Consider the following 72089-nt stretch of genomic DNA (forward strand, 5'->3'; position numbering starts at 1 on the left):
AAATTGTGTCTTGAAGAGACAATTTTAGTACATCTTATTGAAATCTTATTTTAATAACACGACTTCAATATAAAATAATAAAATCATTTTCAAGACACGACTTCAATATAAAATAATAGAATCTTCTTCAAAACATAACTTCAATATAAAATAATAAAATCGTGTCTTCAAGGCATGACTTCAATGTAAAACAGTACAATCATGTCTTCAAGACACGACTTTCAATGTAAAATAATGAAAACATGTCTTTAATACATGACTTCAATGTAAAATAATAAAATTTTGTTCTCAAGGGATGACTTCAGTGTAAAATAATCAAATTGTGTCTTCAAGACACGATTTCAATGTAAAATAATAAAATAGTGTCTTCAAGATACAACTTCAATAGAATTTATTGCCAACTAAATTTTTTTAGGCACTACAATTAGCTAAATACATCAACAGTTTTTATGTTTCAGCATATAATAATAAATGATCATAATAAGGATCAACCAACATCATTTAACTTAATAGCTAAAAATATATATCACTAACTATACCTGCTACATTGCATGCCTATATATAATAATCTCCAAAATAGATACAATTATACATGTCATATATGATAATCTCCAAAATAGCTCTAGCTAGAAATTATTCCAAAATAGCTTATATGTACAACACAATATATAAACCATCAATGTGTGCCACATGAAATAACCTTCTTCTTTTGTTGTGGTCATCTATAAGATGCCTTCAACTTTGATGGATTAAAAAGGCCCTCACATGCTACTTGACGTCCCCATCCTCATCCTTGTCCTTGTCCTTGTCCTCGTTCTCGTCCTTGTCCTTGATCGATAGTTGTGGTGATGACATAATCAAAGGTGTTGGTAGTGGAGTGGATGACTCCTTGGTGTTAGATGGTAACTCTGAAAGTGTATGTGCAAAGGAAGGTACTTCCTTGTGCATTGTGGACTCCTCTTAAAGTGGAGGGCTAACATGTAGCTATATCACCACCTCATCACAAAATAAAAACTCTAATCAAGGCTATGATTGTGTATATATCTATTGATGTGATCTAAGGTAGTGTTTGTTTTTTTGGCTTTTTGCTTAAAGCAATTTGCTTTCAGAATTTAAGTTGTTTGTTTTTAAAATTTTTAATGACTTATTACTAAATTTTTAAAATTTTTGGCTAAATGGAAAAAGCCAAAATACTTGGCTTTTTCTAAATAGAAAAAGCCAATTTTTGTTTAGAAAAAGCCAGTTTTTGAAACCTCCCAAATACAATTTTCAACCCGACGCTCGACCCTAGCCCACCCATCCCTTGTAGCTTTCTGCAACCGGCATCCTCAACCCTCACCTCATCCCCAAAGCGGTAATTTCTTCATTCTCCTCCTCCATCACTCTCCATCCGAGACTACACAGTTGGAAATACGCTCCACTTTCATTTGACATTGTTGATTTGATTAAAGGTAACCCTCAACCCAAATTTATTTTGGGTTTTAGGATTTTAATAGAGCAGTTGAGTCTCATTTCCCAGTACTTCTCTCTCTAAAACTCTCATTCTCTATTCTGGTTCACATATGCAAGTGCTCTGTTTAGGGTTTTTGAGTTCACGTGTTGCAGGTCCTAAGATAATTTTAGGATTTCTAGGCTCTATTAGAGGAGTTGTGTGGGTGTTTCTTTTGTTTGAGTTCATTTTTAAGAAAATATTTCTAGGCTACTGATTTTGTTTAAGATTACAAAGAATTTGGGTATCGGGTATTTGAGTTTTTTTGTCTCAACAAGACCAAATCAAGAGTATTCAATGGGTGGTTGGGAGTTTAATTTCTATCTTTTGCAACCCTTCCCCTTTTGTAGGAATCAACTGGAGCATAAAATAATTCAAGACTTCTTGTCTGTTTATTGAAATATAAGAGATTAGGTAGATGGAATTCTAGGGTGGTTTTGAAACATTACTATAGGACCTCAGGCGCTACCAACTCTCCTAAAAGCAATTGCTGTTAGGAAAGGTGCATACCCTAGCCTTATAGTGCATTCACCCAAGCGCCTACGGCGAACACAAGGAGAGTTGATGGACGCGGTCAACCCTCCGATCTGCCAACAATCTCCCTCCCAGTGACACCCCTGGGGTTCGAACCTGTGACCTCAGCTCTGATACCACTTGTAGGACCTCAGGCGCTACCAACTCTCCTAAAAGAAATTGCTGTTAAGAAAGGCGCATACCCTAACCTTATAGTGCATTCACCCAAGCGCCCACAGCAAACACAAGGGGAGTTGATGGACGCGGCCAACCCTCCGATCTGCCAACAATTACCATTCTCTGTTCCTTTGATGACTATAAAATTTCTGGATTTTGGTTGAATCAGTAGTTATTGAAATACCATAAAACGGGTATTGTGATTATTGAAGTTCTATTTTGTGTCATTTATCATTCCTTGGACTTCTCCAGTGTAGACTGAGCAATAAGATTGATAGGAATTTAACTAGTGTGACCTGATCTAGAAATTAGTCACTAACTATCATATGATATTGATTCTCTATGCTAAGAGAATGTGGCTACAAAGAATGAACAAGATTAATTTACCTACAATTAGCATCTAGTGTTTGTGTTTTTGCTGCTTGCAATCTCTTAAACAAGGCTTACATAGTAAGTTACTGGGACTATATACCCTCCCAATTTTTTAATCCACCATGGCTTGAAGGTTATGTTGTTGCTTGAAGGGGGTCTTTGCAGTGATGAGATATGTGAATCATAATATGTGAAGGAGGTCTTTGTAGTGATGAGATTTTTCTTGCTACATAGTGTGACTAGTGTCTAGTATCCGGTGTTAGTCAAGGCAATTCAATGGCACCATCATGATACTGATGGACATCAGTTTCCTTGGAATGACATCCATATTCATGACAAACAAAAAATGTTTTTTTTTCCTTATTTTGAGGATAATAATAGTGAAGGCAATATCTTAGAAATGACTTATACTTTATAATTGTGATACAAACATATTGAACTACTAACTTGTGTGTTCAAATGCAAAGTGGAGCACAATAGATGGATTTAACACTAGCCATATAAGAACTCTCCTTAGTTGAAAAACATAAGGGAAAAAAATACAAAGAAACCATCTAGATCAGAAGGAAGATACTAGCCAGACCAATGCCCTGTAGCATTGCTGCAACTACTCAAATTCTCATAGCTCTCAATTTCAAGAGTAACAATTGGTGAAAATAAAATTTTAAGATAAAAGAACATTTTGAAAATATCCTAAATATCCTTAGTATGCTTTCTCATAGCAAATAATTTTGCAGTCCAGAATTTGTGAAATGAGAGAATTACAGCAACACAGACCAAGAGCCAGCCCTTGAATTTGGGGGAAAATGATTAAGGTTTTGCATAATTCATTGTAATGATTCAGTCAAGAAAAAAATACCGCACACACAATTAAACTGTCAAATTGCCTTCATGAAATCCATAAACACCAAACATATTGATCAATAAACCATCTTGTTCTGTAATCATGAAGAAATAATAGTTAATCAACTTCCCATTAGCTTCAGCTATTAATGAGTTGCATACCAGCTAAAGAATGGAAAAAAACTTGATTGCTATGTGTTTTTGGTTGCAAATATCTATTGGCTTGTCTCAGTTTTTGTTTGGTAAAAAACTGATGCAGGATGCTTACTTTATTCATGTGTTGGAAAAAAATTTCTTTCTGAATTTTGGACCACTGCTCTAATTGAAGTAATTGCTATTGCCCCTCATGTTGTTTTATCTTTGTGTTGTCAATATTTGGTTTCTGCTGTTGTTGTAAGTGAATAATGATTAGAATCAAATAAATTTAAATTGAATTGTTGTAGTTGATGTTAATTCGAAGCCATTTTTACGTTTCAATCCTAATGAATTTTTTTAATCAAGTAATGTAAGTGACAAAAGTATGAGTAATTGCATAGTATAAAAGAGTTGTTTAGGTGATTAAAAGAAAAGAGTGGCTGCCATGTAGGCAATTGCATAAAAATATAGTTTTTTATGTTCTTTCCTTTCATTCCTTCCTACCGAGATCCACACAGAGGCATAGTTTAATCCCAACGCCCAAAACACATAATAGGTCACAATTTTTTTTTTATTTTTTTTAAGGAAAAGTATATCTTGAGAATGGAGCCAGTGGCTTTGAGCACTACTTTGATGATATATTTTCAGCAAATGGAGATTAATGCTTTCTAGAACTTTTTTTTGATAGGCAATGCTTTTTAGAACACAAATTATATTATTTGATGAACGGTTGTCTTCCACTATTGTACTTTGAGATGTCTTTTCCTAGGAAACACTTCATCCATCTCTTGCTCTTTCTAATGTGCAAAAATGCACGTACACATGTATGTGAGCATTCATGTAGACATGTGTTGGCATAAAAAAAAGTGAATAGGTTGGGTGTAAATGAATAAGGTATATGACTTATATGATGATTTTAATTTGGTACATTTGGTTTGTTTGTTTTGGATTTTTGATACATTTAAATTTTTCCAATTATAAGACTTTCTCTCTACATTTTATGGATATTTGTTTTGGATATTTATTACTCATACATTGTTATAACTATTTGATTATATTGTTATGTTTTTATTTCATAACTATTGTTTTTTTATAATAGATATTCTTATGGAGAATCCTTCACATCACTCAAATACTTCAAGTTCATCATCATCAAGTGAAGATGAAGATACAAAGTTAGAAGTGACAAGAGTTTTAAAAAAAAGATTGGTTGTGTTGTTGCTCAAATTATTAAGTGACTCATCCATTAATAAGGAACGAGTCTCTACTTCATCATTTACAGGTTCACTTTTCATTCAAGAGCTTTTAAATGGTTTATCTAGCACATGTTATGAACTAATGCAAATGGAAAAACATGGATTTATTTCTCTATGTCACATGTTTCGAGAAAAAGGATGGCTTGTTGACAGTAAACATTTGAATGTTGAAGAGAAAATGGCCATGTTTCTTATGACTATTAGTCATAATCTTCGGAATCGATTGATTAAGAATAGATTCCAACACTCAAGTCAAGCAATTCACAAATACTTCCATGAGGTTTTAGTGGTCATGGTGAATTTATCAAAAGAGATGATTACTCCTCCGTCATTCAATGATAGTTCAAATGGTATCTCCAATCGTCGGCTAAGACAAATTTTTAAGGCATATTATTTTTTATTTCTAATTATTCATATCATATTTGTATTATTCTCATATAAAAATAATTATTTATATTTTAAAGAATTATTACCATGTAGGATGATGTTGGTGCAATTGATGGAACTCTTATCCATGCATGTATTCCCACTAATCAACAAGTACCTTATCGAGGTCGTGGGAGAGGAGAATGTTTTCATATTGCTATGACAGTTTGTGATTTTGACATGATATTTAGGTTTGTTGTTGTTGGATGGGAAGGAACAGCTCATGATTCAAGAGTTTTGACAAAAACTATCCGTAACCCGCAACATAATTTTCCAATGCCCCCATCAGGTAAATATTTTATTTTCATTTTATTTAATATAATTTGTATTTATTCATTATAATAATCAACTCAATCCTTTCTTTTTTTTTTTTCCAGAAAAATATTATTTAGTAGATGCGGCGTACACACACTCGAGGTTTTATGGCATCATATCGTAATGTGCGCTATTGGTTGAGTGATTTTCATAGTGATGGTAAAGCTATAGGAAAAGAGGAGATATTCAACCAATGCCATGCAAGATTAAGAAATGTCATTGAACATGCTTTTGGTGTTATTAAGGCGGCGTGTTTCCCAATATTGAAGAGAATGGCACCTTATTCGTTTACTACTCAAACAAAAATTGTCATGACATGCTTCTCCATTCACAATTTTCTTTGACAAATCTCAGTTGCGGATAAATTATTTTCTGAATATGACAATGAAGTGGAATTGGAAAATGACAATGCAAATCAAAATCAAAACTCAACTACAAGTAGTTTTTTTGCAGCATCTGATCAAGAATTCATGCAACAGTTTCGAGACCAAATCACAAATGAACTCTTTCAAGTGTTTAGTTAACTTATCATTTTTAGCTTTTTACCATTGTAAAAAAAATGCAATGTTTAGATATTAGCATAAAATGTGATGTCTTCGGATATTTAAAAATATGTACTTGAATTGTTATGTTTTTTCTTTAATTTGATTTAGGTTTTATCAATCCATTATTTTTCATATTATTAAGTTTAAATATTTTATTTTAATTATACAAAAAATAAAAATATTAATTATTTTTGTTAGAATGATAATGATAAATTATTTATTATAACAATTTTATTATTTTGAACTTTTTAGAAATAAGTTAAATTATACTTTTTTAATACATTAAAATATTAAGATATCGATTTTTATATATAAATAAACAAACAACTTAATACTTAATAGAAATAAAATATTAAAAAAACAAACAACTTAATACTTAATACTATTAAGCATTATTTAGTATTAAGTTAAAAATAAGCTTTATTTTGAATTAAGCCAAAAAAACAAATGCCACCTAAGTGTATATGATGTATATAATGATGGCATTTCAACACTATAGCCCCTTGGAAGGCTCTAATGGAACCCTCCTCATAAGCACTTGAGAGCCCACTAAAATGCTTTAATTGGGTTCTCTCAAAAACCAAAAACTCATCATATAACACAATTAGGTATTTTACAAAGTCAAATTGCAATATAAAATGTAGAGTCTGTGAGTTGGTTTGAAATAAAATAGGAAATTACCAATCAATATAGGCAATTATACAAGAGAGGAAACAAAGAAAGAAATATTTCAGAGTCAAATCTCACACAACCATCCTTAACAAATACAAAACCAAAGAGAAAAAAATATGAGCACCAAAAAAAAAAAAAAAAAAAAAATTGGTTGTCAATTGGATCACCCCAAATGACTCAAAAATCAAAACCCACCACTAAGAAAACCCTCAAACGAAAATAAAAAAGTAATACCCTTGATGGGCTCTGAAACCGATTCAGAGCTCAAGGTGGAAGAATAAGAAGTCGAGGCATGTTTGAGAAGAAGCCAATCGACCAAAAAAAAAAAAAAAACATTGATTAATCAATAAGTTTAGATGAATTTTTAAATGTTCATTTGTAAGATAATAGTATTATTAGGTACATAAAAAACAATAAGACATGAGTGAATTATAAGTGTTAATTTTTAAAATATGATTAAAAAATTTGATAATCAAAATGTTTTTAATGTATTTTATTTTTTATTTTCTAATTAAGGGTGTGTTTGGGACGTTTTTAAAGATAGTTTGAAAAACAATTATTTTTTAAGAGAATTATAACAAGTAATTCTTATTTACTTTTTTTTTAAAACTTTTATTTGAAAACACCAAGAAAAAAATGATTTTCTTAATTTATTCTCCATAAAGACATTACACACTTATCTATAATATAGAAGTTTCTAAAATATTATTGGTATTTTTAGGTGTTAATTATCTTATAAAAATGAAATTGGAGACGTCTAAAATTAATTTCAAAGAGTAATTTTTTTTAAATATTTTTTAAAATTATTATTAAATTAATTGGTTAAAATGGATGAAATAATTCTCATATTTGTAAATTTAACATTTTTCATATTTTTCCTTCAAGATAAATCAATTTTTGATATAAATGCTTTTAACTATTTCAATGATTCATACGTAGATTTAAAAAAAGAAAAAAAATTATTTTTACAATAAAAGAATAAAAACATTTTTGTTAAACTGTAGAAAAAAAATAGAGGGTTAAATTTCAGAAATTGAGTTTTAGAATTTTTTTTTTTTTTTTTGGAAAGCTGATTTTTAGGCTGCCAAACGGGCCTCAGCTACCCCGCACCTTGCCGGCCTAAACCCCCATACAGCCAAGTGGTCGTAACATTGGGAGGAACGGCCTTCGTTGTGTTACACGTGTCCCTATAGTAAAAAAAGGGTGAAGTAAATGAGTCAAAAGAGGGGGATAAATGGTGGATACGTTTCTTGTTTGGCGAAACAAAGCCCTAAGCCACCTGCCAGAGACAAAAGGACGAAGAGGATAAGCGGGCTCACTCTCAGACTCATAAGAGGGTACTTTTCCTTTGCGTTCTCTATCAGTTTTTTTTTCCTTTGCTCTTCTGTTTGGTTGGAGAGAAATTGAAGGAAAAAGGTGAAGAAGAAAATTACAAGTTATGGTTTCTGCTTCTTATAGTTTTCTAGGATGTGGAATTCCATTACAAGTTATGGTTCTGCTTCTTATAGTTTTCTAGGATGTGGAATTCCACTTACTTTGACGTCTTTCCCCACATTTCTGAGCAAGAACACGGTGGCTATATCCCGTTTTGTTGCTAAGAAACTGCGAGAAAAGAAATTGATTTCAGACTTTGCTTTTCTTACCTTTCTTAGCAGTCAGGCGGTGCGTATTGTTCAGTTTGGTTGCTAAGAGACTATAGAAAAGAAGTCAAAAACACTCTACGAGATTTGGGGGTTGTAGTTTGGTAGAAGAATAAATTTCCAAACCATGGTTATGTGTGGTTGTTTCTCTTTGCATCCTAAATTGTCATTTCTGTATGTTGAGATGGTGCTTTATTGTCTGATGTTTATTTTTATCCTATTTTATTTTTCTTGTGTCTGTTTTTGTTTTCGGAAATGAGCGTCTCTGTTTTAGAATTGTTTGGTTTGAAATTTTAAGGTCAAAAGACTATAACTCATCTAGTTTTGTTAAGGTTGTAGAAGTTAGGCATAGAGGTTGCAGAATTTGGAAGTTAAGAAGAACAGATTAGAGAAAGAAGAAAATCAAGGTAATATCTAGGGTTTTAGGCAATTACTTCTAAGAGAAAATTTTGGGCAAAAGATCCTGTGGAGAAGATTGGAGGTTTTAAACATCTCTTCATTGCTTAAATCTTTCATCATATCTCTTAAAAACAGTAAACGACTAACCAGGTACTGTTGGTAGCAATAAAAGCTAAGGTGGTGTTTGTTTTTTTACTGAAATCTAAATAGAACTTAATTTAACTTAACTCTAATTACAGCTTAATATTATTAAGTATTAAATTGTTTGTTTTTTCATAATGAGGGTGGGGTGTGAGGTTTGGGGGTTAGAAGTATGAATTAGCTAACTTGTTAGATTAAGAAAAAAGCCACATATTTAATTTTTTCTATTCAATTAAAAATATTGGTAAAAAAGTTAAAAGTTCAAAAAAAAAAAAAAAGAAAAAAAAATTAAAAACAAACTGTTGGAATCTAAAAGTAAATTGCATTCAACATTAAGTTAAAAAAGACAAACACCACCTAAAACTTGGACCAACTAGATCAATTAAAAACTATCCCAAACATGGGTATACCTGACCAACCTTCAGGCAAGTCTGGAACTGGATATGAAAAATATACCCCCTGAAACAAAGACTTAAAGACTATTGAAACTAATGACAAGACTCAAAATGCTTTGAACTCCTCAAGTAAGTTATAGCTAATATTCATGCGAAATAACTGTTTTTGTTGTAGAATCGGTTTTCTTCCTCTTTGAGTGTTCCTCAAACCCCCATTATACTGCTCTACCCACATCAAGCTTCTGATATTGCCTTTTGATTTCTCAAACAATAGCCTCTTCTAGCAGGGTCATCTTTACTGTCTCTCTTGAATTTGCTTACTCAGGCATTCGATCTGAACTCGTGTCCCCACTTACTTTTTAGATGTGGCTACAGAAGCTAATGAATGTGGCTCTCTTGGTTGAGAATGATGAGATTGGTCTCTTGTGTAAGGTATCAAGAAAGCCTATAATTATTATTTTGAACTTTTTACTTTTTTTTTTGAGGATTATCAGTTTTGGGGAGAGGTGGCAATGTTGGATGTCAGCTTTTATTTCGTTGGTTAGGTTTTTGGAGTGGGTCAATGGTAGCGTAAGGTTTTTCAAGAGTTCAAGGAATCCAAAATCAAGGCGATTTTTTATTTATCCCCTTACTTATTCATCCTTCTTTGGGAGCCCTTTAATGGTATGATTGGCAGGGTGGAGAATTGGCATATGTTTGGATTGTTTTGAGGAGAACAAGTGTTTTGGCGGGAAATTCTATTTATCACTCGAATACGTTGATAACATGGTAGTTTCTTGTGCGCTGACCCAAAATCCTACTAGGAATGATATATATTTATCACTAATAATATGCTGATGACCTGCTAATTTTTACGGGGTTAACCAAAGTCAATTAAGAATTCTCAGATGCATTTTGCTTGGTTTTTAAAATAGTTTTAAGCTTCAAATTAATATGGATAAGAGTAGTATTGTTGTTTCTGGCTTGCTTACACCTACAATGGATAGTTCTTGAAGGATGTGATTGCATTCACTTAACACCCTTGCGATAAACAAGAATTACAATCAAGTATTGGCCCCAAATCCTTCTGGCATATATATTAATTTTGTGGTGATTGGTTGGAAGATTTTTCCCAAGATGGATTGGAGAAGTGGTTGGCATCAAACTAGAGTGAGATGTGATGATCATGGAAGGCTGCATTTGAGGCACAATTTGGTTTGTGTGTAAGGTTGGTAATGCCAGTTACACTCTCAAGTGTATTGAGCACTTTCATGTGAGTTATGACTTAGGTACTAAAACCTTCCTTGGATTTGTATGTAGTTTATTTTTGTAGAAGTTTCGACAAGGTCATGCAAGAGTGGGAATTTATGTCGCTTGTAAGGGGGAGCTCTATGTGGACATGAAAAAGGTGCTCTTTCATAGGGGAACAAGGTTGTATTTCCTACTTTTGTAGTTGTTGCAAATTGGACCTTGGAAAAGTAAAAGCCATCAAGAACTGGCCATTGCCAAACTTCATCTATAATGTTTGCATTATCTGTGGGTTGGTTTCATATAGCCAAGGTTTATATGAAAATTAAACTCTATCAGGAGTTCAACTAAAATGACTGAAAAGAACACTTTTGTGTTTAAACTCTGCAAAAAGGTTTAAATTAAAAGGATGATGAATAAGGGCTATTCTCAGGGGGGAATACCTGTAGCATTTTCTATAGAGAAGTTGAGCGAAGCAGAATGTTGGAGAAAATACATGCAAAAAGGCATAGAATTCCAAGCAGAAAAAAAGGGTATTTTCTTCTTATAACATTCCCTGTAATATTAGGAGTGTGTACTTTAACTGATCATCAATCGCTAAAGTGTTCGAATTCTCAAAAGAAGCTTAATCCACATCATGCCAGTTGAAGTGAGTAACTAAGAAAGTTGCAGATGCATTAGGTAGGCACTCTTTGTCGTTAGCTGTGGTGTGTGTGGCAAGTTTATGGGTTCTTTAATAACTTCATGGGAAAATCTTGGGAATCAATTAAAATACTCCTGCACATGCCACCCACAAGAAAATGGTAAAACTAAGGTAGTCAATTATTGCTTGGATAGGCTGTGAAGATGAAAAATGTGGAATTCTTGTGCACTGTAAATAGAATTACTTGCAACAATTTTGTATTACAGATTAACAAGAGGGGGAAGAGAAACATTTGAAGCAGCTTGTGGAATAAAGCCTCAAAATGTTCTTGTCTTGGTTCTACTAGAATACATCAACATCAAAGGACTGAGGATTTTGAAGAGGGGGACTTGGTGGTATTCCGTTTAAGGTGAGATAGATTTCCTAAGGGTTGTTAAAACAAGCTAAAGTTTAGGATTTCACATTTCTAGAGAAGTGGTTGTGCAAACCAGCAAGTGAAAGCAGTTGGATTGCTAAAGAAGATCTAGAGAAGCCGGCACAGAAACACATATGCTGAATATATGAAGTGTTTTCATAGGACTTGAGTTCTTCCCAGCTTGTGGATGATGATGCAGGAGCATCCAAGAGGCTTGAAGCAGGTTTGCCGGTTTGCTTGACCTAGATTACTAATTAGCTCAAAAATGGAAAATTTATTTGTTCAATTCAAAATAGTTAGAACCATGTTACTATATCATGGAGGTAGCAAACTTCCTATAAAAGAACTCAAATGTATTGCTCAACGATTTTTTGACACATTCTCCACATGATTGGCCAAGAAAGGAACCTGGCCACAGGAACATTCCAACTCAAAGTAACATCGAGCAGCCACTCGTCAAGCTTCCTATGATGTGGTGGTCATGTGGCCTTTTAAGTAGTGTGAAGGGCTAAGGTACAATTGTAAGAGTAATCATACTGTTGGGTGTCTGTAGCCCTAGTGTAATTACACTTTGAGAGTTAATTGTAATCAGTCCATTCATCTAATTTTAGTAATAAGATCAAGGAGTCATTCTGGGGTCTGCTAAACAGCCTCAAATGTATTAAATTATAGCTTCAATTTCTTTGCATCTTTGGCCACTCTTTTATTACATAATTGCTGGAAATTTACAATGTAAGTCGTGGATTGCACTTATTTCAACTGCTGGGCAGCAGATCTGATGCTTTGGCTGCCCTAAAACCATTTTCAAAAGCTTATCTCCACCCATCTATCCACCACCCCCAATCTGAAAAGCCCACTCTTAGCCTAAAGAAGGAAGGTACTAGGGGATCTAAGATTCAGTTAGCTTAACTTTAGCCTGTTAATCTTTGCCTTGTTAGCTTGGATGCCTCAGAAACAAATGTGGTTGCATCTTCCTGTTGCTGTTCATCTGTAAAATCTGTAGATTAGAATTGTTGCAATCTTTTGGGAACATTCCATTTAGCTGCAACTAATTTATGAGGTCAATTATTTGTGACAATTAATATTTGCTTGGAAACTTTATTTCTGAAGCTTTTATATAGTCCATGATGCCCATCCATTGACTATGCATTTTTTTCCCCTTTTGATTGCTAGAACAGGAATCCATGGCATCCCAATTAATCCGTGAATGGACTGGGATTCAGCAATTCCCCCCTGTTACACAGACCAAATTGATTGAACTGCTGGGAAAACTAAAGCAGGAGGTTTAGTTTTTTTCACCCAAATGATCCTGCTAAAGCCTCATGATATAGTGTTTCCATAATATTTTGCAATTTTATTTTATTCATCTACTCTTGCAGAATGTGAGCACATTGACAATCCTTGTAATGGGGAAAGGTGGTGTTGGAAAATCTTCAACTGTAAACTCAATCATAGGGGAAAGAGCAGTTGCTGTCAGTGCTTTTCAGGTATTTGTTGTTGTCAGTCTGTGTTCCAGGTTTATTATTTTATTATATTTCTTTCTATTTTCAGTTGTGAATCATGTTTGTAAGTATAGGATGCATAGTTCGTGCGCTTGCTGTGCTGGTTATTTATGTATGGACACTTTATTATTCCTATGCAGTCAGAAGGACCAAGGCCTGTTATGGTTTCACGGACCCGAGCAGGATTCACATTGAACATTATTGACACACCAGGGCTTGTAGAAGGGGGATATGTCAATGATCAGGCACTTGAGATCATAAAACGGTTTGTTCTATCTTTGTGTGGCATTAATTTTGTGAGGTCTCAGCCAAAGGATGTGAGTCCTTTTATGTCTTTGTCATTTTTAAGTATGTGATTGAATTCTTGCTGACTATTGAGGGACACGTCTTTTAACATCTCTTTCACAATATTGAGATTAAATCGATTTTTCGTTGGGCTGTCTGAACAGATTTCTTCTAAACAAGACCATAGATGTTCTACTCTATGTGGACCGATTAGATGCATATAGGGTAGATAACTTGGATAGGCAGGTTGTCAAAGCTATAACTGATAGTTTTGGCAAAGAAATATGGCGAAGAGGTGTGGTTGTCCTTACACATGCTCAACTCTCTCCACCAGATGGGTTAAATTATGAGGATTTCTTCTCCAAAAGATCAGAGGCTCTCATGAAAGTTGTTCGATCGGGAGCTCGGTTAAGGAAGCAGGATATCCAGGTATATTATTTCTCAACCTTTAGGAGGCTATTCCAGCAAGTCCCCTCCTCCCTATCACAATCTAGTGCCTTTGGCAGCCTTGAAGTTAAAGTGTCTTCTTGTTTCTATGTTATTTCAAGTCTACTCATAATTCTCTTCTATTATTTTCTCTTATTCTCCATGGGAAGATGGATAGTGTGGTGAGTATAGTTAGTGAACCTAATGAAAAACGGGGAATTTAGGGGTTATATTCAAGGCACATTTATTTAATTTATTTTTGATGATGTATAGAAATTCAATTTATGTAGTACTTCATTTTACTACTTTATCTGCTTGGAGGCACCCTTCAGATTTTCCTTTCTATTTTTCCTTAAAACAAGACAGGGAAAGTGTATTCCTTAGGTGTCACTTGGATATATTTCTTGTTTTTAGTTTTTTAAAACAGAAAATAATAGTAACTTCTATATTAAATGCAAGAACTCTCTAAGACTTACTTTAAAAAGATAATGACTTCTAAAAAGTGTTTTACAAAATTGAAGTATTAAAAAATTTTTACTACCTCAAATTTAAAAACTTTTAAAATTAATTTCTAAAGATATAATTTAAATCTATACAGTTTATAGAAGAGTTACTAAATATCATATAAAAGTTACTACTATTTAATATTTTTGAAAACAAAAATGGGAAATGTTTCCAAACGACTACTTAATAATTTAATTTTATTACCCTCAACTTTTTCATGCACGTGCGCGCACACACACACATATGTGTATATATATATATGTGTTTCTTGGAAAGTTTGTGGGGAAAAAAAGAAAGGAGAAAAACAAGCAAAGAAAAAAGTGAGGAAAAGATATAAAAACTTTCTTTTGTTTGGTTGTCCACGGAAAAGTTGAGGAAAGAAATTTAAATTGTTAAGAAATGCACTTTCCTCAACTTTTTGGAAGGAAAATAGGGTGGAAAAATTTTATTAATTTTGTCTTTCTTTTCCTTACTTTTTTTTTTCTTTATTATTCAAAAGAATATAATTTTCCTTAATATTTTTTTTTCTTTTCTTTTGTATGTTTGGTTCTAAAAATTTTGAAGAAAAATACAAGCCAAAAAAAAAAAAAAAAAAAGAGAAAAAAGAAAAAAGAAAATGTGAAGGAAAAAAATAAAAAATAGATTAAAAGTTAATAAATTATTTTTACATGGTTCTTTAAATTCTTTTAATTTATTTTTCCTCTTCTATATAAAACTTAAATAATTGCATGAGTTTATAAATAGTTTTATTATATTGATTATTATTTTGGCAAATTTTTTATTTTTTATTTTTTCCCATAGTAATCCAAATATAAGAAAATTATTTTCTTTAACATTTTTTCTTTCTTTCCTTAGTACTTTCTTGGAAACAAACATAGCCTTGGTATTTTCCAAGAACAAACATTGAATTAGGAAAGGAGTTAGTGTTCCATTTGTAAGTTTTCATCATTTGTCCTTGAAGTTGTTTCATTAAAATTTGAACAAATAATATTCAGGTCTAAAAAGATTATCATTTGAGATCTTATTATATTCCTTTTAGTCATTATTCCACTGCATGGATTAAATGGGTGCAACCCTCATAACTATGAATAGGGAGAAATTTTTGGGATAAAGTTTGGTTTAAAGGAAGCATTCCATATCTAGTAGGTTATATCAGTTACTTGCACTGCTCCTCTTACTAGTAAAGAGTTTATTATTGCCATATGATGTTAGTAATATAATTGTGATTTTCATTTTATGGACTCTAGTGTAAATACAGGGGTATATTGTGTTAGCTACTATTGCTGCTTGTATCTACTTGTACTGTTGTCCAATATTCATTGTCCTTTTCTCATTTGTCCTGCTATTGCTACTTATTCGGTATTAGTTTATTCTTGTTAATGTTTTCAAATTTGTAAATTGATTACTTGACCAGTTGTGTGAATATTGTTCTCTCTAATTTTTATGTCCATGTTGTCATTCTTTAGGATTCTGGCATTCCTGTTGTTCTGGTCGAGAATAGTGGGAGATGTCATAAGAATGAAAGTGATGAAAAGGTTTGTATTTTAGCCTCACAACATTTATAGTTGTTTCATTTTCTTTTCCCGTGATTCTTTATTTGCATTGCTTTTTCTATTTTTACCACTTCATTTGCATTGGCTTTTCTATTGGTACTATTGGGAGGAATGGTTGTGACTTGAGTTGCAGATTCTGCCAAATGGAACTGCTTGGATCCCCAATTTAGTCAAAACAATCACAGATGCTGTGTCAAATGGAAGCAAGGGTATTTTGGTTGACAAGAAGTTGATTGAAGGGCCGAACCCAAACGAGAGAGGAAAGTTACTCATTCCTTTTATTTTAGCCTTCCAAGTAAGCTTCTAAACTTGGCAGATTTGTGCAGGAATTGTGTAGGAATTAGTTGTCAATTTACTTGACTTTTTTTGCATTTACTTTACGACAGTACTTCTTTATCGTGAAACGAATTCAACGGGCAATCAAAAGTGATATGGCAAAGGAGAGAAAAGCTCCATGGGAGTCGCGGGAGGCCAACCGTTATGAACCTTGATCGTGGTAAAACCTTTTGGAATGTGTTTTTGTTCCTTTTTGGTACTAGTTGTAATACAAGTTATCTCGGGAGCTTGATTTTATGTTTTGAGAGGTGGTTTTTGTGCACTCCTGCCCTACTCATGTATTTTCATCTGGATAGTTGAGATTTTCTTCAAGTTTCATTTCTCATCAACTGCTTTTACATAAACCTTCCAACCCAATATGGTTATCCCATTTCACATTTCTAATGGTTTCTGGCTTGGGCACAAAAGGGTGTAGATTGGGTTTGGTATGAGCTCCTTATGGGCCCAATGGCTTTGCATTCTTAAGGGGCTGGAGGATTGAACCATTGACTTTGGCTGAGTGGAAGGGCTGGTGTACCACCAGGCTAGGTACAAGTTCATAACTCCATGGTTAGTTAAATTTATTGTGTTTATTTACTAATAATGTATTCGAAAATAATATAAATAAAATAACCTAATATCTTTTAAAATTATAAAATAATTTGATATTTAATATATAAATAAAATTAAAAAGTGTAATCTTCTTTTCATTTTCATTATATATCTTCATATTTATATTTATTTATTATTTAATTTGAAAATATCAAACATGAAAAATAAAAATGATTGAATTTATGCTTCTTTATGCATATTTTAAAATTTTTTGTAATTATTTTTAATTTTAATGAAATATAAACTATATATTTATGATATCATTGGTTCGATTACGGTATGATAGTAGGTCTGATAATGATAGTAGGTCTGATAATGAAGCGTGAATCAATAACCTTATTAGTTTTGGCTTGCTTTTTAAAACATTGGATTTTTCTATGAACATGTCTAGCTCATGGAGCTAGTTTTGGACTTTTCTATGAACATGTCTAGCCCATGGAGCTAGTTTTGGACGTAACAAGAAGTGGGTTGTAGACATTCATCTTTGTGATGTATTTCTATTATATCTTAAAAAATTATTTGAATTTAGGGAGTACCCTAATTGAGTTGATACATGTAATGATTGAAATGGACCATTCGAGAGTTGGACAATCTTCGAATGGCCTGAATGGCTTGAATCCATGGTAGGGTGGGTCATCCAGATCGTATGAATTAATCAACCCTTGTTTGACCAAAATCTTTAGGCTTTCCAACTCATTGACCCAAACTCCTTCCCTCAAAGGCCCTAAAATGTGTAAAGAGTATTTATACCATATATGTGCTTCGTAATTTTAAACTTTGTTTGGTGGGAACTTGAACCTGGGACCTATGGTTAATAAATAAGTTAAGATCATCTGAGCTACATAACCATTTTGATAATATATTAAGATGTAGACCCCTTTTGTAAACCAAGTGCTATTAATTTTTTTATTGCTTTTATTAATAACATTAGAGGGATATCTCTTTATCACTTGGAGGAGTTGGCAGCACCTTGGACGAGTGGGGGATTGGCTTCCACGAAGCTTCATGCATGAGATGCGTAGCCTTGGACGTGACCACCTCATCATGGTAGTGGTTGAAGTTTCAGAGGAGGACGACTGGAGTAGTAGAGCGGGTAGCGACTTGCGGGAGAAGGAAGAAATAGGGAGGGGTGAAAAGCTTAAAAGGGGAAAAAAAAACAGAGTTGGGTACTTGAGAGAAAAAAACAGAGAGGGGCAAAGAAAAGGGGTTGCAGTGGGTTAGCCGTGAGTAGCAAGGAGGAAGGAAGTTTACCGGTCTTTTGAAGCTTGGAGGAGCACTTTCAGGTTGTTCATTTATCTGCATCTGTGTTTTTATCTTCATCTCTATATACCATCAATCCATGTGCATGCTTCGGGTTGCTCTATTTTTGCCTCGTGGGTATTTTCTCCTATGTTTTAGGTATAAATAAGGTACAAAATTGCGGGTTTGTTATACTGAAAGCCAAATACCCTCAAAGCAAGTTTATGCTCTAACTACATTGGCTCCTGCACATGATTTCTGGACTCAAGAAAAAAAAAGAAAAAAAAAACAGAGATAGAGAGGGAGAGAGGGAGATCAGACCCAGTTTTAGAGAGAGAAACATAGCTTTTCAGAGAGGGAACGCTATTTGGATTGGTGGGGTTGGCTGTGTGTTTGGGGGAGGTTCTCTGTGAAAGGCGAATCAAAGATGGCTTTCAAGTCAAAGATGAAGTTGGGGTTTTGGTGCTAATTTGGATATTTGCCTAGATTGATTTTGGGGTTTTAGGGAAGGAACTAGATTTTTTTTTTTTAGTGTTTTCGTTTTTTTTTTTTTTTTGGAGGCAGATCTTTTTATTTCTGGGTTTCTAATTTAAAATCTTTTGGTATTGTATGCTAAAATTTGAAAAATTTTGAATGCTTCCAGTTTTGAGTGGTGGGTTTCAATGGAGAATGGGGGACTTGTAGTTGTGGTTTCATTTTGGGGTTTTAAGGGTAGCTTTTAATTCATAGGCTGTGAAGTTTCCCATGCAAATTTATGAGCATCTTCAGTAGTGGGTTTTTCACTTAACGAGATGTTTGATGGATGCTTGGCAATGTCTTTCCACTCATTGAAATACCCATCACATATGTTGGGCAACGTGCATAAGCATAGAATCCTCTAAGCCCCCAAAATCAATGTTATAATATGGAAAAAAAGTCAGAAACATTATTTGTTCCTCTAGTCATCATATTTCCAATTGAGCAAGCTTCCACTGTGAAGAGAAGAATTGGAAATTTCCCGATTCCTAAAATAATTTTTTAAAATTCTAATTTTCAAATTTATTTATTTAATAATAATAATTATTATTGTTATTATTATTATTATTATTATTATTATTTATTAAATTTCATTCTCAAATAATTCTTCAAAATTACATTTTTCTTTTTTAATTTAATTTTCAAGATTTCAATCTAAGAGAATTTCCAAAACTCTAATTTTCAATTTAATTTTTTAAACTCCAATTTTTTAAGTTTAATTCTCAAAGCTTTAATTTTCAAATTTATTTATTTAATTATTATTATTATTGTTATTATTACTATTATTATTATTTTTTTATTAAATTTTATTCTCAAATAATTCTTCAAAATTACATTTTTCTTTTTTAATTTAATTTTCAAGATTTCAATTTGTAGAGAATTTCCAAAACTCCAATTTTCAATTTAATTTTTAAAACTCCAATTTTTAAGTTTAATTCTCAAAACTTTAATTTTCAAATTTAATCTTCAAAACTTCAATTTGCAAATAATTTTCAAATTTTCAATTTCTAAATTTAATTTCCAAATTTAACTTTCTAAACTTCCGTTTTCAAATAATTTTTCAAAATTCCAATTTTCAAATTTAATTTTTAAAAATTCAATTATCAAATAATTTCCAAAATTCCAATTTTCACATTTATTTATTTAATCATTATTATTTTCGTTATTATTATTATTCCATTTATTTATTCATTTTTCTTAAAATTCCATCTCTAAATAATTCTCCAAAACTCCAATTTTCGAATTTAATTTTCAATTTCCAAAATTCCAATTTTCATACTTGCTTATTATTATTTTATTTATTTATTTATTTTAAATACCATCTTCAAATGATTTCAAAGATTTTAATTTCCATAATTTAATTTTCAAAACTCCAATTCTCAATTAATTTTCGAAACTCCAATTTCTTTCAAATTTAATTTCCAAAATTCCAATTTATAATTAAATTTTCAAAACTCCGATTCTCAAATAATGTTCAAAATTTCAATTTTTTTTTTCAAATTTAATTTCTAAAACTCCAATTCATAATTTAATTTTCGAAACTCCGATCCTCAAATAATTTTCAAAATTCCAATTTCTTGCAAATTTAATTTCCAAAATTCCAATTCTTAAATTTAATTTTCAAGACTCCAATTTTCAAATAATTTTCGAGACTTCAATTTTCAAATAAATTTTGAAACTCTAGTTTTTTCTTGAACAGTTTTAATTTCACTCTAGTTTTCAAATATTTTTAAATTCTACAACTTTTCATCCTTTATTAGAGTTTTAGGTTGTCAAAAATCCAGATTTTAATAAGTCTGTTGTCATTCTCATTTTGGTATGCATTTGTGCAAATTTTCTTCGATTTTCAAATAATTTTCTATTTCTCTTGATTTGAAATAAGCAAGAATGAATTTTTCATAATTCCAAAATAATGGAATTTGTGAGACTAATTCATGTAAGATAAATTGGGCGTTGGTGGGGGCCCCACATATGAGTTTTCTCTTCTGATTGTTAATTGTTATGCTTAAGGAATATTGTTTGATTTTTGTCCTGATCTTTGATATACATGTGATATATTTTGTATTCATTTTTGTGCATTAACGTTGTTTCCATGATAGCGCACTATTATTGGCTGTCAAAGTATGACCTCGCTTTCACTTTGCTTATTCTGATGCATGATTCGCTTTATTATTTGACTATTTCATTGGTATCCATTGATTTACTTATCCATTGCCATGCTTGCTTCACCTTACTTAGTAGAGACCCATTTTTTGGGGCTTAGAGGGGTGTTATGGTCTTTACCGTACCTTCCTAATAAGTAACCTGACCCCCGAACCCAAATTTAGTTTTTCACAGACCGTCTTTTCAAAATAAGGAGTCACACTTAGGGTTTTCTTTTTTATTTTTTTTCCATAAAAAAAAAAAAAAACAAACAAAAATAAGTGGTGACTGCATGTCTTTTCTAAAAACCATATTTTTCACCAAATAAATAATAAAAAGCGAGTTTCGCCATTGAGTGGGAACGCATCGAGTGAAATGTGGGGTGCACAATAAGATCATCACAATATAGTTTTTATTTTTGTTTTTTATGTTAATTGTCAATTGTTTTAAATTTTTATGGGATTTGACTTCTTTTATTTGAGGATAAAGATATCTCCTCCTAAATAAAACTTTCATGTCTATTATTTGTAAATAATGGAAGATTCATTGTCATTGAAAGAGAGTCAATATGATAAAAATTATTTTAAAACATATTGATATTGAATTTCTTTATTAATATGCATATAAGGAGTGGAGGAGCCTCCCCAAATGTTGTCAACATATTGTAAAATCAATATATCATGAGATAATTATATTTTTAAATGATTGTTAATTTTAATTATCTTATAATTATTTTAAATCATGAACTTCTCCATCAACACCAATTAGAGAACAACAAGTTACCTTTTCTTATATAATAAAAAATAAGAGAGAAGAAAGTGTTTATTTGTGTAACCAATCTTAGGGGATGTTTGGTAAAATCTAATATTTATTACTTAATGACTTAAGTTGACTTTATGCTAAATTATACTTAAGTTATTAACTTAAAGTTTATTACATAATTTTTTTACTTTAAGTATTAAGGTTGTTTGATAAAATTAACTTAAAACATATTTTAAATTGTCAAATTAACATATTTATTCTCATAAATTATAATTAGGGTAAAGGAAGTTGAGTAATAGTAGAGGTCAGTAATAGTAAAGGAGATCGTGGAGGTAACTAGGGCAAGTGAAGACGTGAACTTAAAAAATAAGTTAATTGTTTTTACTTATTATTTAAGTTATTTTTTTATTTTAAGTCATACTATGAAGTTATTTTACCAAACATACTTAATTTACTTAATGACTTAAATTAAGTTATTAAGTTGGTTTACCAAACACTCACTTAATATCTTATCTACTTCAAAATTAATTTTAAAGCCATGTGCATTGGACATAGTATTTTTGTTGTTTTGCTTTCATATGTATTATCTTATTATTCCACATCTCTCAGTTTTCATTTAATTTCAGAGGTGTTACCTTTCCTCTATTATGAAAAATGATAAATTTTTTAGTTCTAACATACCATAGTTCGAAGCTTATTATTTTGAGCATTTTGCAATTTAAAATTTTTATTAATGAAATGTTTTTATTTATTATATAAAACAATTTAAATTATAAGCCTATTTTTCTTTTTCTTAGTGTGGGACACTCACTGTCCTCTAGCATGATCCCTACGTGATGTCTAGCATAATGCATGTTCTGCATAAAGAGCCATGTAGCATTATCCATCCACCCTAGGGTGCAAACGAATGCAAACCAATCGGACACTATGCAGTCCTGCCTACCAAGCATTAACTACAACAAGCATTAAGTGCATTGATTAATGCAACTTTTACGAAGCTAAAATGCCAAACCTTAAAGCCCATCAAGGCACAACAGTTGTTATAAGCTGTCAATCATTAGCATTAAAGACGATAAAAGTGCAATCAAAGGCATTGAGAAAGATGTTACTTTTGGTTGAGGATAAATAGTCATTATTCACTGAAAAGAAGGTATGTTGCTACTTTTTTTGAAAAATCTCTTACTCAAACCTTTCACTTATGACTTAAGCTTTAAAGGGGTATGCTCGGAAAACCCATCCAGACATTCCTTTTGTATAGGTGCAATCGCCGTCTACGACATGTGGAGACTAGTCAGATACTTATTTGTTGGTTGTGCACCAACATTGGCACCATTTGTGGGAACTAGAACAAAAAAGCCTGAAAAACACAATGACTAACACTCCTCTTGCAACCTATTCAAAAAATGCTAATGAGCGATTCCAAGCCTAGCAAGAAAAAGGTGGAAAATAAGCAAGAGGAATATGAGCGGTGTATGTAGTCCCTGCTCTAGCAGGCAAAACAATTGCAGCAAGAAAATCAAGAGCTATGGGCGCAAATGGCCTTGGTGTGTTGTTCGAAAAGCCGTCGCACACCTAGCTAACAAACAACTTTGAGACTAGTTTGAAGCTAAACAGAGAAAGCTCATCGTCGTTATGCTAAGCTGTCTTTACAAGCAGACGAGAAACTGTCTACTAGCAATTCCCCAAAGTTGGTTAAACCATTTCGCCTAATAGCCGACCAAACTCAAATAGAAGAGACTACAAGTTTCGTTAGAGAAAAATGGAAAATGTGTCAAGAATAGGGCTCACGACTCTTTGATGCATTAAAAGTCTGTCTTGGGCCTCAAGAGAAAGTAGCACCTGGGCCACTACGAATGTTGGAGGCCTTGAAAGCACGATTGGGCCAAGTCGTCTACCTCAAGGTATGGTACCAGAATTGCAACCTCGAAAGGACTAATCAATGAAAGCCCCTCTCGGCTTGATAAGAAAATGACTAGGTGACATGCCCTCCACGTCATTTGGCTTACACATAATCATTTACGAGTCACTCAGAGGGTTTCTGGTGCCTAAGTTCACCATGTATGATGGAATAAGTTTGACCATTTGATGCACTCTCCGACAGAAGATGACGCTAGATATAAGCAACGATGTGTTGTTGTGCAAGGTCTTCCCAGCTAACCTCCATGGTCCAGTTCCTGGTTCCACCAACTCTTGTAAAATTCCATCAATTCCTTTTAGGGTGTCTCAGAGGCCTTTGTAGGTCATTGTTTATGTCCTACTCTTCAAAAACATAATATAAGTAACATTTAGAAGATGCAAGAGGATGAATCGTTAAGGGACTTCATATGTGGTTTGGGAGAGTAGTGTTCTAGGTGGAATCCTACAACATAGATGGCCTTATGAAAATCTTCAAAGGGAGCATTAACCCGAACACTCAGTTTTTTAGTCTCTCACTAAAAAACTACTCCTTACAATAAATGACTTATTCAAAAGGGCAGACAAATATGTCATGCTCAAAGATGATGTCCAACTAGCATCCTAGTAGATCCTGGTTACAAGCCAAGAAGCCAAAAACAATAAGGTTGGAATCTCAAAGGCATCAAATGGCTAGTCGAGGCAGGGAAACAAGAGACAAGCGGGATAGCAGCGATGACAACTGTCTAGCTTACTTTGCTGGCCATCCTTTATGAAACAATTTTCCCTTTTATATGAGAGTTGCTTGAATTCAAGTGGTCGGAACCCATAAAAGTTGATCTGTCTAGACGAGATGGAAGACGGTGATGCTCTTATCATAAGGAGCACGAACATACCACAAAAGAGTGAAAGCATTTGCACTACTTGGTGGAGAAACTAATCAAGGCTGAACATATAAAGCAATATGTTCGAACAACTGGTGTCCATGAAGAAATGACATGTGAAGTGCTGGAAAGAACTCATGCCTCCTTTGCAGCACATTGAGCGATGATTAACTACATTCATGGGAGGAGGCTTATGGATGACAAGAATCATTCCAAACAACAACGAATGAGGATGCTTCGTGCGACCATAGTAAGAGAATGAGTGAATACAGTTCAGTGCACTTTCACTATAGAAAGTGCCTGATTGGTCAACGAACCAATTACATTCCCTCTAATTAACCCTGATTGGGTTATATTATTACATGAGGATGCTCTGGTGTTAACACTAGGACTTAGTGGCTTTGACGTGTGCAAAATTCTAGTCGACCCGAGCAGCTCCATTGACTTGTTGCAAATGTCAACCTATAGGCAAATGGGATATCCATTGACCATTTTGGAAAACCCAGAAAACCTAGGCCAAGTCCTATTCGGATTCAATGGGGCCACTACGATATCCCTTGGAGATTTTGTACTCCCCATTCAAGTCGACCCTGTCACTCTCAATGTGAGATTCTCTGTGGAAGAGGATCTATCACCATACAACGTCATCTTGGGGCGGTCAAAGATGCACAAGATGAAGGCCATTCTATCTACCTACCATCAGATGGTTAGCTACCTGATGGAGACCAGACAAGTAAACCTGCATGGGAGCTAGTTAGTTGCCCAGTAGTGTTACTAAGTGGCAGTGGAGTCTGGGCAAACAAACCTCACTGAAGATGAACCCAAATCATCAATGAAAGGGACACAATAACAATTACAAAATCGGGTCCAAGAGAAGACGAAGGATAAAGACCCATTAGCAGTTAACCTACTACAGTAACTGTTTCTATCAAGAAATGATGAGCAGGTAACTTACGCTAGTTCTTTGCTAACCTAGGATGAGCATGATCACCTTGGTGAAATGCTCCGTAAAAACAAGGATGTCTTCTCATGGAGCAACTTAGACATACCCAGAATAGACTCGACGATGGCCTCTCATAAACTAAACATCCTTATTGCAACACAACCCATACGACAGAGAGTCTGACATTTCCATTCGGATCGTCAGAAAATTATTTAGACAAAAGTCGAGAAGCTACTAGAAGAAGGATTTATATCAAATAGGTAACCTACTTGAACTGGTTAACAAATGTGGTGGTATGTGTGGACTACACAAATCTGCATGAGGCCTAAAAGACAACTTCCCATTGTCTTGAATAGATCAAACAGGGGATTCCATAGTCGACCATGGAATGTTGTCATTTCTTAATGACTTCTTCAGATATATACCAATGTTTCTTCCTGACGAGGAGAAAACAACTTTCATTACACCTCAAGGGTTGTATTGTTACAAAGCCATGCCATTAGGACTATAGAACGTCAAAGCTACATATCAATGGTTGATGACACATATATTTAAGCTTTTAATATGCTGAATGGTGGAAGTTTATATCGATGACATAGTCATCAAAATTAGAACCCACTCCAAGCACCTCCATCACTTAAAAGAAGCATTCAACCTAATGTGCAAGTATGACATGAAGCTCAATCTGCTCAAATGTGCATTCGGTGTAAGCACGAGAATGTTCCTTGGATTTAAGGTGATGCAAAGGGGCATAGAAGTGAGTTCGACTTAAGTCAAAGTAGTGTTAGAAACCCCTGCTCCTATTGATAAGAAGGAGGTGTAGCGCTTGACTAATCGACTAACTACCTTGGATCGGTTCAAAGCTTCACCGATAGACTCTGTCTATTCTTCAACATGCTTTGAGGAGCAAAAACATCTGACTAGACAGACGAATGTGATCGTGCTTTCGAGGTTATAAAGCAATATCTTGTAGAACCACCAATCTTAAGCAGTCTTGAGGCTAGAGAAGAGCTATACGTGTACCTGGATGTATTAGACTTTGCTTTCAGCTCCGTATTGTTCTGACACAACTAGAGTAATGAGCAAAAACCTGTCTACTATGTGAACAAAGCTTTGATAGATGTAGAGACACGATATTCCCAAGTGGAATAAACAATCCTGGCATTGGGGATCGTCACTAAAAAGCTCCGTTCATACTTTGAAGCTCACCAAATTTTGTCCCTTTTAATCGGTTCGCCTTTCCTTATAGGTTGTAACCTTTTCTTTGTTAGACTCTTGTAATGGCGGATATGAGAAGGGTCACCCTCTTCCTTGTCGAAGCTGTTATCCGTGAATGAGAACTCGTTTTACTTGTTGGCTGGTAGCTCGAAAGCGAGTTTTTACTTTTTGATTGTCAAGAAATAAAGGTGTGATTAATCCCTTTTATTAAAGTATTTTGCAAATAAAAATTGTTATTGTATGAGTTTTTGAACTTGAATAGCATTTTTCAGGACTATATCAAGTAAACTTATCTAATTTGGATCAAATTTGAATGATGATTGAAAATAAAATATGTCGAATGTGATTAAATATGAAAAATATAATGAGATACATTAAACCCTAATAACTAATATTGAAACTTTTAAATGGGAGATTAAAAGAAAAATAATTAGACATGCATTAATTCGGGTGTTGAGTTTCCGATGGAAAGAGTGAATAAATATTCTTTGGTTTATATAGGGTTTTACATGCATTGATTTGAATATGACATATGGTACAAACCCTAGTTGTCCCTTAAAGGGTAGTTTCTCATGGATTTCATAACCGAACTACCATAGGGGCGAACTAAACTTGAAGGTGAAGAGCAATGGTGGCTTTTCCATATGGACGAAGCCTTTAGAACATCAGGAGCTGGGATAGGCATAACATTGTAATCCTCCATTGGAGAACAAGTTGAACAGGTTGTGCGACTTAATTTCTCGACGTCCAATAATGAGGCAGAGTATGAAGCAATCTTAGTTGGACTTGATTTAGCCTTGGCTCTCACTGCTACAAAAGTAGAAGTCAGAAGCGATTCACAGCTAGTGGTCGGACAGATCCAATGAGAGTATGAAGTAAGAGACTAGGGCATGGCTCGCTAACTTGCTTTAGTGGATGCTCAAATAGAAAAGCTGGATGGATGGTCTATCCAACGCGTACCCTGAGAAGAGAAAGGGCAAGCAAGTACACTAGTAAGAGTTGTTGGCTTACCAATACAATAAGCCATGTTGTTGCCAATTTATCTCCAGGTCACTCATTCCATATCTCTTGAATGGGTAAATGATATAGTTCAAGCGAATTTGGGATGGATGGAAGTAATCATAAAGCATCTTCGCACAGAAAAAGTCCTTGAGGACGAAAAGCAAGCTCACAAAATTCGGGTGCAAGCCTTTTACTAATCATATCTGTTGTACCAAAATACTTAAGTTTAATACATAGTAGCTCTGCCTAAGAAAAATCAAGGAAAAAGCTACTACGACTTTTGTAGTATTTTGGGTATTGTCCTCAAGGACTGGCTTATGGGATTTGTCAATACTAGGGTAAATGAATTGCTTTTGTTAGAATCCTAAAGTGGAAAACTATATATGAATAAAGTGAAACTAAGTAAAAGAAATTAAATTAATAACAAAATGAATATTGATTTTAAATTCGATTGATTCAAGTTTTGGGTTTTCCACTATCCAACTTATGGTATAGAAATTAAAGAAAACAAAGGTCTTTTAAGTGAAGTGATCTAAGGGTTTTTGACCATTCACTATCAACTTGAGTTCTATAACCCAAAACTACATCCAAAATCTAATTTTTCCTTTTTTTAAAACAGATTCCTAAAACCATTAAATGAATGAGATTAATTACTGGTTTAAGGTTTGACTTTTTAACAACTTCTATTCCTTATAGCTTTGTTTTGGGGCAAATAACAATAAGGAAGATTGGGATAACTAATGATTAAGAGTTACCAAGAATCATTAGTATAAAGTAATAACCTATTGTATCATTCCCTAAGCTAACTCACAAGGATAGGATAAAAAATTGATAAATTGTAATTCAATCAATAATTAATATCATTGTTATAATGATTTACCTTTTATCCCTATAGGTTTCCCAACCCTTAGGTTTTCATGCTTCAAGCCCCAAGTTGGATTTTTAGCCTCTCATGGGGTGCTGTCATATTCACAATCCATTATAGGGTAAAAATCCATAATTTGAATAAAAAAAAACTAAAAACAATATATTTAATAAAGAAGAAAATAAAACAAACCAAAGTTCTCGTCTTCTTCCACCTTAAATGTCAAACTCTCCAGAAAAAGATCCAAGATATCTAAACCCTAGAACTAAGAGAGTTTATATAATAATCAATAACCTAACATGTGACATACTCTCATTGGCCTCTTATTACAAAATAATTACCTAAAATGATTAAAAAAAAATAATAAAATGGTGATTTCTAGTCGTGTGGGGTCCACTTAGGGCGGATGGAGTGCCCTAAATGCAATTCCCAAGCTAGAAGAGGTAAAACATCAAAGTGGTAGTGGGTGGATTCGAAATTGGGGTCATTTCGAAGTGGATTTTGAATTCTTAAGTTGAATTTTGAAATGGTCCTTCAACTTTGCGCAATTGTCTTCAAATGACCATAACTTCTTCATTTCAACTTCGATTTACACAATGTTTGAAGCGTTGGACTTTTGACTTCCCGAGCTTCGAAATGATATATAGTATGTCTATAATGGACTCTTTAAAATGCTCCAAAGTTTTCCTCAAAGTCAGAGTATATGTTGCCACTAGATTTTGAGTTCTAAATTTCCATGTAGTTGAATCTTACTTTATGCCTCATTTTCCATGTTTTCTTGCCTTCTTTCTTACTCCATAATGATCATTTATCATCTTCCAAACTCATGATATCCTTGTCTTTCCTTTCCTCATGATCCATGAGTCTTGACTCATTTCCTCATTTAACCCTTTCTTGATCTTTGAAAATCTAAAGTGATTCAATTTACACCATTTTCTTCCCTTGAACCTAAGATAAATCTCCAAAATACAATTTAAACTCATGGCTAGGGCCTTAGCATCGATTTAGGTCAAGTTAGGTGATTTGAGTCTCCTTTGGTGCACAAATCATATCGAATATGTGCCATTAGGGCATATATTTTGGCTCCAATCAGCCATATGCTACACCTTGATAAATAGACAACTCTATAGACGATCATTTGGGGGACCTTATCTCAGATGCCTAAATGACATAGAGGCATAGTATGTCCTAGCTGAACTACATAAAGGAATATGCGAAAATCACTCGGGCGAATGAACTCTGGCACATCATGCCTATTCACAAGGTTTTTATTGGACTACCATGAAAAAGGACGCGAAAAGCTATGCCAAGAAGTGCGTTCAACATTGGCAATATGCTCCCATACCCTTAATACCATCTGAATGCTTTAATCTAGTTACAAGTCCTTGGCCGTTTGCATAATGGGGAATATATATAGTTGGTCTACTCCCAATCGGTGTGACACAAAAAATTATTGCTTGTGCCAAAAGATTATTTTAGTAAATAAGTTGAAGCTAAAGCTGAAGCCTATGTTAGTATTAAGGTTAAAGATGTCTCAAAGTTTGTATGGAAGAATACTGTATGTCGTTTTGGAATCCCACAAGCAATTGTCATAGACAATGGACCACAATTTGACAGTAGTGTTTTCTAGACATTTTGTTTGAAGTTGAAGATAAAAAATCTCCATGCAATGCCCAGATTTCCTTAAAGTAATGGCTAGGTGGAATAAAAAAAATAAAATACTACTGAATTCATTAAAGAAGTGACTCAAGGGGGAAAAGGAAAAGGTAGATGAACTATTAGACATTTTATGGGCTTATTAGATGACCAGCAGAAAACCCATAGGGGGCCATGCCATTTGCCCTAGTATATGTGATGAAAGTAGTTACCTTGAATGAAGTCAGAATGCCTATAATAAGAATAATCGTATGGGAGTCGTAATACTTATTTGGAAAGATATTTAGATTAGGTAGATGAGAAACAAGAATTAGCCATTATCCGAATAACCTTGTATCACCAGAGGGCCATTACTCAATACAATAAGAAAGTGCAACAACGACTATTATGTCCAAGAGATTTGGTACTAAGATGGGTCTTTGAAAATATAGTGGAAATAGGAACTAACAAGCTTTAGGCCAATTGGGAAGGCCTGTACACTATAACCAAGGTGGGAGATTTAGGGGCATACCATTTCCAAACTATGGACGAAACACCTTTATTACAACCATGGAATGTAGCAAATCTAAAAATAGTATTATCAATAAAGCATGATGTTTTGCAAATATTATGTGCTCAAAATAAGCTAAAAGCTAAAAAATAACCCTTTATAAGGTAAGCCAAATGGCAACTCCAAACAACAAAGCTCAAACAACATAAGCCACGAAGCCAAACGACATAAAGCTAAAACGACTAACAATGAAAAAGGCAAACGACACAAAACCAAAAATGGCTAAACAATAAATCCAAAATGGTAGCAATCAAAGAGTCGAACTACACAAATAACAAATAGAAATGAATCACAGAAACAACATAAAATGCTAACACTATGGGTGCATGCAACTTAAAATGTGTCAAGCAAAAATAAAAAGTTGTATAGTATTTACAGGCTTAAATGGCCATCAATTGTCTCACAAAATAGAAAAATAGAAAGCCTAAACGATCGATATTGTCTTACAAACCCAAAGGTCTAAACGACTAAAAATAACAGAACAAAAGGAAGAATCATGGGCCAGGCTACTTAAACACGTAATCTACTCAACTGCAGTACTTAATTGAGCCTCAATAGTCTTTCTTGAGCATTCTGCTTGTCTGTAACTATAACGTCCTCACCTGATTCGACTTCGTTGTCAGACGAAATACTGGGGATGTCATTAGTAATTTCGTGCTTCCTTATGTAGTAGTTGTAGCCGTTGTCATCTACTTGCTTTTGGTAAACTGCTTTTAGTTCTTTATTTTCTTTGACGATGCCGACCCACACTTGCTCTCTTATTTCATTTGAGCCTTGGCAGAACCTAAGGAGGTATTGTCTAGCTTCAAACTACACACTTCCATTTGAAGCACCTCATTTTCTAACTCCGCCTTGCGAAATAGGCAGGCCCCCTATTTAGCATGCTTTCGGGTTGTAGTTGTCACGGTCTTAGCAACATCCAATTCATCGTGCAACTCTTGCTATTCATCCATAGTATGAGCCTTGTAGGTCCTATTATTCTTTACTGCCTCCAACCTTTGGAACAGATGGTTGCGCTACCTCATTGGGTTTTGAACCCTAACTACAATATGAGATAAACAAAAGTTAGATGAAGTATGTGAGATAAGAAAGAAAAAACAAAGAAAATGACGACTCTTACAACTTTAGTCGTATGCATGGCCGAATACCCCTTCATAAGCATGATCGCCTCTATAATGTTGTTCGAAGTCCCAAAAAGAACCTAAATGATGAAGCTTTGTTCAGGGTCACTGTAAACCTCGGTTGGGATTCGTTGGGTAGCTGGAAAGAGGTCATTCATATTGGTGAGGGGAAGTTCCATGTTTGTGACTGAAGGGAAGCACTTCAGCAATTTGTCAAGCTCTTCTCGGGTAGGCATGTCCATTGTTGTAATAGGGGGCAGTTATGAGCTTAGGGTGGATCCACTTGGAATAACCACGGGCTCCTCCGTAGAGTGGAATTGATTCTTCTTAGTAGGCAGTTTGGCTACTAGAATAGATAAGGGTGCAACAGCTGCAGGAAAAGTAGGAGTAGACTTTGAGGCTGAACCCTTCTCGACACCTATCTTCCCCTTCTTAGCCAGAAGAGTCGCAACCTCTAGAGTTTCAAATAACCTTTTTTGTTGCCTTTAGTAAAAGTTGGCCCACAATTTGGCAGCTGTATCTTTTTATTTTTTTTTAATTTTTTTTAGTGACTATAGGTGGAACAATGCGGTCGAGAGCCTTGCTATGATCAACACCATCTAATACAATAGCCTCATTAGAAGGGGTCACTTAAGTTTGTGTTTGACTCTTTCTTAGTCAGACAGGGCATAGGTTGTGTCTTGGTTAACTGAGATATAGAGCTTAAAACTAGATGTGAAATTAAACTAGGAACCTATAGTAGAGTGCCCTCTTGGCATTCTTTTCGTGCACATCTACATGGGCTTACCTTGCCTTAGCGTTAGTGAGTCAGAAAACCTCGTAGAATGACAAGTTCTTTAAGACAAAGTACTCACTAGGAACTAAGGTAGTATGAGCAAGTCTTGGAAACACCAGAATCACAAACGGATGAGGGTGCTCTAATAAACTCTCCAATTTCTTCTCAGTCAGTAGCATAAAGAACTTTCATTTGGCTTGGTCAATCTCGAACAACTTGTTGAGATGGATCCATGAAGATTTGTCTACCTACTCAACCAGGTAGTCGAGTCTTTCTTTGCCTATACAAAGAAAACATTAGCTATCCATTCAGAGCAATAATAATAAAACAATATATGAAAATATAAACTATACTTGGTAATTCAAGGAAGCATTTTGACTTGAATAGTTGACCTAACCTCACTGTTGAACAACTTAAAGGGCTAAATACCAAGACGTGCCCTTTAGCCCAACCTTTGTTTGAATCAGGAAGGTCAATTACAAACTAAATGGATGGGATGTGAGTTGACAAGCTAAACCGATCCTTGGGGCTCATCTTGATGGTGTACACAAAGAGAATCTCCAAGAGATAGAGATTCAATTGGTACAATGAATCCAAGACGCCGCATCTCATGAAAATCCGGATGACGTTTGGATAAATGTAGGCAAGTGGAATCTCGGAGAAATATAAGAACTGTTTGAGGAGAGATGAAATTAGGAAACATAGTCTAGCTATGAATTGTTCCTTCTTTAAGTAAATCATATCATGGGGAAGCCCGTCTGTCGACAGAGCTTCTTTGTCTCACCATTGGATGAAGATAAAGTCATGGATGTGAAAATGAGCCCGAAACTCTTATTTGGATAGCTCATCTATAGAGTGATCCATTCTAGAGCGCTCGGATCTAGAAGCCTTCATCTTGCCATGTTGTGACTTGGCGCTTGTGGAAACAACCCTTCTTTTATCCATGATGATAGACGAACCAAAGCCCATGTAGACACTTAATAGCCATAAACATACTAAAAATCTTAATTCACGTAAATAGTAATTCTTTTATTTTTATTTATTTTTTAAATCTTAATTCATATAGATACCTTAACTTTTGAAGTTAGAACATGTATGTTACCTGCATGAAGTATTTTACCATATTTGATGATGGCTACGAAATAAATCCATCCAAGTAGGGCATAAGATCATAACCTATCAGCAAGGAATTAACAAAACTATGCTTACCATGGTGGATAATAATTTAAAAGAAGTTAAGCCATGGTTCCAATGGAGATGAGATTGGTATTGATGATGGGAGGACAATCATTTACCACGATAGATATATGTCAACTCTCAATCATTTTCTCTCTCTCTCTCTCTCTATCATAGCAAGCTTTTACATCATCATATAATCTATTTTATGTGATGACCTACCCTTATAGGTGCCATCCACATAAGATAGTGTCTCCACTCTAGTTCGAAAATTAAGGTGGAGATACTATTCTATAGAAGGAAAATTAAATTATAACAAGATAAGTGTCAGAGCGCGGCAAAAGAAAGCATAATAAAAAAACTACATATTCATTACGCTTCCAAGATATAAGGTTTTGAGTACACAAAAGCTGGCCTTAGCGACCACTTGTAAAATTTGTACATATATAAGGAAATACCTACATGCCGATAACTTATCTAAAAAGAAACAAAAAGAAAAGGGTAGCAATGACTACATGCCTTATTATTTGTCATTTGAAACTTGCTCAATATCTTATTCAACTAGATCCTCATCTGAAAAGATTGGGGAACTACAAAGTGAGTACAACTTAGTGAATTTAATATAATGCAGTTTTTAGGATGGTCAATTTAAAAATAGAAAAAGAGTTTCATAATGCAAGTAACACTCAATGTAAATAATATATAGTATAAAAATTAGATACCCATACAACATTAGATAACCTGATGTATAATCAATCAAACACATGCATAATCCACAACTATGGTACCACTCCAACTCTCGACACATCCCAATGTCATGCAATATCTCTACTACAATATCTCTTTCTCCATCGACATATATCATATACGTGTCTGCAAATGACATATATCTCACTTAACATGGTGTCTTATAGACATAGTGTCCTTACATCTCTTGACACACTTATCATACAAACTACTCTAGTGCCCTTTCATCTCTTGGTGTAAAAGATCACAAGGTTAATCCGCTACCGTGTGCCCTTCCATCTTTATGACATGATATTGGTCCAATCTACGTTACAATCACAACCATAGCAGAAATGTAAAGAATAACAATGATAGTACCAATGATTTTTAGTGAATAGTACGTGATAGGTAAGTTCCAAGGAAACACAAGAAGGGTCACAATGGTTTTGCTTAAAACTCAGCCTCCTTAGACAAAGCTTCCCTAAATTGTACCTATCCCTTCATGATCACTAAACCATCTTGCCTATTAATATACATATATATCAAGGATACAAGGATCACATATTCATTATGAACATAGCATTGGACCAAAACATTTTCAAAGCATATCTCATGATATTTGAAAAATAATGAATGCATATATCATTTTAAGCATGAGATATGTAATTTTAAAACCAAATAAAATTATGCATTATTTGATCATTTACATTTAGAATTACAAATTAGAATTGTCTTGGTACTTCTATTATGACGATTCAAAGATCCAACCTTTGGAATAACAACAACATAAAATCCTTTTCACACTTCTCTTCCCTCTTTTCTTTGTAGGTGAACACTCCTATTTATAGGGGTGGAGGAGAACTTGCAATAAGTGAGCTTAAAAGTGACTTGTTTCATGACTTACTCAAGTGTTGATCAAAGGGAAAGTGACTTGTGGCAACGTACTTTATCCTTGCAGCTACTTGAGTAGGTGTAGTGGCTTGATGAGTCACCATGCCTTATTATGTGTCATGTGATGAAGGTGACTTATTGTCCTCTTGGTTACATGCATTTCGACACCTCATGTTTGTTTGCATCCATTGCAACACCTCATACTTGGTTGCATGTTTTCAACACCTCATACTTAGTTATATGCTTTCAACACCTCATATTTAGTTGCATGCTCTTAACACCTCATGCATGGTTGCATGCTTTTAATACCTCATGCTTGGTTGCATGCTTTTCAACGTCTCATACTTCGTTGCATGCTCTTTGACACTTCATACTTGGTTGCATGCTTATCGATACCTCATCATTGTGACACTTCATGCTTGGTAAATGATAAGAAATGAGGTGTTTAGAAAAAAAAACTTCAAATATATGATTCTTAAAAACTAGGGTTGTTACATTTTAATTGATATATATAGATGCATCATTTTGTAAACTTTGTTGTTAGGTGTATTTTCTTTAGTCATTGTGTAATTAATTGATGAACACGAGACATAATAATAAAAAAAGTTTTCCAATCAATGCTAATAAGCTTAAGAACTTGCTCAAACTTGATTAGTCAATCAATTGAACAATGTTCCATTTCAATTGAGATTAAATTGAGTTATCAAAATCTTCAATTAAGTTGTGATGAAATTGAGTTTTTGAACTTGTAATCTCACTTTCAACAATGTGAAAATGTAACAAACCTAAGTTCAAATGCAATAACCTTATGTCTACACAAATAAACTAGCAAAGAATTACATTAATTAGACTATCAGTATAAGTGTAATTAATCTAGGAATGTATTAGAAGTGCCACATGCCACACGCCACACTTAAGCGTTTCCAAATGTCACATATAAGGACATGAAGAATTGGGTACTATAAGAAAAGAGGAATATGTTTGAAATTTTAGTGGCACCCAAGCACATTTTGGTCACATCCTAATACAAATGAGGATATTTATGTCAATTATATTTGAAAAGGAAATATAGGAAGGAAAAAAAACTAAAGAAAATCATTTCTCTTCATTTCCCTAGGGTTTTTTTTTAATTATTTATTTTGGATTTTGTTTATTTTATCTTCTCTTCTTCTTTAAAAATTTATTGAGGGAATTCTTCATTTCTACTTAAAGGAGACATTAGAGGTAAATGATCTCATTTTTTTATTTTTCTTTCTTATATTTTCCTCTCCTTTTTCACCTCTTTTTTGGGAAAGTATTGTTAGAAATTAGTTTTTTTACATATGTGAAGATTTTTGTTATTTTTAAACCATTTTCCCTTCCTTCTTATACTATTTGGTTGCCAAAAAAGTGAAAAAAATATTATATTTTAAGTTTAATTCATATATAAATTGTTGGAAAATGTATGAGAATGATATCTTATGATGTTGCTACTTAAGGGGAATTTGGTGATATCTTTCAATCCATTATAGGTTAACCCCAAGTTGTTTCAACATTGGAAAGACCCAATGCATGCTCAATCAATTTTAATACAATAGATTGAGTTGAGTTTATGGAGATAATTTCATGGGAAAAAGGGCTTTCCCAAGAAGGAGAAATACCTTTATTTATTAAAAAAAAAACTTCTTACCAACTTGTGATTTTTGAGTTTTTGGGGCTTTTTGGTAAAGTATTAAAATCACCAAATTATTTTTTAAAAATAATAAACTTGATAACGTATCCTGCCATCTAAGTCTTGTTACATTTGGATTGTGTTTGTCCAATGAGAAAATTCCAAACAAATTGGGAAATACATCATAGAGAAGTTTGGACTAGTGCTCTTAAAATTTTTGGGATTCTTTTTGAAGAAAGTTATACTTAAAATTATTTTTATATAATATTATACTCTCTAAGAAATCTAACCATATAATACCCTAGTATAAATATTTTGAAGATATGGATGAAAAACAGAGTGGTTCATATGATAGTTTTGAACCATTTGGGTTTTTGGAAATTTTGGATAACAGTATTGCTTCTTAATTAATTTTATATGTTAGTATACTAAAATAAAGCCATAGATTATAATTTCATGCATTACAAGTTCCTTATGATTAGTGAATAATTAAGTAAATGTCAATAGGATTTCATTAGTATATGTTAGTTTTGAGTTTTGAGAATTGGTATTATTAGATTGTGTTTTAGGTTCATAAATTAATTTTGAAAATTTCTAGGCTCACGATAGATTAGATTTGGAGATTTTATAATTTTTCAAATTTGTTTCATTAGTAAGAAAAATTAAGAAAAAGATTAGTATTTCAACATGCTTTGTTTTAGGCAAACCTGTAATTGATTTAGGTTGAGATTTAACTAATAGTCTTTTAATGACCATTTGACTTAGTAATTAATTGCTAATATTCCTATACTCATCAATGAACTTTTTGGCTTATATTTCAGTTGAATTAAACTTCATTAGCCTAGCTTTTTCATTTTTTTTTTTTACGAAAATTTACATTTTCTATTGAAGTGCTATTCGAGTGAGGGTAAGCTAGTGGAAGCATAGAATCATAGTTCATTTCTTATGAAATTTCCAATTTTTCAAGTTCACTTAAATTTTCTTTTGTTAAGGGAGGATCCAAAATTTGTGGAGCTATTGTATTGTGAGTTTTGTTATAGTTTTGATTGCGAGAATTTTTGTGAGTAATTATGATATACATGATTTTACTAAATTTTTCATAAAATAAATATTTTTTTAATATGTTATATATACTCATTTAATGTTATTAATGACATGAGAGATATATGTTGAATTGTTATTCGATCAAATTACACATAATTTATATTAAGTTTAAGAAAATGAATGTTATTGGATCTTTAAGAAATTATAAATTGTCATGCTTATGTTACAAGAAATGACATTATATACCTTGTCATAATATAATAAGTTGTTGGACTTTTTGACCATTGATATTTGATTGGCTTGATAACATGTACACTTGTGAGGTGTTTCATGCAATTTTGTTCTGGGACTCCACACCACTTATGTAAGGAAGAGGCCGTAAGATAAGATTTTGGGTTTTGATGCCAAGTTTGGAGGTAGAGCTCGAAGGAGTAGAGTATGCTTTTTTGTACCCTAATGGGATGACTAGGAGATGAACTCTTTGGTATTGTGATATGGGGTCACGAGAACTTGAAGATTATGTAGATGTGGGGTTCATAGGTAGGAAGCTTTTGTATATTTGATCGATTGACCATAGATATGTCTAAACCTTATGATTGCATGTTTTACATCTCATATGACCTTTAAATGCTATTATAATTATTATATGCTAATTTCTAATACCCAAATTTATTATATATATAGATTTGAAAACTATCTTTAATATGTATTGACTATTTTAATACTTGTGTATCATGACTATTTATTGGACTTTTGTTCACTCCATTTAATTTAATTTTTTTTTTTTTTGATGAGGAGCTTATAGATCTTCTTGAGGTAGAACCAAGACTAGGGTTAGTCCTCAAGAGCAAGCCTTAGGACCCATAGCCCCTTTGACATTATTTAGTTATCCTTAGATTGTGGGTCGTAGTACCCTTTTCATTTTAAGATATTTTGTTACTTTTAAGTTGTATTCAGCCTTAAGACCTAGACCACTATTACTTTTTTATATTTTCATTTTTTTTTTCTCTTGATTTGAATTTAGTTTTGCTTTATTGACATATCTTTCTTTGCTCTTACATTACTTTGTTCTTGTTCCACCATTCAAGTTAGTGGTTTGATTATTGGTTTCCATTTGTAATGGGATCACCATCTCCTAGTGGGCCCTTTAAGTAGGGGTTGATATCGAAAAAATTAAAATGGGATTGATAACTTTATGAAGAATGTTGGAAATCAAGCCCACGTCGCCTTCCATCCTGTGCGTTCCTCCCCATATTTAGCATCCTCTGTTTACTTCCCTAAATTAGTGAAATATACTGCTTTATTATAATTGATTTAGGAGTAATTCTAGCAAGGTAGTTTATTCACTTTCCATGTAAGAGTTTATTCTCTTTCCATGTAATAGTTTATTCACTTTCCATGTAAGAGTTTATTCTCTTTCCATGTAATAGTTTATTCACTTTCCATGTAAGAGTTTATTCTCTTTCCATGTAAGGGAAATTCCGTCCGGTGATAGTATACCAGTCCGGAATTGTCTCATATCTGTAGGCTATTTATTTATGCTTTCTTTCATTGTAATAAGAGTATCATAGAATGAATTGAGTCTATGTTCCTCCATAGTTAGTCTTCAAATTCTTCATGGTATCAGAGCAGGTTTAATCCTGTCTCATCGTCTTCATCTTTAGTCAGTTTTTTTTTACTCAATTCTATTCTTCTAGGTTATGCCTAAATATGGTCCAGCCTTTGGAATGGCTACCAACTCATCATCCTCTACTTCTGATATCATCATCTCATCGTCTTTATCCTCTCATCAAATGGAAACCTCTCATCTGCCAATCACAGCCCATAAACTGAATGGGCAAAATTATTTGCAATGGTCTCAATCCATATTAATGTTTATACGGGGAAAGGAGAAAGATGACTACATCACCGGAGCTTCGGCGGCACCAGAAACCACAGCATCAACCTACAAGAAGTGGATAGCAGAAAATAATATGGTCATGTCCTGGCTAGTCAACTCTATGACCCCTGACATTGGTGAAAATTTTCTGTCATTTGATACTGCCAAAGAAATCTGGGACATTGCAAAAGAAACTTTCTCAAACAAGGAAAACACATCTGAAATCATCCAGATTGAAGGCATCCTCCACGATTTGCGTCAAGGAAACCTTACGGTAACTGAATATTTCAATACTCTTACTCGTCTATGGCGTCAACTTGATACGTTTGAGGTTCATAACTGGAATTGTGTTACAGATGGTTTGTTGTATAAAAAGATTGTCGAAGGGAAACGTGTGTTTAAATTTTTGTTAGGTTTGAACAAAAATCTTGATGAAATCAGAGGAAGAATCATGGAGTAAAACCTCTACCTAGCCTCAGAGAGGCATTCTCTGAAGTGCGTCGTGAAGAAAGTCGGAAAAATCTTATGATGGGATCCCATCAACAACTGAATATGGCAGAAAGCTCGGCTCTTAAGACTCAATTCGCTCCTTTTGACAACCGTCAAAAAATTAAAGGAGGTAGACCTTGGTGTGATCATTGCAGAAAGCCGGGACACTCAAGAGAAACTTGCTGGAAGATTCATGGAAAGCCAGTAGATTGGAAGCCACGTCAACCACTTGAGAAAGAAGGACGAGGCAATCATGTGGCTACCGATGAACAATCGCCACAACCTGAAGCTAGCCCTTTTAATAAGGAGCAAATGGAGATGCTTCAGAAACTACTGTCTCCTCTTTTGTCAGTACAGTCACAAACTGGCTCATCTTCCAACCAGCTCATTGGTTCCGGAACCTTGGCTCACAAAGGTAATTTTTTGAGTGCCTTTACTGTTGGTAAGAAACGTAAAAAACCTTGGATCGTGGACTCAGGAGCATCTGATCATATGACGGGAGATGCGACAATTTTTGATACATATAGCTCATGTCCAAATAATTTAACAGTCCGAATAGCAGATGGTTCACTATCAAAGGTTGCCGGAACAGGTTCAGTTGTGCTATCAAGGGATCTTACTCTCAACTCTGTTCTCCTTGTTCCTAACTTGGACTGTAATCTATTGTCAATTAGTAAACTCACTAAGGAAAAGAGGTGTATTACTAATTTTTCCTCCACTCACTGTGAATTTCAGGATTTGGATTCGGGGAAGACGATTGGCAATGCTGAGGAATGCTCTGGACTCTACATCCTTAAGGAGCTCCATGATCCACAAGAACAACCTCAAATGGCAGTTGGTAGTAATTCTTTTTCGTTTCATGTCAAAATAACGATAGTGCAATTATGTTGTGGCACTATCGCTTAGGTCATCCAAATGTTATGTATCTCAAGCATTTATTTCCTTCATTATTTCATAAAAATCCAAAATCCTTTGAGTGCGAAATCTGTCAATTATCAAAGCAAGTCCGGTCTCATTTTCCCATTCAACCTTATAAAGAGTCTAGTCCATTCTCAATGATTCATAGCGATATCTGGGGTCCGTCAAGAATAAAAGATGTAACTGGTACTAGGTGGTTTGTCTCATTCATAGATGATCACACTAGATTAACTTGGGTATTCCTCATGAAAGAAAAATCTGAAACGAGTCAAATTTTCAAAAATTTTAAAAATATGATTCAGACCCAATTCCAGTCAAAAATACAAATTCTAAAGTCTGATAATGCTAGGGATTATTTCAACTCCATTCTAGGAGAATTTCTAGCACAAGAAGGGATAGTTCACTTAAGTTCATGTGTTGATACCCCACAACAAAACGGAATCGCTGAAAGGAAAAATAGGCATTTGTTAGAGGTGGCTAGATCACTAATGTTCTCCATGAATGTTCCAAAATTATTCTGGGGCAAGCTGTCCTTACGGCAGCCTACCTCATCAATAGGATGCCGTCTAGGGTACTAAAATTCCAAACACCTTGTCAAACACTCCTAAAATCCTTTCCGACTACTCGTCTCATCTCCACCGTCCCACCCAAAATTTTCGGGTGCTCTGTTTTTGTTCATATCAATCAACAACATCGAAGTAAACTTGATCCTAGGTCACTCAAGTGCATCTTTCTTGGGTATTCTTCAAATCAAAAAGGGTATAAGTGTTACTCTCCGGTCACAAGAAAATTCTACAATTCAATGGATGTCACATTTTTTGAAACCCAGCCTTACTATCCCAAAAACGATATTTAGGGGGAGAATTCAACTCAGGAATATCAATTTTGGGATCTTGAGTCATTCAGTGAGCCACCCATCATCACTGAAAATCACATTCCTCCAGAGTCATTTAATCAACCAGAGTCCATTGTTGACTTGTGGGATAAGGAGCACATCCAAGAGGAAACGGAGGAAGGAGCACTTTCTCAACAAACCCATGAGGCTGAACCGGGTCCTAATCCAAGCAAACTTCCAGGTAACAACGCTCCTGATGGTACTGTTGATTCCGAGTTAGAAAATGATATTCTTAATATGCCCATAGCTTGGAGGAAAGGAATTCGATCATGCACTCAGCATCCCATTGGAAATTTTATTTCTTATGATAAGCTATCACTACGTTTCGTGCATTCACTTCTAGCATCACAGAGATACAAGTTCCTCGGAATATTCAGGAAGCTTTCAAGTATCCTAAGTGGAAGGCGGCAGTCGATGAGGAAGTTCGGGCGCTGGAAAAGAATGGTACGTGGGAAATTACTGACCTCCCAAGAGGTAAGAAACCAGTTGGGTGTAAGTGGATTTTCACAGTAAAGTACAAGGCAGATGGTAATGTGGACAGGTATAAGGCTCGGTTGGTTGCCAAAGGATTCACCCAATCCTATGGCATTGACTATCAAGAAACTTTTGCTCCAGTTGCCAAGCTCAATACTGTTCGTGTACTTTTATCCTTGGTAGTTAATCTCGATTGGTCACTTCACCAACTTGATGTGAAGAATGCCTTCCTCAATGGTGACTTAGAGGAAGAAGTTTACATGGACATTCCTGCTGGACTTGAGACGACATCAAACTTCAACAAGGTTTGCAGACTCCGAAAATCCTTGTATGGTCTCAAACAATCTCCCAGGGCCTGGTTTGAACGGTTCACTAAGGTAGTGAAAGGGTACGGATTCGTTCAATGTCAATCTGATCACACATTATTTGTGAAACACTTCCCAGAAGGGAAGCTGGCAATTATCATTGTATATGTGGACGACATAATTTTGACAGGTGATCATGAAGAGAAAATTGACTTACTTAAAAAATTACTGACAAAGGAATTTGAGATCAAGGATCTTGGAAACCTCAAGTACTTTCTCGGAATGGAGATTGCTAGGTCAAAGAAAGGTATAGCAGTCTCACAACGCAAATACGTTCTGGACTTATTGAATGAAACAGGAATGCTAGGATGCAAGCCGGCAGAAACACCTATGGATACAACTGTCAAACTGGAAGAAAGTGATGGAAGTACGCCAGTTGATAAAGGAAGATATCAACGTCTTGTGGGGAAACTCATCTATCTTTCTCATACAAGGCCAGACATCGGCTTCTCCGTTAGTGTGGTAAGTCAATTCATGAATAATCCAACCGAAAAACACATGACTGCTGTGATCAGAATATTGAGGTACCTCAAGATGACACCAGGAAAGGGTCTCTTCTTTCAAAGAACAACAAAGAAAGAGATTGAGATTTTTTCAGATGCAGATTGGGCAGGTTCAGTGACTGATCGGAGATCAACTTCAGGCTATTGTTCATTTGTTTGGGGGAACTTGGTTACATGGCGAAGCAAGAAACAGTCAGTGGTAGCTCGTAGCAGTGCTGAGGCAGAATTTCGTGCTATGGCACAAGCTATCTGCGAGGGAATCTGGTTGAACAGGCTGTTAGAAGAATTACGGGTTCCATTGAAGCATCCCATGATGTTATACTGCGACAATCAAGCTGCCATCAGTATCGCTAAGAATCCGGTTCATCATGATCGAACTAAACACGTGGAGATAGATCGACACTTTATCAAGGAAAAGATTGAAGAAGGAGTTTTCAAAGTCAGCTACACTCCGACAAACTGTCAAACGGCTGACATTCTCACAAAAGCTCTTGCTCGAGTTAACTTCGAAGATCTGACAGGAAAACTTGGAATGATCAACATCTACAACGCGGCTTGAGGGGGAGTGTTGGAAATCAAGCCCACGTCGCCTTCCATCCTGTGCGTTCCTCCCCATATTTAGCATCCTCTGTTTACTTCCCTAAATTAGTGAAATATACTGCCTTTATTATAATTGATTTAGGAGTAATTCTAGCAAGGTAGTTTATTCACTTTCCATGTAAGAGTTTATTCTCTTTCCATGTAATAGTTTATTCACTTTCCATGTAAGAGTTTATTCTCTTTCCATGTAATAGTTTATTCACTTTCCATGTAAGAGTTTATTCTCTTTCCATGTAAGGGAAATTCCGTCCGGTGATAGTATACCAGTCCGGAATTGTCTCATATCTGTAGGCTATTTATTTATGCTTTCTTTCATTGTAATAAGAGTATCATAGAATGAATTGAGTCTATGTTCCTCCATAGTTAGTCTTCAAATTCTTCAAAGAAGGCAAAATTCTAATATTAAAAGAATAATAATACCCAATCTATTATAAAATATAAGTGTAAATTGAATCAATACAGAACTACATGTAATTATTAATCTTTATTTATTTATTTTTGAAAAATCAGCAATGTAATTATTAATCTACAACTGACTTAGTGTTATCTTTTAGCGACAAATTAATTAGTGCCAAAAGGCCATATTTGTTGTAACTAAGAAAAGCTTATATATTTCATTGGGAAAAAAAAAGGGAAAGCTTGTTTACATATATTATATGGGAATAATAATTAAGAATTCGTTTAAAAAACTGGATGTAATTATTAAGAATAATAATTTTCCTCATGGAAATATCAAAAGGATCGAAGTAGACTACGTTGGTATCATATTCTTCAACAAATAATTAATATATAAATCAAAACTGACTAGATCTTCCTGGAACTTTCCAGCTGGGTAAAGACAATGGACTTAATATTAATTAATATCCCAATAGTACAATTCAAAAAGGAGATATTGATCTGGAAATGGCTAATGCCATCCGCAGCACCAAACTTGCACTCTGGATACTTCTTTTGATTACCATCCATGGTAATGCACTGAGCCTTCCGTTTGTCGAAGTGATACTGCATAGAGGAACACTCAAAACACTACAGGTTATTATATATATTAACTCCTTGATCGCTTTTCTTTTCTTTCATCTCATTTTTTGTTTGGTTTATTATATGACCAATTTTCTGAAAGTTCAAAGGTTACAAACTCTTGCAGATTGAAGATGGAGACGCCATTGACTGTGTTGATATCTACCAGCAGCCTTCTTTTGATCATCCACTGCTCAAAAATCACACAATACAGGTTTTCTGTTTAAAGTTTTTTTTCTCCCTACAAGTAATATATGTTATATTTTCAATCAGAAACTTTCTTACAGGGGGACTTAATGTAATTTTAAAGATGAAACCCAGTTCATATCCCAGTGGACTTAAAGCAGATGACTCCCAAGCAAAGCTTTTTCAACCTTGGCATGGTCATGGAAAGTGCCCAGAGGGAACGATTCCTATTTTTCGTAGAACCCGAAAACATGATCATCACCATCACTCTGTGCCGCTAAATCCATCTGCAACCCCACATAATCACAGCTTTTAGAAGGCGTTTCCTATAGTGAGGTGCTTTTTCAACTCTAGTTGTGTTTATGGTTCAATGATCAAATTTTCTTCTAACTGAAGAATTTTATTAGTTGATGCATTCCTTTCAAGTTCATTTGTTTAGTTATGTCCTTATGAATGAATATATGGATGGACTAGTATGCTCAAGTATCTGTAAGCGGACTCAATTTCCATGGACTGAAAGCGGGAATAAATGTGTGGAACCCTTACACGAATGATCAAGAATACAGTCTAGCTCGAGTTTCTGTTATAGCAAACACAGACATTATTGAGGCAGGATGGATGGTATGCCTCTCCTATTATGCCCTGAAATTTCAACAATTGCCTTATTTTGTTTTATTTTATTTTTGTCTCAAGCTTCTCATTCAGAAAAATGAATGTGGGCTGTATAAAGTTTATTTTGAACTATATAACTTAATTTTTTTTTGGTAAATTTCTTAAGTTAATAAGGTTATATTACTAAGAAGTATTCAATTACAATGTTATATTTCTGGGTGTAAGTTAATAAGTTTATGTGGCTTATCCATTTACCCATTTATGATGAGAGTTCGGGTTGGATTAAAATTTTGGGCTAGTAGATATGAGCCCAACCACTCATACATACCAGAGTTCTAGTGTGAGATCTTGCCATCCTATTTAGACGATTGAGTGTAGAATTATTGTAGTTTAGATTATTTTTTCTAGCAGTAAGACCAATTTGAGGGATTTATATTGTTCCCTACTGCTATATATGGTTCAAAAAATAAAACTGTTATCTAATATATTTCCTACTTGTAGTATCAGAATTCCATAGTTCTAATCCTTTTTGCTAGGGTGGTTGATTTGTATTTCAAAATGAATGATATCCATAGGAGAAAGTCTACAATAAGTTTTGAAAAGATCTAAAATAAATTGAATTTATGTATCCTATTTAAATCTAAAATTTGAACTTAATGAATTCCTTCTCCAAAAATAGATGAATATTGTCAATATTTTCAGGGGATATTTATTTATTTTTGTGTAGTCTTTGTTCTATTCAGATCTGGGTGGGATTTTTGAACTTTGTACAATTGTCTTGTATTTCCCAATAAACGACTATGGAGCATTTGGGCCTAATTCCTTTGGTCATATTTTTTGTTTCCTTATGGATAAGCGGGTTCCACAACATTTGATTTTTGTTTCTTTTATGATTATCAAATTATTTATAATCTTCTTGTGTTTTGTTTATGTTTAGTTGTGATATATAGGTTTTGATGTGCTATGCCTCATATTTTGGATCCACTGATTAATCCTATAAATGCTAGACTCAATTAGTGCTTCCAAAACCTAAGAATAAGATGATGAGTTTCAGGTAAATTTGTGGAAAATAAGGATGTGGAGATACGTATAAGGAGAAACAATTCTGATATAAAACCTAGCATATAGATAATCAACAAAGTGCATTTTATTTATCATTTATCATAATGAAAACTTGTACAACATTACTTTGTGCATGCCAAAACCTCGTGGTTCACTAAGAGTAACCCTTATTAGAAGTGTACAAAACATAAACTACATCATTTTCCAAAATGATTTAGCCATCCTATAATACAAAGACAAATCTAAAAAGATCTCTCAATATGAACAAAACAATAACCAATTACTACCATATCTAAAGCTCAAACATCAATTCCCACGTACAAGTGGCTTTCAACTTGCACTAAGAGTAGAAAGAATAGGGTGAGTTCATAGCTCAGTGAGAAAGTTTATGCTCATCCCATGTATGTCATTAAAAAATGAATCAAACTAAAATGAGCATAGAGCAACATGCATTTTAACTTTTTTAATCATTAGAAAATACACAATAATCTTACATATAAATAAAAGTTAATTATAGAGGGTTCCATCTTTACTTAGCCTCATCCATTCTCCCACCAATGTACATATTATTTTCATTGTTATGACTACCACTCAAGGACAAGTCATATCTTGCATCTTTTGGGACTGATACCTAAAGATAGGACAAACTCTATGTCTTTTGAGACAACAACCCAAAGGTAGGACTAATCCAGTGTCTTAGGGACTAAAACCTAGGCATAAGACCAACCTCATACACCCGCATTGGAGTGTCTTCCTCGAGATTTTTAGGGATTGTCACCCAAGGATCTAAGGTTCCACACAAACAATATATCCAAGTATAATGATTGCAGCTTATCACAGATACTCCCCACATACTAATCCATCCTTCGAATATTACTTGTCAATGTTATAAACCATATGATTTCTACAATGTAAACATACCATGAACTGCCTCCACAAAATGAAAGCCATAATACCTCATACCAATTCATATCTAAATAATAATGCAACATCATAGAACAATGACACATACAATATGGACGACATGACACATTGAAATATCTCACAAAATTATATGAAATATATGAATTTGCAACAAATTAATAATTTAGGAAAAGAAAACAAAGGTAACAAATAATTTAGGAAAGAAAAGAAAGATACATAGTAGAATAAGATAAAATTCCCTCCCTTACACTCACTTTTCCTTCACAATTATTCTCTATATACAGACTATTACCCATAGGTGCTACAAAGAATTGAAGTAAAACAATGTAATTTAGGTTTACAACTATAAAACTACACAATTAAGGTTTAGAGCATTTTCTATTTTTTTTTAATTTCAAAAATTTTAAATTGATAATTCTATTTGCTCATTCTCTAATCTACATGCTTGTATGTTTTTAGTTAAAATTAAGATGAGTAAATAGTCTTTTCTATGCATATTGTTGTCACACTAGATAACTAGTGTTTAAATTTGTGGAACTCACAATTCTTTTAAAAGGATTCTTGCATGGACTAGACTCCGGTACTCTTCCTTCATGATGGAAAAATAGATGGTGTGTTTTTTCTTGGAGCTCTAGATGACCAAATTTTGTCCAAGGGAGATGGAATAACTTAAGGTTGATTGCCTATCATTAGGATAAGAGGCTCAATCTACATCAAGGAACCCTCGCTCTAAGAAGGAGACATGATGGTTTTGCATAGATAAAGACAATAGTGAAGGTTCCTTTGAGATATTGAAATATTTTGTTAGTTTCCTACTTGTTATTGTCTAATAGACTAGACATAAATTAGCATGCTTTAGTCATATAGTAGGAGATCTTGGGTTTGGTGACAATAGCTTATTGGCAAGCCTCTTCAATACTTGGATACAACTTACTTCTATGTGGAAATTAAATTTGTTGGAAATATTTTGTATTGTTGTATGATTATGTAGCTATTAGATTCCTTATTTGTATCTTAATAACTTTTAATTTCTATGTTTAAGGTCTTCTCATTTACTACCGATTTTCTATGTTTAAATTATTCTCATTGTTTCTACTTTTATTGCAACAAAAAATTTCATTTTTATGTGGAAAAGGCTTGTATGGACTACGAAACATCTAGTAAGATAAGACAGGTGATCCCTATTCTTCACTTTATCAAGTAAGTTTTTCAGTCTTGGTTCCCATCATGTCAGTGAAGAATACTAAACCCATGATAGTAGTAGCTCCTCTAGTGTCAACAAAGGAAGGCACATTCCTAGTGGAAAGAAATATGAATGAAAGATCCCATTGAAGTGAATCGGGTTCCTGTATCTATGGAATAATGAGAATTCTTGTTCTCTCTCAATATCTATCTCAATTTGAAAACCCTAGAATTCTTATTAAGCCATCATTTTCAACCCTCCTGATGTACCACTATTAGTGGAATATAAAAGCCAATTTTTTTACCTAGAATTCTCATGGTATTAAAGCATGTTTAAGGGCCTCTTTGAACCTTTTCTCATGTTTTGTTTCCTTTTTCACCTCTTTGTCTCAATTGACCTTTATTGCAGCTAAGCATTAGGTTTTCTTAGGGTAAATTTTTTTAGCATAGTTTGCTCCATATCCGTTGGTTTGTTTGTTATAATAATTCTGATAGAATCTTGTTCATAGCTCTTAGTTCTAATAAAAGTTTGACATTACTTTGGAGGTTATTTTTAAAAATTTAAATGTAGTTAAGGAATCCTACTCTATAGATAACGGCCATAGATTAAATATTTTAATATATTTTCACTTATTGTCTCATTTGTGGATTTGTTTTGGAAGGAACATTAAAAATGGGTCTTCTTGATGAATCAAACAAGATTTGATGATTGGAGATCCAAAATTTAAGTAGTGGGATGCTAAAAATTCCATGGTAATATCATGGCTAATCAAGCCCATGGAATTAGAGATTAGTTAGGTTTATCTATTCTCACTAACAACGAAGGAGTTGTGGGAGACTATTAATGAGGATTGCATAAATCTAGGCAAGGTTACTCAACAATTTAAACTTAGGACTAGACGTCATGATACTAAACAAGGGAATATTTCTGTCACCAATTATTATCCCATGTTAAGTGGACTCTAGCAAGAATATGATCTATATGCTGATAATGAGTGGAAGTGTACTACTAATAGTCTATAGTACCAGCAGATGTAGAAAAGAAACATAATTTTTATTTTGTATAAAGACAATTTTTGGAGGAAGCAAAGAAATATATGTTTTTTTTTTTTTCACCAAGGAGCAACTACTATAATTGTATAGGTTTACGAGTTAAGAACAATCTTAGCTTAAAAACTCCTCTTTCTTCACCATAGAATCTGGAGACCTTCCTAATATCCTTCATACTTTATTTAACAACCCCATACTTTATTTAACAAACCAACCCTTGGATCATTAATTCTAGGGCTTTTGATCTTATGATTAGATTGTCAAATTTGTTTTCCATTAACATTTTATGTTTAGGGAAGCAAAAAGTGAGAAATCACATATAGATCTTTATCATTAGTTGTAGGAAAGGGTTCAATTTCTATCTCAGAAGTTTTGACATTGAATTCTACTTTCCGTGTTCGGTGTAATCTTCTTTCTATGAGAAAACTCATACAATATCATAATTTCAATGTTAAGCTCTTAATTTCTTACTATGAATTTCAAGATCAACATATGCCGATGAAGTTCAAAAGTACATGAGATGGTTTAAGTCCATGAATAGACTTCTTTAGTTGACAAACATACTCCCCCTTACACTCAAACCTAGGTGATTAAACTATAAACACTATTTGATTATAGTTACCATGAAGACATGCATTGTTTACATTGAGTTGGTGAAGAGTCAATCTTGATTTGCTGCAAAAATATGATAACCCATACAAAATTTAGTTTGGTAACAGGAAAAAAAGTCTCAATAAAGTCGAGGCTGGAAGTTAAAGTGTACCTTTTTCTTACCAAACAAACATTCAATCCATCAATTGTAGCATTAAGGTTGTGCTTGATGGAAAATAACAAGTGGCAGCCAACAACTACAACGTTAGTAGGCTTAGAAATAAGATCCTAGTTATGATTTCACTTTAAAGCATGCATTTTCTCTTCCATTAATTGCTCTCCCTCAGCCATGATGAGAAAAAACTTTATTGTAAGACTTAGAAAAAGTAATTGAAGAAAGAGATGTAAAGAAAGCTCTAAAAGATGAGGACACGTGATTCACAATCACTACAAGAAAATAGATTATTTAGCAACAAAATATATATTTCATTATTGAAAGTCCAAATTGTCTTAAGAACCAATTGATGAAGATTGACAGAGGAAGGGTCACCAAGATGATAGTGCCATGCAGTACCATGTGGAGTAGTAGTATGGATAACTAAGGACTTGTGCAATGGCTAGAAGTAGTTTTTTTCAAATCCCCCAAAAATCGTCCTTTTACTCTTTATATCCTGAATGATACAATGTGAAGGATAAAATTTGATTGAATAGTGCAAGTGAGAGTCAGGTTTGCAAATAGACAATATGTTGAAAGGGAAATCAAGGAAATAAAAGTGTAAAATCATAGTAATTATTCTAATGCCATGAATATGATAATATTTATAACTAATTGCAATAGTTACGAAGGATGAAGTAAATGATGAGAAAGATTGGAAAGAAGTAAGGAATTACCCATCATATGATTAAATACACAAAAAACAATAATCAAAGGAATAGTAGTCTATTTTACTAAGAGCGTATATTAAATCCACTAATGGAATTATTGCAACTCCACAAATTTTATGATCACAAATCCTCACAATCACTTAAAGGAATACCTCATCGATCTCAATCATGAGATATCATAGTGCTTGTCTCCAAAATGTCTGTTGTCACTTACCTTAATCAACAATGACAATCTATAAAAAATATGACTACCTCAGGATCTCACTGGTAGGTCAAAGTTAATGAAGAACTCAACACTAGTTCAATTTTCTCTCAAGGTTGATAATTCAAATAACATAGTAACATAGTAAAATCATGACTACTTGATAGTTAATGTCATGATATACCATAAGTCCTATCTAATATGTAACCATGCTTATAAGTGTACTCACCATGGGAAACCCATTTTGATGACTAAAAAAAGTCATCTCTCCAATTAGGAGATAGTGTATTACAACCTCATATGGATTATCTAAGTTCATGAATCATTTGTAAGCCACTCATCAACTTATAAGGAATCTATGACTTAGATCTTCTATATAATTTCTAATGCACCCAAATTATGTATAATGCAAGTGATGTAAGTAAGTGCTTCAAAATCATAATATAGATATTAATAAAATCATATATTATTACATTATGTCATACTTTTTAAAGACTCTATCCTAACAATAAATTGAAAATTATTGAGGGAAAATTCAAATATATTATAATTAAAAGCTTTTTATTCATTAATAAGAAAGTATGTATTGTCGGAAGTGTTTCATACATAAAGTTAATTTATGTTTGGATAGCCTCAATACTTCAAAATGCCTATGAATGCTCATGGTATGTGGGGTTAAAATCACCCATAAAACATCCATGGCTCAATAACTATTCTTTGGAATAGTTCTCAAATCTTTTGATTTAGATGGAGAGAGATAGAGGAGGTATTATGATTAGATGGTAAAAAACCTCCCTCTAATACTAATCTCATACTTGGGCCAACCCACTAAGGGATCCACCTGGGCTACTCATAACCTTTCAAAATAATAGAACAATCCAATAATTAATTTATATTTTAGTGTTCTAATTTGTATGAGCATTTAAATTCTGCATCTGATTTAGATCATTCAATTGTTGTTCTTTTGTTGTGGAGAAGTTCAATGAAAATGTATTTACTTCTCGAATCAAAATTTTACCATTAGGATTAACTTGATTGGTGGAAGTATATTTCCACTATAATTCGTTTAAAAATTTATATTCATCCTTAAGAATTGGTTTTATATATATAAGGCTCGTATTTCTTTACTTACTCTTAGAGGCATGGAAATTTTAAAATTGACTCAGGTATTTTTTTTTTTTTTTTAAATCTCAGTGATATGTGCAATTAGTTTTGCACATGAAGTTTAGGTGATAACCTATTGTAATCACTGCTATATTTTTGTTGTTCATATTCCATTAAATACATAACTTCATATTCAGGCCTTGTTTGAATAGTCAAAACCTATTTTTTTTTAGCTTGATAGGAGCTTCTATATCTATTTGGCTAATTTTGTTCAAAGAGCTTATGACTTCAAAAGAGCTTAATATGCAAGTCAATAAAATGTTACTTTCTGTAGAAACTATATTTTGGCTCATGCAAGAAGTTATTTGATGTTTAACAAGACTTTTATTATATAATATTACTTTTTAAAAGTTGTGAATTTGGCTTTAGCTTTTAGTTGAAATGAGGCCATGGTCACTTAGTTGTAATGGTTTTAAAGACATTTCGACCATAAAATGGTATATGTTGCACTAATGTGTTTTTCCTTCTTAATTAGCCGGGTGTTAGTAGAGATTTTTGTAAATAAGTTTTTGTTATTAATTCTTGTAGTACTAAACACTTAGGGAACAAGATGGTCTTTCATTTAAAAGGTGGCTACTCAACTTTTTTATTAACTCAAATCTTTTGTTGTAGTTCATGTCAAGAACATATGAAGTTTATTTTTGACTATATGGTGAATTCATGTGTTATAAGAACTTTTAGTTGATAGGGCAATCTTATGAAAAGGATCACTTAATTATCATCATGTTGTGCAATATTAAAGCAAAAATAATTTGTGTTTTAGCGAAATGTGACTCGTGATAGGTGGAGTCTTAACTAGATTACTATTTTAAGCTAGTGGTTATCATCTTAACTTCCTATATATAAAAGCAAAAGCATGTGTTGGCGTGGAATCCTATCATCTGGCATAGGAAGGTCGCATGTAGTATCATCCCTTAGATTGTTGTGTATTATTACAATGCTATGGTTGAAAGAAATAGATGTAACTATATATATGTCATAAGTCATTTAATATTTTTCTTACAATTTTGGTCATACTTAGAACTTAAATATATTACGTACGGATGATTTATAGACTATTTGATGGTTAATTCCCAGGTTAATCGAAGAAGATACAAAGACACTAAGACAAGGCTTTTCTTGCACTGGACAGTAAGTAGGCCTCTTATGTTAATGCACTGATAACATTAATGTATATATGGATAATTTTTCTAATTTTCCATGATGAAAAGTGATTTAATAATTTAAACGCAATGCCTATTCAAAAAAAGAAAAAGAAAAAAGAAAAGGAAAACAACTCAGTCAAAATATAGCATAGACAAACTTTGTTCTAGAATGAGATAATATGTTTGGTATGTTAAAATATGCTAATGTTTTCAGCACCAAAGTCTGGGCCGAACCAGAGGTTGCTATGATCTCGATTGCCCCGGTTTCGTGCAAACATCTAGTGACTTCATCATTGGTAGTCCCATAACACCAGTTTCAGAGTACGGCACCAACCAGTTCTACATCACCATTACTATATACAAGGTAATGCAGATACCTACTAAAGCAATATATGTGGAATATGGAACAATTTACTCAGAGATGCTATTTCATATATATGTGCATATAGTGCATGCCATTCAATTTCAATATGCATGTTAAACAATACTCTTTCAACAGACTAGTACTTTTGAGTTGATTTCTTTTGAAGTTAAATAATTTTTTTTTTTTTGAAGTTCAATAGCAACTTTTATTATATAGAGTGATTTTACTAAAATTGTTTTCAGATATGAAACAAAAGTTTGGTAATGATAGAATTAGCCCTTTCAAGTCATAACTTAAATTCAAACTTTAGGAAAAATACATGTCATTTCATGAACCTAATTATTTGGCACAATGAAAAATAATGCAGGACATCCAGAGTGGAAATTGGTGGGTAAAGCTTCAAGATAAGGATCTAGGATATTGGCCTTCCTCCATCATCACTAGTTCAGGTGCCACTCTCACCACACTAACTTGGGGTGGAGAGATCCTCAATTCAAATTTAGGAGGCCATCACACTGCAACTAAAATGGGAAGTGGCAGATTCCCTGGTGACAAGTTTGGAAAATCCAGTTTTTTCCGAAATCTTGCTCTCATAGATGAATCCAACGCTCTCAGAAACCCACCCGATCTTGCACCACTTATCACTAGTCCTTCCTGCTATGATTTACAAGTCCAAAAAGATACCAAGTCCAAGTTCGGAACCTATTTCTTTTATGGTGGTCCTGGTCGTTCAGATAAATGTCCATGAATATGATGGTATTAATTAGAAGAAAAAAATGCTTTTAAATTTTATAGAACCTACTGATATTAGCATATCAAGTCTGTGGTAAAGATTGGTCGCAAGAAAGGTCATTGTATATGGATGATTAAGATTGATACAACAACTAAGATTCTTATAAATGGTAGGATTCCATCAGCGTATCATGATGTTTCCTCAAAAGAAGGAATGAAAAGCTAATTATTTTGTTAATGTTTTAGAAATATATTACATGTAACGGCCATTGGATCATAGAAGAGATTAATGCATGCCTCTAATTCTTAGTTTGGTTGAAAATAAACAAATTAACTATATTCTTGTCAAACAACATAAATGGGAAATTCAAGAAAATTACAGCTTTGAAAGGCTTGGGTGACAGACCCAAGTGAACTAATTGCCTAGTTCTATAACTAGTTTTACAATTCATTTTCATTGTCCCCTTTTCTTTCTTTCCATGTAAGCTATTTAGAAGGTCAATCTTTTCTTTGGTTGAGTACATCTTCCTTTTTTTTTCAATTTTACCCTTGTCCTATTCCTAAAAAACTTTCACAAATATTTCAATGTAACTTATGGTGATAAAATCAACTAAATTGCAAACTTTCATATGTTTGAGTAATTCATTTGTTGTCAAGAATTAACTAAGACATATGCACTACTCGAGCACACAAAGGACTAAGACAAACAAGACTGTTTTTATGCCAATCATAATTACCTCAACCGATTCTTAGCTAATCCCTAGCTAAAATGATTCAAAGAAATCGAAACAAAGGGGGCCTTTCTACAATTCCTGTAATGCCAAAGTCATTGAAGCTTTTAATTGATTGCCTAATCAAACTTTAAGATTCCTAGATCCTTTAGGCCTGCTTTTATGTTTCTTTTCCAACTCAACCTTTTTGTGCCCTAACTTAGTATTAGTAGTACTCCCCTCAACCTGTTTTCCAATAACTTTTTATTTCTTCTCCTTTAACCAAATCTTAGCTAGTCCCTAGCTAAAATAATTCAAAGAAAATGACACAAAGGGGGACTTTCCAGAATTTACTTTAATGCCAAAGTCATTGAAGTTTCTAATTAATTGTTTATTTTCCCAATTGGACATTAAGATTCCCATATCCTTTAGGCCTGTTTTCACAATCCTTTTCCAACTCAACCTTTTTGTGTGCTAACTTAAGGTTATTATTGATTCACTTAACCGATTTTCCAACTCTTGCTTTTACATTCCTTTTCCAACTCAACCTTTTTGTATCCTGACTTAAGTTTAGCAGTACTCCCCTCAACTGATTTTTCAACTTCTTCTTCTTCTTCTTCTTTGAAGTTTGTAATTGATTGTTTATTTGTTAGCACATTCCAATGAATCTGTACGAAGGGAAATGAGGAGGGAGTACGAGGAATGTCCCCCTATGAAAAAAGAAATGTGCAACGAATTTTTGGAAAATCACTTGAAATCCTTCAAGTTAGCTACCCTTGTACACCATTGTATAGTTAGCACATTGGCCTTGTACACTTAGTGTAAATGCCTTGTACAGTTGGAGAAATCCATAATAGGGACGACCGAACAAGTGCATATGGGTGGGAAAACAATGCTTCCACTCTCATAGATAAGTGAAAAGGAGGAAAAAGTTAAGCCTCGTTTCGCTTCATATGCATCATTAGTAGGGGAGCTAATAGAATGAATTAACATGGTAGCCATCAGATAAAATGCGTGCAATGAGGCACCATTCAAGCAATATGTGTGAGGAATGTCCCCGACGATTGGAAAAAGTAAATGAGTAAGTTCTTCAAAATCACTTAAAAACCCTTAAGATACACGCCCTTGTACACCCTTGTACATTTAGTACATTGGCCTTGTACACTTAGTGTAAATGCCTTGTACAGTTATAGGAAATTGACCAAAGTACAACTTAACGAGTGCATATGGGCCGGTTAACCACTTCCCAATGTCATGGCTCAGTGAAAATGGGGAAAATGAAACCCAATTTAGTTTCCTATTCATCATAAGTGCACTAACTAGTCCCCACAGCTCACCGTCTGCACCGTACCCATTTATTCTCTAGAATATAAACCCAACAACCAGATTATAAATTGAGGAATTTTCAAACAGCTGAAATGCCATAGGAGATCTTTTTCAACGGATTAATTGGAAGTTTCTTTCATTTACTTAGCTTGTGCTTCATTCGTATGAGGCAAGATGGATATGATCAAAGCCTCATTTATACCCCACCCTGCACCCTAAAACACGCTGTTATTAAGTTCAAAATATTTTAAGAACACCCCAACACGAGATCAAAACAGATGTCTTTCCTCAAACCTTGTAAACAAACATCCACCACATCATCAAAGGAACCAACATGATGAAATCAAAATGTCAAAAAATTTAATTCACACCCACCCTCATTTCGATTTTGGAATAATGATGATCACATACATGCGAAGGCTTTTCTGAGTTGCTCACAATCCTCGGCTGCACAATTGGGGGACATTCATAGTTGGCTTCGTCTTTGACCATGGTGTTTACGGAGGGAGAGAAAGGGGTAGGAGGGTGGTGACCCTTTTTGCCATTTATTTGAGATTTTTCAGTCAGATGACATGGCATTTCAAGTTTAACACCTTTGAAACCACTTTAATTTACAACCATCTGACTTGGAAATAATGAAGGGCATATTGGTTAGTTAATATCTCATAGCCTTTATATTAATTTTGTTAGATATATGGACCATTTGTTAATTTTTGGGCCTAGCTGGGCCTAAAACACAATTCTCCCAAATATATATTGTTGGATACAACTGCCACCACATGGCCTCTTGTAAATGGTATATATCCAAAAGGCTATGGCATAGTCAATCATACAACATATATATAATACATATTTAACTTTATAGTCATACACATGTTTACCTCACCTTTTATAAATACTAACCCTAGCGTGGCAGTAATATAATTCTATCAATAAAGCTTTAGAATGGTGATTTTAAGAAGTATTTTTAGTTTTTCTAATACTTAAAAAATAAAACTTTTTAAGTGTTAGAAAAATAAAAAATGTTTTCTAAAATCAGTACCAAACACATTCATAGTCAATGATACAAAATGTAAACAAATTTAACTCTATAAATTATAAGCATGCTCAATAGTTTAGTGTAGATTATGGATGGCACTTCAAATGCTAGCTTTAAGTTACATTTATTGTGATTGTGTAGATCATGGATGTGTGAATTTGTGAAAAAGACCTAGAAATAAATTAGGTTATTATAGAACTCTAAAATCTGAATTCAATGCAACTTAATTCACTTCCAATACAAAGTCTATTCTAGCTTGATTGGATGTGAAAGATACTCGCTTTCCAAATATGATTACATCTTAATTTTTTTATCTTCTTGAGTTGTTGACTGCTTGCTTATTAATTTTAATCAAGAAACTGATTTAGTAGTTTAAAAACCAATCGATTCATCATGATTCATTATGTTATGAGGGACAAGGTCCAATATTAGTGTTTAAGGGATTTAGAACAATTTTATGTTCTTTAGAACAAAAAACATAGAAAATACGTTTGATAACAAAAACCCATTTCTATTTTTTGTTCTTAAGAATAGGAATGGCAACGGGACGGGGTTGGGATTTAAAAACAATTCTCATCCCTGTCCTGTTTAAAAAATTAAACGGGACTGGGCAGGGCAGGGAGGGTATGGGAAAATTCCCATACCCGGCCCAGCCCGGCCGACCCCATTTAGTTTTTTTTTTAATTATTTTTAAAATTTTTAATTACATTAAAATAAATATATTTTATAAATAATAATATTATTATATTTTTTATAACTTATTTTATTAATTTTTTTTTATTATTATCTATATATTAAACATAGTAAAATAAAATTTTAAATTTTAAATTAATTTTAATTTTAAAATTAATTTTATATATAATTGGGGTCGGGCGAGGCGGGATGAGGCAATATTCGAACCCGCCCCGGGTTTAAAAAAAAATCTCATACCTGTCTCAAACCCGTTTATTAAATTTAAACCTCGTCCCATTAGGGGCGGGGCGGGTACCCGAAAAAACCCGCCCCATAATAAGATATTTTCAAAAAACATATTTTAATTGTTTTAACTTGTTTTTTTTTTTTTTTATGGTTGTTTTAAAAAATAATTATAGAAATATGTAGAAGGATTAAAAATAAAACACTAAATATAAAAATTATTCTTAAAACATATTTAAAATATTAAAAACATTTTAAGTTTTCAAATAGACTTTTATATACAAAAAGACAATTTTTAAAAACCATTTTCAGAATTATTTTTGAAAATAGTTACTATGTAGTCGCTAGCTCTTTTGGATTCAAAAAAAAAAAAAAAAAAATCATTTTTAGTTTGAGAGTTAATAGGAACTATGATAATACTAAATCCAACCTAAACAACTACACATAAAACCATGGCCCTTTGAAACAAGTTCTTTTTCTTCTTTTTTTTTTTTCCTTATTTTCATTGTTTTGCCCTTTTTTTTTTTGTGTTTTAATTTATGCATATTTGTTGTGCAAACTCAATAGCTTTGTTTCAAACACTATGACTAGCGTAGGATCATTAACTTACAACTAATTTTTAGTCATTTTTTTGGTCCTGTTTTAGGAGTGCATCTTAATTTATTTTTGCTAAAAATAAAATAAAATTTAAAGTATAGTTCATCTCTTTTCATTTCAAACCCATCTTATTACGGGGCTTTCATGAGCTATCTATCTCACCCAGCCTAAACAAATGTGAACTTAAAATTAACTTTTGATTTATCATAATTTTATTTTTCATTTATTTTAAATTTGTATGTAGCTTGTCAATCCCATATCATTGTTACCATTCATGGGTCAAGTCAAAGCTCTTACTTTCCTATAAAAATTCTCCTTCTCATATACGTTGTAGAAAAAATGGTAATAATTTTAAGGCCTTATTTTCTTACATTGTGAAACCATTTGATCTTTACTACATGTTGTAAAGTAAACAATTATTTAGACAATGAACTTTCACATACTGTATATTTACAACTAAAATGCCTTAAGATTAAAAAATTCGTTGAATTTTTTTCTATTTTCTCAATCACTACGATACACTTGAAGTAACTCGCTCAGAAGGTTCACTTTATTATACATTTATAGGTGACGGCCCAATTTAAAGGCAAAAGTCCTCCTCGAAGTTGTATGTTGTAATTATTATAATTTGAAAAAATTAATTAAATAAACAAGTTGATTAAATTGTTGCATTGCTCTTTAATATAGAATTAAACAACTTCTTCAACATACCTTTGGGATAATTTCAAAATACCTATGAAATTTCAACTCATCCTTGCTTTTAGCCTTACACCACAAAAAAAAAAAAAAAAAAAAAAAAAGCCCTTATAATTGCTAAGTTTCCTCAATTATTAATATTATTTGTAAAGCTTAAAATTTATTAATTAATAATTTAAGTTGACTTTAAATTAAATTATTTTAAGTTTTTAACTTAAAGCTTATTATTTAGTATTTACTTTAAGTATTAAGGTTGTTATGTAAAATTAACTTAAAATTTATTTTACATTATCAAATTGACATATTTACTCTCATTAATTTTAATTATTATTTATTTTCATTAATCTTAACTAATAAATTTAATTATTTATAAAACATCCATATTTAAAGTATTGTCGATGCATAAGATAACTGAATGTGGGGTCATGGTTGTAAAATATACTCACTTACATAGGCAAATATGGTAAAAATTGAGATTAAGAACAAATTAATTATTTTAACTTAATACTTAATGTTATTTTTAACTTTTAAGTTATACTACTAAGGTGATGGTTGTTTTTTTTTATTCAAATCTAAATAGAACTTAATTTAACTTAATTATAAATGCAACTTTACAATATTAGGTATTAAGTTGTTTGTTTTTCACAATGAAAGTGGGGTGTGAGGATCATCAAAAGATATTTATTGACACAAATGTCAGATTTTTTATGAAGACTATATGATAAGGACTAAGTGATATAAATTGGATGATATATTAGAGGGTTAAAGGCATGCCATTCTTGTGACACTAGTGCCTCATCGTAGTGGGAGGTTTATACCCCACAAATTATGATGAAGCAGTGAGCAGTGTTTGTGCTCACTTAAGGCAAGGAGCTATGAAGAGGTAGTTAGAATCTTTGTATTCTAATATTGTTTGGGTTCCTGTAAAAGTATCTAAAAGGATAAAACTCATAGGTATAAGTTAGTTTACAAGATGAACATAAGAGGAAGTGGAAAACTTGAGTTTTATGTGGCTAAGATTGTATCTAAAGGTTATAATTTGAAACTTTGTTTCAACTATGGAAAACCTTTTCAATAGTGGTCATACTCAAATCCATCAGATCACTCCTATCTATTGTAGTATGTCTCATTTATGAGATTTAACAACCAAACATTTTCATAGCAAAGGGCCTTATATGTACAAGAATACATAGGGAAGTGTGGTGATGCTCTAAGATCTTGCAGGTAGATAACAATCTACTCATTGGATATGATGTAGGGATATTGTCATCAGTCAAGATCTCATAGTTTACTCAGTTCTAGATGAAAATGTAGAGGAAGACACAATATATTCTTGGGATTAAGGTCCTTTAGGATAACAAGAATAGGAAAATTGTGTCATGTCACCTACATTGATAAGCATTTAGTCAAGTACATGATACAAAACTCCAAGAAGGGTTTGGGGTTATCTTTCTTAGGATCAATGTCCTTGGCCATTTTTGGAGAGATATTGCATTAAGGCGGTATCCTATGCCTCTGTAATGGATAGTCTTAAGTATAAGATGCTATGTGCTAGACTAGATATTTGCTTTACTATAGGAATAATGAGTGGATATTAGTTTATTTCCTTATTAAATCTTTGGGCAGATGTCAAGCATTTACTCAAGTATCTTTAGAGAATGAGGGATTATATGTTTGTAAGTCCTTCCAATGAGTTGGTACTCCTTTCATGTCGGGAAATTGGACTTTCAATCTGATGAGCACTCTCGCAGGTCAACCTCTAGGTATGTGTACACTCTAAGTGTTGCTAGATGGGTAGTTCCTTTGGTTATATCATCTAAGATCCTGTTATGTGATAATAGAGAAACGGTGACATGGTTTAAAGAACTAAAGTACCACTAGAAGGGGAAACACATAAAAAGAAAGAGTTACCTTATTGTGAGATAGTATAGAGAGTTGATGAGACTATGGAGCCGAATCTTTCAATAGTACCTAGTCTATGTTTGGAGTTAGTGGAGTTTGTTGGGATTGAGCTGCTAAAAGCAAGACATGATATAATAAGTTAGATTTAATTGTCTCCTTGCTATCCTTTTAGAGTATTGACATTGATTTGAGTATTCAGACCATGTCTTTTACATTGTATATGACTTGAGTGCATTAGGAGTTACATAAAATATACAAGTTATAGGTTCTTTGTAAGTAGATAAATTGTCCATAGTCGATTCATGGATTTGGGCAATCTAGTAGAAACTATAGTGCACCACCTCCTAATTGAGGGATGACTTGTCTTGGACGTCAAGATGGGGTGAGTACACTAGTGTATGTGATACACATTGGATAGGACCTAAGGTGAATCATAATGCAAGACTATCAATTGTCATGATTCAACAAACTACTATACTGCATGGACTCTCAACCTTAAAAGGATATTAAGTCTATGCTAAAATCAATAGAAGGCTTTCACCTATGGATTGAGTCACTATTGATGGAGGCTAGTGGCAATAGGTATTCTCAATAGAGGCACCATGATATCTCATGGGATTGAGATAGTGTGTCCCCTTGGGTGATCCAAAGGACATGTGATCATCAAATTTGTAGCCATAGTAATTTCTTTTGTGGAATTTGATGTATGCTCCAAGGAGCTAGAGTATGTCATTTGATTACATAATAAGTGGGATCCGTAACTCAAGAATTTGAGAGGTAATCTTAATAGGTGATAACACTACCTTGTTAGATTACGGTCATTAGTTCATAGGGAGTCTGCATGTAGTGGATAGTAGGTGAAACACATAAAAAGAAAGAGTTACCTTATTATGAGATAGTATAGAGAGTTGATGAGACTATGGAGCAGAATCTTCAATAGTATCTAGTCTGTGTTTGAGGTTAGTGGGAGTTTGTTGGGATTGAGCTGCTAAAAGCAAGACATGATATAATAAGTTAGATTTAATTGTCTCCTTGCTATCCTTTTAGAGTATTGACATTGATTTGAGTATTCAGACCATGTCTTTTATATTGTATATGACTTGGGTCATTAGAGTTACATAAAATATACAAGTTATAGGTTCTTTGTAAGTAGATAAATTGTCCATAGTCGATTCATGGATTTGGGCAATCTAGTAGAAATTGTAGTGCACCACCTCCTAATTTGAGGGATGACTTGTCTTGGACGTCAAGATGGGGTGAGTACACTAGTGTATGTGATACACATTGGATAGGACCTAAGGTGAATCATAATGCAAGACTATCAATTGTCATGATTCAACAAACTACTATACTGCATGGACTCTCAACCTTGAATGGATATTAAGTCTGTGCTAAAATCAATAGAAGGCTTTGACCTATGGATTGAGTTACTATTAATGGAGGCTAGTGGCAATAGGTATTCTCAATAGAGGCACCATGATATCTCATGGGATTGAGATAGTGTGTCCCCTTGGGTGATCCAAAGGACATGTGATCATCAAATTTGTAGCCATAGTAATTTCTTTTGTGGAATTTGATGTATACTCCTTGGAGCTAGAGTATGTCATTTGATTACATAATAAGTGGGATTCGTAACTCAAGAATTTAAGAGGTAATCTTAATAGGTGATAGCACCACCTTGTTAGATTATAGACATCAGTTCATAGGGAGTTTGCATGTAATGGATAGTAGGTCACGGACCCGAGTACTTGGTGTCTCATTGTAATATACATAGGGTATTAGAGTGCAATTGACTCTTTGTAGTGGGATGTTGAGTCAATTTCAAAATTTTATTTTGAGGGAGCCAGTACTCTTATGGGTCCTAGTGGTCCTTACTCTGAGCTCATATTCCTTGGTGACATAGTTTATGAGGGTTGGATGGGTTTTTAGTTCACTTTTATGCATAAAGGGTATTTTGGTAATTATGTAAGGTTGTACACAGATAAATGAGTGGTATCTCTGGACTAGGCTAATTGATTAATTAGGACTTGTATGGTTAATTAATCAATTAGCAATATTTTTGGGCTAAATTAAGTGACCTAAGCCCATGGTGGCCTTAAGTCACTTAAGCCCAATAGGAAGCCTATAAATACCTCTTTAGGGGTTGGGTTTTCAGGTCTTGTCATTCTCTCTTTTTAGTCCAAAGAGAAAACCCTAGCCTTCACCCTTAAGATCTCCATCATCTCAATGCCTAGATACAAGGAAGAGTCATCAAGCGAAATATCTTAGGTGTACGAGAAGCGTATTGGAATCATATAGGCCGCACACACGAGAACAATATAGAATGTGCACAGGCTGTATGCACGAGATCACATGCGATGTACATAGGCCATGTGCATGGAAATCACATGGGACGCACATGTGGGTAGCAGCATGAGAAAAAATTCTCCAATTTTTCTAGGCATGTTCTTCACTGCAATGAATTGATTTGGGAATATCCAAATCCAAGTATGAGCACTTTTTTCTCTAGATCTTTATTTTATAGTGGTATTTAAAACCATTATTTTTCAATGAATTAGATTTAGAGAGCTCTAAGGATAGATGCATGCATCCTATGAGATCCAGGGCATGAGAACGAAGTAATCGAGGGTTCCTAATAAGAATCACCCTATCTTAAATGTTATATGTAACATGAATGAACGTGTGGTTACTATGAGACTATCCAGATTAAATGAGATGGGTCTTGTATGCTATACCTCCCAATTAGAGCCAAAGAATGTGGAAGAAGCTTAGAAGATAAGCCTTGTACTACTACACTCCAAGAAGAGATCAATTCATTAGGAATTATGGTATTTAGTCCTTAGGTCTAAAGATAAACATGTCATAGGTACATAATGGATTTTCAAAAAAAAAAAAGTGATAAAAACAGGGTCATTGTGAGGAATAAAGCAAGATTGGTAGCCCAAGGATACTCATAGATAGAGGATATTTATTATGAAGAAACATCTACACCCATTTCCAAGTTAGAATCAATCAGGATACTTTTCACCATAGCATACTCCTTGAGGATGAAGCTTTATCAAATGGATATCAAGAGTTTTTTACTACATGGAATTCTAAGCAAAGAAGTTTATGTTTAGAAACTAAGGGTTTCAAGGATTCTAAATTCCCCAACCATGTCTATAGGTTAAAAAAAAAAGCCCTCTATAGATTAAAGCAAGCTCCTAGAGCTTGGTATGAAAGCTCACAACCTACCTTTTGGAGAAAAGTTTGAGAAATGGGGAGTTAGTAGAACCTTGTTTATACATAGGCCCAAGGATAAGTTATTAGTGGTCCAGATTTATGTTGTAGATATTGTTTTTAGAGTGACCTCTAGTGACCTTGCCCTTAGTTTTGTTGAGAAAATGAAGATTGAATTTGAGATGAGTATGGTTGGCGAACTAACTTTCTTCCTAGGATTGAAAATTAGGCAACTAAAAGATGGAATCTTTTTCTCACAATCTAAATATGCTAGAGAGTTAGTTAATAAATTCAATCTATAATCCAATAAACACTCTAGAACAATTATAAGCACTACCAATAAGCTTAGCAAGGATACAATTGAAAAAAAAAGTTGAGCAAAATATCTATAAGAGTATGATAGGAAGCTTGCTATTATGTTGAGCAGAAGATCTATAAGAGTATGATAAGAAGCTTACTTTACTACGAGCCATCCTAATATATCCTTTAGTGTTGGAGCTTGTGCTAGGTACCAAGCAAACCCCAAAGAGTCACACTTAATTTCTATTAAAAGAATTATTTGTTATACTAATAGGATTCTAGAGTATAGTTTATGGTATTCTTATAACTCTTCTTTTGTGATTATTGGTTATTTTGATGCTAACTGGGCCAGAAATGTTGAGGATAGAAAAATCATATCTACTATTTTATTTTATTTTGTTTTATTTTTTTATTGGTGATTATATTTTGGCTTTGCTTAGTAAGAAACAAAATTTTATATCTTTATCTACTATCGAAGTTGAATATGTTGTTGTTGGAAGTTGTTGTACACAACTCTTGTGGATGAAACTAATATTAGGAGACTATGGGATTGAGCAAAGGACCAGAACATACATTATGACAACTCTAGTGCTATAAATATCTCAAAGAATCTTGTTCTTCATTCCCGTACTAATTATATTGAAATTTGTCATTACTTTATTAAGGATTTTATTGAAGAAAATTTTGTCTCTTTAGAGTTTGTCCCTATTGGACATTAATTGGAAGATGTCATTACAAAACCTTTGGATTCTATTAGGTTTGAATTTCTTAAGAAATCCCTGGGCATATGCCTAATTGACTGATTATCTAGTATTATATGCCTTAAAAGGTTTGCTTTTCTTATTTTTTTTTTTCTGTTTATTCCTTTGATCTTCTATTATTTCTCAAACATTATTTTTGTTTATTTACTTGATATATTAGCATGATTTAATATCACAAGTTTGTGAACTGGAGAAATATACTATGTCTACAAGACTTGATGTGGATTGATTCTTAGATATTTGTTAATCACTATTGACGTATATGATTCCTGATAATTAAATTTCTTTGTATAGTGAAATTTTAACCTTAGTTACATCTTGTGACTGATCAAGAGGGAGACTTCTTAAGTTTAACTCATAAAGTAGACTTTAATCCCTTTGTTAGGATCATTTACCATTCTCAAATCTTATTATCCATATGCCTTGTTCAACTAAGATTATTATAATTGTTTCTTAAGGTGAGTTAGTGAATAATTGAATCTTTGGTTAAGCATAACTCTCAAACACTTTCTAAGATTTATACTCTTAAATATAAGCTGCTCACTTGCAATACTTGGAAACACTCCCAAAGTGGATACAAAGGAAACCATGAATGAAAATAAAATGAAGAATAAAAAAAGATCATGGTGTACGATGCCTCCACTTTTAAATTAAAAAAAAATAGAAAAAAAAATATAATATCAAATTAAAGGAGAGTCAAGTTGTTCTGTATATAGGTCAATGAGGTCATGTTAAATAAAAATTTGACGATCTTAAACAAATTAATTGGATGTGTACTTTAATTTGATCAAAATAATGATTGGATCTCTTCTAAGTGATCAATTTTGAAATATAGAACTAGACAATAAGTCATATTCCCTTGAATATCAATGATTATATCTCTATGTTAGCCCTCTTATATACTGATAGTTATGCATTAGGTTTCAAAATTGAGATTATGATTAACTCTGATATTTGGATTTGAAACTTCATTCTTGATGGATTGATGTATACTATCTTGAAAATTCACTCGGTATATTACTGATCAATCTAATGTTGAGAGTTTAAGAGAATTATGAGTCTACCCTAAGTTTTTTTTTATTACTACTCAAAAAGTGTTATTTTTTACCTTGTAATTAACTCTTTTAAACACTTTTGAGTAGTAGTTATTACCTGTTAACTCAATTAGCATATTAAGGACCTTTGCAATCGTTTCTAATCAAATTGTGTAAGTTTTGGTGTTTTTGATAGTATTTTGATCACCAAAGCAATCCAAGATTGAAGAGAGTTCTATGGAATCCATGGCAAAGCAAATGGAAGCTCATTAACATGAGAAACCTAAGTTTTGAAGCTTTATAGTCCTTTGCCATAAGCAAATCATGAATGTAAGGAGGGAAAGCAAAGAGAGAAATCTAACATGAAGAATTCAAGAGGACAGAAACTTTTGAAGCACTTTTTGGAGCTCATTTCATGCATACTATATGTCGTTTCGAAGCTCGGGAAGTCAGCAATCCAACGCTTCAAACGGTGCTCGAATCGAAGTTGAAATGAAGAAGTTAGAGTCATTGGAAGCTGATCACACCAAGCTGAAGGCCAATTTCGCAGGCTGCGAAATCAGCCTTTGGCTGCGAAATGGTGACCTTCAGCTTGCGAAATTTCGCAGCCATCTTGCATGCCTGTGAAATCCTCCTGAGTGCTTCCAGATATTTGCGACCGACACTTTTAGATTTTTTTCTTCAGATATTTGATGTTTAAATCCCCATTTTCTCCTTGTAATCCACCAATCATAGGATTCCTTGATTATTAAGTAAGAACAAAGGGTGAATAGCCTCATATATATTGTTTGTAATTTTCTACACAGACATATCTCGGGAGCTTGTTCTCAGAGACATCTTTTGTATAGTTTTGAAGGAAGTAATATACAGAGCTTTGCTCTGCCTTACCTACTCAATTTGATTGTATTTTTCTTACTAGCCAAACAAGCTCTGAGGAAGTTTCCTCAGAGAATGAGTGGCTAGACTTTTTGCCTCTTGGAGCTAAGGTAGCTGGGTAAGGTGTCGAGTGCAAGAATTGGTAGTTTCGTTGTTTCAGCTATTAATGGAGTGAAAGTGTGACCCGTTAATGGTTTCTATGTTTTTAGTTAATTTAAAACGCCTTTAACTCACCTGGGCCAACACTTGGTAAGGCAAGTGATCTCCGTCCATTGAGATGCACTAGTTTACCTCTTGCGAGCCTTTGGGAGGTGACTTGAAGGTAGGATTTTCTAGAATTGCCAACACTTGGTAAGCTTTTAGACTCTAAGGAGACATCCATTAGTTATCTCTTGCGAGCTTGAGAAGAGAAGTCCAAGGTTAATAAGCACCTTGAATGGTAAATGCTAGGTGAGAGGCACGAGCCATTTCAAGTTGCATCAGTGAGAGGGATTTAGTGTTTGAATCCAATAACGGGAAGCATCTGTACAACACCGATTAGAGAATTAACTATAATTGAGGAAAATATTCAAGTGACCGGAGCTCTGTTTTTGCATAAGGAGCCTGATCCCAGTGATCCTAAAACTTCAAGAAACGCTTTTCTTTATAAGTAATTCCCATTACTTTCTTTTTAGTTAGATTAAAACCAATCTTTTTCAACCAAAGATTATGTTTCTTTTAAAGCTAACCTTGAAATGAAAAACCATCAATTCAATTTTGAATTAATGTCAATAGTAAGTTGAAACCCTTCCCAGTGAACGATCCTAGAGCCACTATGCTATATTAGCTAAGGCTATCCTAGTGCATGGTGATATAGGTTATAAATTTTGTTGATTACTCCTGTCTGAGAACCAAACTCAAGGTACACCAGCTAGGCATGCAATCAGTTTTCTTACATTTTATTTAGTTCATTTGTGAATTAGTAATGTTTCAAAATCTTTTAGTAAGTGTGTTTCTTTTTCTTAGTGTTGAGTTTCTGCATCAAGCATTGTAACCAGCGCTCAAGCACTTCTTTCCAACACACCTAGCGCTCAAGAGCTATAAGTTGTATCTAGTGCCGCTTCAAGTAGTTAGACCACTTGAGTGTTATAAGCCGTTTCCAACGCCACTTCCAACACTGGAGATGCTCGAGCATTAATCTACTTTAAGTGCTCTTGGATTTATAAAAAGCCTTTTTAGTGCACCATATTCACTGTCCATCCATCCTATCTAGTTCGAGCACTTTGGGTTTTCATCTCTTCATCATTTGAGATCAGATTACTTAATTTTTTATTTTTTTTTGTGTTTTCGTCCACATAGTATTGTTTAGTCGTTTATAACATTCCTAGTCATTTAGTTTTCCTTTATAGTTTTCTTCATTTCGTGTGTCGATGGCTAGTTGTAGGTACCAGTGTGAGGTGACCCCTTTTGGGTCACCTAAGCTCATTCAGGAGAGCACTCTCAGGTCCTTTCAACCTGGGAGACCTCCCAGTGGGGTGTTTCCACTGTTAAGAGGCTTGTTATTGATTTTATGCTTCCTTTTGTGATTGTTGCATTGAGATCAAACATTTTGTCAACCTTTGTGCATTCTAGGATACTCTTCTCCCAACCATCATCTGTGACTAAGGGTGGGAGACTTTGTTTTCTCATCAAGAGACTTATTACCCCCATATTGTGCAAATGTTCTACACGAACATGCACTCAGTTGTTGTCGTTGTCACATTCAAAATGACCATGTACGACCACTCCTTCCTTGTCTCCTTCTAATCTACTAGGTAGATACTTGGCATGCCTCAGCTTGATGCTCATATTCCTTCCTTCTCTATGGAGGTAATAACAGATAACTAGGATACAAAACCCTAATATAAATGGTATACATACAACTCAAATGAAATGGTAGGAATATAAAGAAACAACAATTATCATGTAGGACATGCAATACAACTGATTATTAAAGCTAAATTAATTTACATGAGTGTCAAAGATACAAAAATTAGTGATTAAGACAAAACAGGTAGCAAATGGGTAGAATAGTCAAATTCATTAGCAAAATTCTAAACAAATATCTAGAAACATTATTTTAACATGAGAAAAATCATACGACACCCTCATTATGTCTATATTACAATACCAAAGCCAAGATCGAGTAAAGATATATCAATTAACTCCAGATTAAAAGATAAGTTAAACATTGTATAGAAATTTCAGCATGCAATCAGAACAAGATTCTTCACAAAAAAATAAAAATAAAAAATTCAGGAAACATCCCCTATATGTCTAGATAATCATCCAATTGGTCAAATAATTTAATAGAGCTCGATTTAATCCCAATTTACAAAAATATCCAAGAAGGTCCAGAACAGCCTTGAAATCTTTGGGTGCTTCTCTATGCTTCTCATTTCCATCAAAAGGTCTTTTATCACGTCAAAATCTATGATAGACATCTTTTGTATAGTTGGCAAAAATTGACGATGCCCCATGTAACACCATTTTCGTCTATTTTGTAATCGAAATGAGTAATTATCCTTATTGCAAATAGGACAAGAAAATTGCCCTTTAGTGCTCCAACTTGAAAGATTTGCATATGCAGGAAAATCATTGATAGTCCATAATATAGTTGCACGCATACAAAAATTTTGTTTTGTTGAAGCATCATATGTTTCAACCCCAACCTGCCATAAATCATTCAACTCATCTATTAATGGTTGCAAGTCTATGTCAATGTCATTCCTAGGTGCAGTTGGACCGGGAATAAGTAGTGACAATAAGAAAAATGTTTACTTCATACACATCCAAGGTTGTAAGTTATATGGAATAAAAACCACGGGCCACATGCTATAGGAAATTGACATATTTACAAAAGGATTGAACCATCACTTGCCAAACCAAGCCTAACATTTTGAGGTTCTAGTGGCAAATGAAGGGTGTACCTCATCGAAGTTTTTCCAAGATAAAGAGTCCACTGGATGCCTCATCATCTCACCTCTCACGCAACCATCAACATGCCATTTCATGTGAGAAGCCGTCTTAGATGACATATATAACCTTTGGAGTCTTGGTTTTGGAGGAAAATAACGCAAGACCTTAGCAGAAAGTTTCTTCTTCTTTGATGACTTATTGAACTCATCTGTAGAATGAACATCACTTGATTTCCATCTAAAGACACCATAAACAACACGCTCATTTTCATTTGCATACTCTTTTGTATACAACATGCAATCTGAGGGTCATCGATCAATCTTAATATAATGAAGACCAAGGCCACAGAGTAATTTTTTTGCTTCATAATAACTACTTGGCAATTTCTCACCCTTAGAAAGTGTCTTCTTCAATAATTCAAGCAACATTGTAAAGAACTTGTTGCTCCATCCATTAAGACACTTCATTAACATTTTTCTTGTAATTCTGTGAATTAAAACCTTTAATCACATAACAATGAATCTTCATATGAACTTATAATGTATGTGATATGCTTTCTATCATCTCAAACTTCTCTATTAGGTAGTGGTTACTATCCCATTTAGAAATATATAATACCTAAGAATCAATCGCCCATATGCTTAGTTCCATTTTGACAACATTTCCCCATAGTTCTCCAAGTAC

The 72089-nt window shown here is 33.5% G+C and overlaps 2 protein-coding genes and 1 pseudogene across 5 annotated transcripts; all 3 read left to right on the forward strand.

Annotated features, from left to right (window-relative positions):
* The first annotated feature begins 7978 nt into the window (after positions 1 to 7978).
* Positions 7979 to 16538, forward strand: LOC117904199 (translocase of chloroplast 34, chloroplastic-like). Of its 4 annotated transcripts, none has more exons than XM_034816722.1 (8): positions 7979 to 8080; positions 12782 to 12886; positions 12983 to 13090; positions 13246 to 13370; positions 13555 to 13819; positions 15787 to 15855; positions 16007 to 16168; positions 16260 to 16538. In XM_034816722.1, the coding sequence occupies exons 2-8, from the start codon at positions 12788 to 12790 to the stop codon at positions 16362 to 16364; spliced, it is 933 nt and encodes a 310-aa protein (XP_034672613.1). In that variant the 5' UTR covers positions 7979 to 8080; positions 12782 to 12787; the 3' UTR covers positions 16365 to 16538. The 4 variants fall into 4 exon arrangements, with proteins under 4 accessions (XP_034672613.1, XP_034672619.1, XP_034672600.1 ...); XM_034816728.1 differs by having other exon boundaries at positions 8074 to 8159; XM_034816709.1 differs by lacking the exon at positions 7979 to 8080 and adding an exon at positions 9667 to 9750.
* An 8170-nt stretch (positions 16539 to 24708) lies between these two features.
* Positions 24709 to 41071, forward strand: LOC117929791. The gene is made up of 4 exons (XM_034850204.1): positions 24709 to 24942; positions 39744 to 40064; positions 40175 to 40637; positions 40958 to 41071. The coding sequence occupies exons 1-4, from the start codon at positions 24709 to 24711 to the stop codon at positions 40990 to 40992; spliced, it is 1053 nt and encodes a 350-aa protein (XP_034706095.1). The 3' UTR covers positions 40993 to 41071.
* A 3809-nt stretch (positions 41072 to 44880) lies between these two features.
* On the forward strand, positions 44881 to 55277 carry LOC117929807 (annotated as a pseudogene).
* The last annotated feature ends 16812 nt before the right edge of the window (positions 55278 to 72089 follow it).

Source organism: Vitis riparia, chromosome 2, assembly GCF_004353265.1.
Source record: "Vitis riparia cultivar Riparia Gloire de Montpellier isolate 1030 chromosome 2, EGFV_Vit.rip_1.0, whole genome shotgun sequence".
Taxonomy (NCBI): Eukaryota; Viridiplantae; Streptophyta; class Magnoliopsida; order Vitales; family Vitaceae; genus Vitis; species Vitis riparia.

Bases quoted from the DNA above. Each gene is read 5' to 3' on its own strand.
- LOC117904199 (XM_034816709.1), top strand. From the start codon at position 9,682: ATGTGGCTACAGAAGCTAATGAATGTGGCTCTCTTGGTTGAGAATGAT. The intron at 13,091-13,245 runs GTATTTGTTGTT...ATTCCTATGCAG, and splicing joins TTGCTGTCAGTGCTTTTCAG to TCAGAAGGACCAAGGCCTGT. The intron at 13,371-13,554 runs GTTTGTTCTATC...CTGTCTGAACAG, and splicing joins GCACTTGAGATCATAAAACG to ATTTCTTCTAAACAAGACCA.
- LOC117929791 (XM_034850204.1), top strand. From the start codon at position 24,709: ATGGGATATCCATTGACCATTTTGGAAAACCCAGAAAACCTAGGCCAA. The intron at 24,943-39,743 runs GTTAGCTACCTG...ATACGGGGAAAG, and splicing joins TATCTACCTACCATCAGATG to GAGAAAGATGACTACATCAC. The intron at 40,638-40,957 runs GTAATTTTTTGA...TGTGAATTTCAG, and splicing joins CGGAACCTTGGCTCACAAAG to GATTTGGATTCGGGGAAGAC.